At 38.0% G+C, this 72,089-nt stretch overlaps 1 protein-coding gene across 1 annotated transcript; it reads right to left on the reverse strand.

The window, feature by feature from the left end:
• Nucleotides 1–8,882: 8,882 nt before the first annotated feature.
• RAB11FIP2 (RAB11 family interacting protein 2) lies at nucleotides 8,883–43,018 on the reverse strand. The gene is made up of 5 exons (XM_030487361.1): nucleotides 41,921–43,018; nucleotides 30,319–30,761; nucleotides 29,265–29,727; nucleotides 17,207–17,252; nucleotides 8,883–13,582 (listed from the first exon to the last, which is right to left on the reverse strand). The coding sequence occupies exons 1-5, from the start codon at nucleotides 42,271–42,273 to the stop codon at nucleotides 13,355–13,357; spliced, it is 1,533 nt and encodes a 510-aa protein (XP_030343221.1). The 5' UTR covers nucleotides 42,274–43,018; the 3' UTR covers nucleotides 8,883–13,354.
• Nucleotides 43,019–72,089: the final 29,071 nt, after the last annotated feature.

Here is a 72,089-nt window from a genome sequence, read left to right on the forward strand (position 1 = left end):
CATCAAAGGATGAGAGCAAATCCCGGAGGGTGACAGAAGGAGTTAGGATTTAGAATTTATTTCCTTTGTCAGTGACTCAAGGGAATTTGAGTAATATTTACAAATACGGACACTTCCCTTGCATTGGAAAAGGCTGTTTGGCTCAGTAGAACTGTTAGAGTGGTGCCTCAGCCCTGCCTGAGAGGAAGCGTCACTGTCAAAAACATCTGAACAATCATTGTAGTAAATTTGTCAGTTTTGAAACTCAATTTCTAGGCTGTTTGAAAGAGAAATGGTTTGCAAAAGCAACACGTGGGGTTTTTTCCCCCTCACACTTAAAGAAGATATTTACAATAACTTAACATTTGTTCAAATGGTGAAAATCCCTTTTAATTATATATATATTCTGAAAAGCTTCATAGCTACAATAGTTTTATGAGTCATTTATTAGAAAAGATTGAGGTTTTTAAGAGGATCCAGCTGTAACTTGCCCTGAGCACTGTATGAATTCTTTAGTAAGTACTTTCTGTGTGTCTGTGTGATTGAAAAAAATACCCAGTAGTTTTGTTTATCAATGCAAAAACTTGTTTGAACATATTCAGAACGGTGTTTCTGGTTTTATTGAACATAATCTGTCTGTTTCTTTTATTAAGAATGCTTTCATAAAAATGATCAAAATTATGAAACCTTACACCTCAGATTCACACTGATGTTGAGAAAATGTAATGATGGTAAGTTTTGATGTTTTCTGAAGTAGGATGACTACAAAATAGCTCTGCAGTGTTTTGGCTTGGGGATAAGTACTTTAAAAGCACAGCACATGAGGTGGTTCTTTCACCCAAAAAAGAGAAGTAAAATAGATTTTCTTTGGCAAATTAATTATCGTAACTTCCACACTGAGTGCAAGTAAACTGAGCATGATCTCTCCCTTCTAGCCTTTCTGGGAGCCACCATTTGGCACCACTGTGTGCTTGTGCCTTCCAATTTTCTGAAGGAAAAGAAAAAATAAGGAAAAGTTAAGATCTTAAGGGAAAAAACCCACTTAGCTGTGTTTGGTTTGAATATTAAGAATATAATCAGTAAAATCTGATTAGTGGGTTACTTGCCTGATTTATTTCTATATTCAGAGGTGTTGCCTGAATGCTCTACCTGTGCAAACCAACAAAATGTGACAAGGTGCCAAATGACTCCAAAACCTCATGCGAGGTGTGCTGCCTTCACCAGAGTGATGTGCCTATTGCATATTGATGGAATAACAGTTTTGAGTTACTGACCTAAAAATGATGGGTACTGTCAGAATTGCATCATTCTCTGTCAAGTTTAAGGAAGAAACAAAAGAAAACTCCTCTTGAAATTCCTCTGATATTTTCACCTAGGCAACCTCCCCAATCCCAATGGAGGCTTGAGGCTGTAACTCAACACATGATTTTGCATAACAGGACGCATCTTAAATTGCAGTCTTCTAGTGTTGCTAACCCTGGAGTCTGACCTTGGCTTTAATTTTTAAAAGTTTACTTCGCTGAAGCTTCTCCTGCTCAACTTCAGTGATACTCAAAGCAATGACAGAGCAGCCAATAACTATGAAGTGGGCAAATAACGGAGCACTCATCAAACTTTTTTGTGCTCTGATACCATTTTAAACACAAGCGATATTAGGAACGGAGCATGATTTAAATGTGCTTTGACATGGGAGATGATACTGGGGAAGATAAATGTTTTAAATCAAATTCTATTTAAGATAAGCACGGCATACAAAGTAGCTACTTGACTCCTGAATTTAAAAGTGCAGTTATTCAGATACATACTTAAGTATACAGAACTGTATCTGGAAAATATGTTCAATGAGCAATTACATTAGCAAAGAAAACACAACATGTTGAGGCAGTATGCCACTTTATTGATTATTATTCTTTAACCAATTTTTACAACTTGGCAAAGTGCATGGTCTATACTGATTTGAAGCCAAATTGAAAGTACAGGTGCACCAACATGTAAGAAATTATTTCAATAGCTGAAGAAAAAGCTTATATTCAGAAGTGAAGCTGTGTAAATCAACATCTTCAAGTGCTCAGCGAGAAGAAAAAGCCTCAGAAAGAAATAGACTGATGCTACCACCATCTAACAACAGTCCTGGGCTACAAACACATTATTTTTTGTGTACCATCAAACAAGCCAAACTATTTCATTCCTAGGGACCAGGATTTATACTCAGCCCTAAATTTTCCTCTATGTCAGCAAAGCTAATTGCTGTTTTCAAAACAGGCATGGTAAGGGTCTGCTGCCCTGGATCTAAGATAGTTATTAAAACCAGTGCAAAGTGGGAATAACAGTTAATATTGGAATTCAGAAGCCTTTTAAGCCTGGTATTATGCCAAAATCTGGCATTAATGTCAAAGTTTGAAAATAAGTAATTACACTTATTGAGAATTTCTTTCTACTTGGTAAGGGTCTAAAGACAAAAAAAGGGAAACGCAGATTTAAACAGGAGTGAGCCTCCCGAGTTCAGCTGCTCATAAGTGCTCTGAGAACAAGAGACTCATGTTTTTTAGCAGATATGCAGCCAGCTTTTCTCACATGCAGCAACAGGCAGTGTAAAGTCCAGGGCCACATCTAAAATAAACACATTTTATACCTGTGGGAAGCAGGGAGGTTCGTTTTTCCAGTGGTCTAAATAATTAATATCCAGCAGTAGAGAGATAGAATATACGGTGGTGCTGCTGGGTACCATAGCAAAAGGATAACAATAATCCAAATGTCATGCTGAGATCTGCTACTGCGCAAACTGCAAGGGCTGCAACCAACTTGCTCAAAGGTTTTCAGATGCTGACTCGGTTGTCCAAGTGCCGGTCTGAGGTTAGTAATGAGAAAAGGATGAAATCCTGTAAATTTCAAAACGTGATGATCGTATCACTCAGTATCTCTTTAGGTGCTCTAATGAGGAAACATTGACTTCTAAAATACTTCAGAAAAAGCATCACTTTGTAGTTGGGGTTGCAGTGAGTGGTTATTTCAGCTGGCCAGTATCGTGCTAGTAGCTCTTCCCAAGCTAGAACAACAGCTAGTTTGTACAGGGATTTATGGAGGGAAGGATGTTTCCTAGGGCATCACAGACAGTGCTCCTGCCAGACAACCAGCATTTCATGGAAAGATCTGAACAGTAAAAAAAACTCTACTGGCCCCATATCTGCCCATTAGAACTGCATTACTCTTTGTTTATATGTCAGTCTTTGAACAAGGCATTGACTCCATTAGGCTTTAGTCAGACTAAACCCCACACATTTTCTTTCAAAGACAAGTCAAAGGAGGAATCAAATAAAGCAGTAAAAGATGTAATATCTTGTGTATCTCCTAATTGTCTTCTGGGTAAGAAATAAATAAAATCAGGAGCTTTTAATTCAAGCAATTTATTTTGGGGGGCAATTCATGCACTTTTTCCCAGGCAGTAGGAAAATCTGAGAAATCTGTTACTGTTTGTGTTCACAGCATCCAACACACTCCTGAAGTGTGATGCTAGTCAGTTATTGCCTCCTGTAAAGAAGCAGTTATTGCTTCTCAAGCCCACCCTAGGAAAACTGAACAAGCTTATTCTTCACCTTTTATAGTCTGAGAGAGATGCTGCTCCCTTCTACAGCTACCTTATATATTAGCATTTCATCAATCAATACAGCAGCTACCTAAAAACTGTCTTACTTCCTCTCCTTCTAAAATTAACATTTATCTTTTTCAACTAAACACACAACTCTGACTGCTGAAGACCATCATTACTGAATGGTTTTCATCTGCTATTTTTGAACACCTTAAAAACTTGGGACATTGAGAGATGCTGTGATTGAGAGAGAGGCGTAGGTTTTTCACAGAATAACTCTTTTTTCTCCAGTATCAGCTGTATTTTTAAGCACACACACTCAACCGCAAAGTACAGCTATTCCCTCAGGTACAGCAGTGGTCTTCTTCAAGTCTGCATGTTTCTTAAGGATACAGGGAAAAATGTGGTCTCCTCCTTATTCAAATGAACTGGCTGAATGTTCTCATATTTTTAAGTTAGATGAGGAAGACACTGTTAAATGAACAGAACACACCTCCAAGCCAGGCAACTTTTCAAACAAGTTAATGATGTCCCACATGACATTATCAATGAATGTTACCTTTTATTTTGAATGCTCTTTTGCTAACACACTTTCATGTATTTGTATTTGTATTGCAGTAAGCCCAAACAGGAACTACAAAGGTTTGCGGGCTTGCAGATGAAGAACACCCCAACCAACCCATCCTGATTGATATGTATTTGGGAATTCATCTGCTTATTTGCCTCCTTTCCCCTAAGACTAAAGTGACTGTCTGGTCTTAGGGGGATAACCCTCCTCCACCTGCCCCCCCATATTCAAGAAATCTGTTCTCACCTTGATGTTTATTTCACTGTGTTTTGCTCTATTTAGACTGTCGCTTTGAGTCATGCTTCCAAAGTTCAAGACAGTTTTCCAACGAGCCCTTCAGAAACTTGCTTTCATCCCAGTTTTGGCAGTCAGCTCTCATCACATGTTTCATTTGTTACTTTGGACGTAAGTCCCCATCCAAAACAGTCCAAGAGCAAAGAAGAGGAACAGCCTCCAAATATGGTGAGAGCTAAGCTGGTTTCTGGAGTAGTTTAGCACATCGACGTGCGTAAGAATGAAGAGAACTGGAACAAGTTTTAACTAATGCTCTAAATAGACTGCGGTTAATTGTTCAGAATGTAAAAACTACACAGAAAATCCTGAAACAGATAAAAGAATAGCTAAGAGCCCATTAGCAAATATAACCCTGTCATGATCAACTCCAGCAATAAAGTGCTGCTACAACTCTGAATTCGTGTCTGATGAAACAAAGGTTAAGCACAGCTTCTTAATTTAGTATTTGGTTTATAAAGAGCTAGCAAAGTTTATACTATCAAACACAAAGGAGGAGTTTTCCAAAGCAATTATACTGGACAGATATAATAAAAATACTGGCCAGAAAAAAATACTCTTCAGTATCTACCAACTGAATCTTCATTCAAATCACACAATTCTTTTGCTTTATTTAGGGTTATTCTATTTCTCCCCACTGCTACAGGATGTTTCTTTCACTTAGTTTTGTTAAGTTAAAATTCACACTCTTTCACAGTATTCTGTGTGTGGATTATGAAGAGGCCAATTAGAAGAACATCTCAAATGGCAGTTAATGTTAATCAAGTGAACTGTTACACCTATTATAACCAACAATAATCTGGCCCTTAACGATAAAGAGTTATTTATACAAGTTTTTAACTGTGAAAATATGAGAAAATAAGAAATATGCTGTATCTGATCCTGGAAACACGTAAGCCTGGTATTCACAGAATCATAGAATATACTCAATATACTTCACACACACCAAGAAGTCAAGATCACAGCTAACAAAGCATCATTTTTTTCCTTGTCTGACAGAGCAGTCCCTAGCACCTGTTGTAAACTGATTCCTATTCTCTTGTCCTCTGGTTTATAAAGAAAGCAAGCAAATTTGATGCTAGCCTGTTGGATAACGGGGTGCCTGAGGCTACATACTCACATCTAACTGCCCTGCAGTTCAACACAAAGGTTCGTATAGTTTTTTAGGAAAACCTTAATTCTCCCAGAGCTCATTTTTAACTACTATAACACACAAAAGAGTATGTCAGATACTTTGGCTCTGTATACTCTGGAAAAGAACAATTTGGAATCTCACAGTATTACCTTACAACTTACTTAAAATATGTAACTGTGGTAGCTTTTGAATCGTAACTATAAAATATTGCAGCACATATCTATAGAGGAATTAAAACTATAAATTGCATGAACACTTTCAATTGTTTCTTGTTATACATATTTAATGATTTAGATTAAAATAGCACGTAAGAATACCTTTAAAATAGTGTATTGAAAAATACTTATCCAAATGCAATTGCTATGCACAAGGCAAGACTTTCCTTTTAAAAAACCAAGACATTTTGTATTGTGCACTTCAGTGTTCCTTAAAAACACGCACTAAGTAATCTACAATTAGCAAAATATAAGCATGTTTAAGCTATGAATTGTAAGTTAATGAAATAAGCTGCTTTACTGGGGAAAACATTTTATTAGGAAATAGAAAATACTCATAGCTGGAGAGTCAGCAGCTGCTTTTAAAGGATGCCATTAAGCTGCCATTATTTTGACAAAGCCCTGGCCTCAAAGAGGCAGATTTTCTTAATGCATTCTAGAAGTCCTTGACAAATTACATAATATTCATTAAATTTAAATGGAGACCCTTGATGTCTCCTGTAAAGATGTCCCAGGGAGTCAATTTTCAAGGAATTCATAATGTAAGCAGCAAGTTATCGGAGAAGGAGACATTCATCACCTAAGAAGGCCCCGAATGAATCATTTAGAGAAGGTGATATGACACATTTTGGTAGTTTATTTGTTAGACTCCATGAGACCCTGAGCCAGACACCTTCTTCAAGTAACAACAGAGGCAGTCTGGCCAGCCACGTGTTGCACACACCGAATTTCCTCAGACTTTTCCTAACTTTCATAGGAAAGTTGTTTGTTTAATCCCTAAAGTTAATATTAGTGTCCAAGAGACTAAAAAAGCAGAGGTGACAGCTGGCCAAAGCACTGTTCTCCTGGCTTGTACCATATACCTCAGGAACTAATCCTTATGTTAAACTCCCACTTCTGGGGACGTTTTCACCGTGGCACTGATCTTGCTAGTGAAGGATGCTGTGTTAACTGGTCCCTGTTACAAAAAGAACCTGCTGGGCAAACAGATCCCTTAAAATCTGTTGGCGGTTGCCTTGGATCTCAACAGTGGAATCTCTCCAATGTTGCTTCTACTCATTCCCTCTATATCACTCACAGATACTGTTAAGGCTGAAACAAAAGACTACCCCATGAAATTTCGCACCTTTTTAATATTTGTCTTTATTTAAATGTTGCATGTCCCTAAAAACTTTTAAAGCTGCTTACTTTTAAAGTATAAACATGTCAGTATTTAGCCACAGAGGGCACTTTCCTATCCTAAATCATCATCCATTTATCAAAGACTGATCTACATTGCTAAATGCTGTAAAAATAATTATAAATAATAATTTTATAAATAGTTTGTATTAATCTCCATGTCATAGCCATTGGCTTCCAGCACTGAAGATACTGTTACTATATATAAACATTACACATACAATGCCACAAGGTTTTCAAATTCGGCTATACTTAGTGTGGTAGCCTTCTATCATTACTCAGGAAGTAGTACAGACAAGAGAAAACAGCTTTCTTTAACAGATAGTCTTATTCCTTTCTCTCATAATATAACATTATTACAAAATAATCCAACATTTAATTTATTAATGCAGAATAAAAGACAGGATTTCTTTTTCATCACCATTATTTATAACTTTGCTAATGTGCCCAGTATTACACAAAAGAGCAATGAATCCCAAGTGAGCTGCAGCCAGAGCTTGCACAACACTCCCATAAAAACAAATTAAGCAAAATATGGAAATGAAATCCTGATTTTTACTCTGTATGGTTCCATAAAGAATTAACTTTAATAAACGCAACTGGAGAGAGAATGGTCCTTAATGATCCATCTAGTTTACATCTAAACATTTCAATAGCTCTTTAACTGCTGAACTATATTCAAAATATCATTGGAAACTTTATTAGGGGGTTGAGATATTAAATATGAAAACTCAAAACCCCAGTCCACACAGGGGAAACTGGAATCTATTTAATCAAGCTGGTCTCTTACCCTGTTAATAGAATTAGGGTTGGTATCAACTAACAAACATTATGCCTCTGAGGTAGGGAAATTGCACTGGCTCCATTTTCAAATGGGCATAGGAACTGAGATTAGTTACCAGATGTGAATTACAGATGGAAACTGGTATTTAATATGCAGCACGGTACTTTCAGAAACCTGTTTCCTCCTCTGTCCTCATTCCTCATATACTCACCCATCGGAACAGTTGCAAAATCAGTGAGACATGGGTGAAACAGCTGATGGAGACCTGCATAACAAAGCATGTGTAAGTACATATACATCTCAAAAATTCCTTCCTATTTCCCGTAACCACTGCATTTCATGGATATCTCCAAGAGAAGAGCCCTTTCTAAACCTAGTCCAGAGTTGTACAAAGGACCTACTCATGGAGCAAGTTAACTGCAAGAAAAGGAATCTCATCCCAGTGAAATGTAAGCCTCCAAGTTACTGGGTGAACTACTCACAACGTTCTTCTGACTCAGGACCACTTTTAGTATCTCTGTAGCCTCCAGAAAACCTGCTATTGTCAGGGGACAGACTTTGCTGTCTTGATGCCTCAAGGAAGAGGAAAAGAAGATAGGCAAAAGCCTTTTTTTTTCCTGAGAAAAGGGAAAAAAATTGCAGGAGCATTGAAAAAATACCTATGGGACAGCAAGGTGTGAAAGAATGCTCCAGTTTTCTGTCATTCTAAGCTGGGTTTTATTCTGTCAGGCATGAAGAGAAATATGCATTATGTTTTCCCTATCCAAATTTGCACAGTGTTCATCCTTATGCTAAATGCAGGTCTAGTCTGCAGTGCCAAAGATCTCCTAGTATTATTTACACAACCACACAATCAGAGGAATGGTGAGTTTAAAGGGACTGCAGCTGTCATATAAAACCAAACACAAGAACATGCCTTTTTTTCCCATTAATTATAAGTTTTGACACTACTGAAGAGATTTCCCTTAACGGCTACCCTGCAAACAGCTGGAATATTCCTTTAGAGCTGTCCTTAAGGAAATACACCTCTCTCCGATCTGAGAGTCTTAACAGCACGGTTTCTACAAACACATACTTAAGCTGAGCTTCGGAGTTACATGCTATGCATTACACAGATTAACATCACAGTTCAAAAAATACGTCGGTAGTGCATTGTGGTGCTTTATTAGTGTTAGACATGCAATATTTATTTAATGGACAGAAAATAAAATATTAAGATAACATTTTAATCAAATTAGAAGAGTTGAAGTTGCAATAATGAAACAAAAAAAAAGTTTTTCATGCATTCTAAGTTTATACTTCTCACATGTGCATACAGTTGTGATTCTGTACCATTATTAAATGTAGACAAACTACCATTGATTGCACGAGACAAAATCAACCCTTAAGTTATAAGTAATGTTCATATCTTTTACAGGCTTCCTATATAACCTGGATCTTCAGCTTTTTATAGTACACTGTAATACAAGACATCTGGAAGCTTCTAAGATGAATAGGAAGGGCTCTATCATTTATAATATACAGTGGCTTCTTCAATGTACAAATTATGAAAGATAAAGCAAATGCCCACCATGCTGTAGGAGACTGTGACTTTTTCAACAGAAACAAATCTCAAAATCCTTCATAAACAGATTAAAGTGCTACCTATTGCATATTAAATACTTCCAGTGACTGTATCTCCATTTAGAAGTTATAAATCCCTGAAAATAGGGTTTCATACCGAAAGTGCTGACAGACCCTTAAATCTAGCATCATCAACACAGCAGCACTATAATCCTTCACCAGGTACTTCAAAGAGAGGAAGTTAGTCAACATGCTTTAAATATCAGAGTTTTAAAAGCCCACAGCTAACGCCTCTATCATATCTACAACAGTAATGGATACATAAAGAGCAAAAAAGCATGAGCTTACTTTACATACTCGACATAGGACAATAATTTTTCTTTAAAGCTGGAAGTGTAAATCAACATCCAGTGCAGCAGTAAACATATTAAGACAGCAGTTCTGCTTAAGACGCATCTAAGAAAGGGCATCCTGTACAGAAAGAAATGCAGCCTAGTACCTAATGAGCATGATTTTCATTAGGTCCCCGAATCATGAAACCTTTCCAAATGCAAGGCAACATTTTCACAGCTGGAAAATTACAAATAGATCTTGATACAGAGCCAACAGCAATAAATGTAGTTATGTATAACCTAGGGAGAATGCTACATTCATTAGTAGGTGGAAAACCAAGCTAAACATAATATACAGCAGCAAGAAGTAACATATGTAAATATCAAACATCCTTCTTGAATGGCAGAAAGTTTCAATTCGTTACTTACAACATTAGAGTATGGCCCTCATATTTGTTCTTTAAAGTAAGTAAAATACATGGCTATGAGCAAAGATGTTTAAAAAGATAATTTCAAATCTAGTGTGTGCATGGATGAAGTCTTATGCTAATTTTTGAGAGAAAAAATTCAAGTAATATGGAGACGTGCGAAATTTTCATCCCTACATCTTAAAGGGCAAGAAAGACTGACTGTAAGTGCCAAGTTACTATGGTTTTAAAATTATCTGCAAGGAAGTTTACAATTTTATCCTATGGGGGAAGTAGAACTTTCTTTATTTTCAACATATAAATTACTCTGTGTGAGATGTTTTCATTTGAAAGCTGCATGGTTCAAAAACTACCTGCGGGGGGGAGATACTTTTCAAAAATAATCTCAAAATGTAGAAAAATGATAACATTTTCTTTCTAAGCAGAAGATGACGTGTATATAATCTTTCCAAAATTGCTCCAAAAGCAGCCTATGTCTTTAGCTAGAACTCTGTAATCTTTTCACAGTTGTAAATGTCCCATTCTACCTCTTGTAGGAACTCTACCTTTGCCTAAATTGCATTTGTCATTCCCCCCTTTCTCGACAAACTGTTAGAAACAAAAGGTGCTTTTATTCACCTACAGATCAGATAAAGACTAGATAGCACATTCAAAGCTTCACTAAATTTCTTCACTAATGCACAAAAATTGATCTTTTCGCTACCTTTAATCTGCTTATCGTTGTTGGTATGCAAATATGTCAAATGATCTGCTTTTAGTCAATTATGCAGTTTAATATTCTACATTTACATTCTAAAAGGAGTCATTTCGGAGGTGCTAAATATAGTAGAGTTTCATTTTAATAATTACAAGTTGGCTTGCAAGTGAAAAAGTCATTGGAGCATATTCTCTGGTTAGTTTACTTGTTAAACCCCACTGGGGTGTGTGATTTAATCATTGTAGATACTACAGATGGTCTCATACCAGTGAGTTTGAAAATGACTGTGGAATTCAAAACAATTGCACAACACTTCCCCATTAACAATATGAGAAAACCACTTGCTTCGGCCAAACATTTGAAAATGTTTAAGAATTTTTATGGAAATACTGAGTAACTGAAATACATCTTGGTGTAATTAGGAAATTAAAATCTAATCGAGTGCAAAACCTAACTTCCAACTGTAAACGTACCATAACTTAGTACATAACCTTTGGCACTTCAAATATATTACAACAAATTTACAGTCATTTAGATCTTAAGTGGGTCAAAAGAACATTCAGGTGGTTTATGAGGTACCAAACTTGATAAATCCTTAGGCTGTCAAAAGAGAGACTACCTAATGAAGTGGGCCCATTTCTGTGCTACAAACATCTAAACACAGAGCACTACAATTAGGTAGGGCTTGAACAACTCAGGCTCTATCCAGGCACAATAATCTATGCTAAGGGATCCCAATGGTGAGTTGGGAACACTCAAACTGCATACATTTCAGGGACACAGCACTAGGGGGATGGGAGGTAGTTGCTAAAATAAAGAAGAAAATATAAAGAAGAAAGAAAGAAGAAAAGAAGGAAAAAGCTAAAAATAGGTAATTAAAATCTGGGAACAATTCTACAAAGGAGTCTTTCTTTTCTAAGAAGAATAATTCTGTACTGTCACATAATCCTACCATCATCAAAAGCATTCAGGTAGAACTTCTTTAACTTTTCCAGATCATATATTCAAGATATTACTAATTTGTGCAGTTTTAAAAATGAAAAAGTATTTAGGTCTTTTACAACAAAAAAATGGAATTTAATTTCAAGCTTTTTTTCCTTCTCAGCAACAGCCATTACATGGTGCCATAAGAAAAAACCCAAAACAAACAGATTGAGTGTAGAAAAAGAGAGGGGAGGAGGAGAAGACAGTCAGTTTTCTTAAATCTAAATCTAAAATATTCTCTGTACTTCTTTTTAATATCATCTTACTGTTTCACAGCAATAGACAATCCAACTGAGACTCTTATGAAGAAAAAATAAAATTAAAATCTATTTATCTTAATATTGTGAGGATTCTTCTCCTATGGTTTTTTCTTCCCATTATACATTCATTAATACATTTTGCCAATTTATTGAATAACAGATACCCTTTTCATGTCATTTTACAAACAATTATTAAATGATCAGGAAGACATTTACTACATTCTTCTTTCATTTGCCTCAATGAAAACTGACTTTTAGAAGTACTTACAAGGAATATAGGAGTGTTTTTAAATGAAAAGCCTTTTTAAGTACTCTATACATGTTTAAGCAACATAGCCTATTTCTAAAGGCATATACTTCATTGTCATAAGATTTAAAAAACCCAAGACAGACATATATCATGTAAAACTCAACCTTAAATTGAGTCAGTTCCATGTTTTTTGAATTATCATGTCTATTTAAGTTAGTCTGTTCATTTCTCCTACATTTTCACTGTAGTAGTCTTTAACTGAACAAAGTATTCATATCTTTATTCCACACTTTTCTCCAGTTCTCCCTCCAACTCTATTAACACTGTTCAAAGTACTTTACTTTAACATATAAAAAGGCATGCAATAACTTCATACAAAAAGATCCTCAAAACAACCTTATGTCATGAGCTCACTACCAAAGTTCAATCATTACACACAACATCCAGCATTTAAGTGTAAAATAACTGATTCCAGCATGTGCCATTACTGCAATGGCATCGTATTTTTCACATTGTTATACAAAAAGCACACTGTATAGAATACAGCATTTAATCTGCAAAGATTGTGCATCACTGTTTTCCTCTAATATGCGTAGAACAAACTACATTCCATTGCAACAAACTGCACTTAGGTTTAGTAAAGCGTACTACACTGGCTTGAAAACAGCAGTCTTGATGGCATGCTGTAATATCAGAGTTGATATATTTGCGTAATACCAAGAATCACTCAAGAAAACACTCGTAACAGACAGGCTTCCCAGCTGAAACTGCCACATGGTGAACACTAAGCTACTATACAAACTGCATGGACATACTTAATGTGCATTATTAACTCCACCGTAAGTATTCTGTACCTAAAGGTGTTTTCAAAAATAATAATAATAAAAAAAAGTTATTTAGGTAATGTAACAGAATATTACTTTTGGCAGGCCCTGCTAGTGTTTGGAGTAAAAAACGAACCAAAGAACCCCACGCAATAGTCCCGTCCTCCCCTGATTCCTGGAATTTCTTAGGAGAAAAGGAATGAAGAGAAGACAGAATGGTAAAGTGTGATTTTCTTCCACTAATGTATTCAGCAGAAAGTACCATCAAGTCTCACTATCTTAGCTTTTGGAAAACTTCCCAGCTTTTCGAGAAGGTTCATATGGCACTCTGAGAATACTAGGTGTTTCTTCCATTACTCGGACAAGAAGATTATCAATGTAGTCCTCAAGTTCACGAATATGGGTGTCCTTCTTCTTAAGTTGCTCTTTATGTTTCACCAGTTCCTGCAAAACCTCTTCATAAGTAAGATTACGGTATCCTGCAGTGGCGTCAAAAGGATTTCCATCCTACAGATAAGTGTGGAAAAACACCAGGTTTTATTAAATAGTTCATTGTTCTGAACAAATTCATGCTTTTCATGTTTCTCATGTGCACCTCTTGACAGAAGCGACTTCTTGGCAACATACCTCCATTTGCTGTAGAGCTTTCCCTTCAGTACCCCCACTGGAGCAGACAACTGGAGATAGGTTCCCAGTTTAAAGTAAGTTTTCCCACATTGTCATCTCAAAACCCCACTGTTTTATGAGGTGTGTACACAGTTAATGACCATACAAGCAGTAACCACATGAACAGTTAGCAGATCTATTTTGGGAAACCACTATGTAGTTAAGTATAGAAGGACCAGAGAAAGAGCCCTCAGAATTCACATCCTGCTGTAACTTCTCTGAGTTCTCGCCTTTTGAGCGTATCATAGCAAAACTTAGCTCTAAAGGACATCAGCCCTCATCTGTCCTTCATATTCTATTTTCTGTCATCAGTGGTTCTCCAGGACTTGGCCTCTGATTCATGTAATAAAACTTTCAATTTTAAACTTCAGGTGAAACTAAAAGGCTGCATTTTATTTGCACGTAAGACAGAAATGTGTACTACTAAAAGATCTTGCTTGCCTGCTCGCTTGCTTTAAATCAGGAGGGAACCAGAATTGAGCAATAGGGATAACAGAACTGTTTCTGTAATGAGTTCTAATGACTCCTAAGTGCAGGTGTTAGCAGAGATGGACAAATTTGTGCCCTTAACAAAGGGCTAGATAAACTTGAATGTCTTATTCTGTGTCAAGCGAATTAGCTGTGACCTGAAATAACCATATTACAAAAAATTTGGAAATGTGTAACTGGGAAAAAGGCTGTGAGAGTCCAAGTATTAGAACTGTTATACATGCTAAGCAGTAAGTTTTACCTGATTCAGAAATGGAGACATTTAAAAGATCTGGAACCTCTAATGAAGTAAAATAATCTCACCTCTGAAATCCTGCTCCTCTAACAGGGCAGAAGAAGAACACAAGATAGCTTTTGTTTACAGTAGAAACTTGTCATTAAAAATGATAAAGCTTGCACAGCTAGGAAGCATACCACATAATAAAGTCATATTCATTCCTTTTCCATGCTCCATTCCTTTTCTTTCCATACAGCTCCATATTTGCACATTGGCATATGTCGAATCATTAAAAAACGCAGGTGGCCAAAGTTTTCAAATAAACCTAATTAAAAGTGATGGTGAACTGCAAATAGCCTGAAGTACGACAGATTAATCAATCTCTCTCCATCACTCATATTCTAATAGTAGCTCTTGATTATATGTGCTTTTAAGGGTTTCTCACTACATTTGAGATATTCAATGTCACATTTATGTATGTGTATTCAGTATTGTAAACTTACCAAGTTACAAGATTGTGATTAATAGCTCCCACTTTATTAAAATGGCTAATAATGAAATTTATAAATTGACCAATAATTGATTTCCAACAAGTACAGAAGAGAAAATAACTTCACTTTGTGGTCATTATATTTTTAGTATATTTTCTTCTACAAGAAGGAAGTAGAATTCTCTCTTTATTAAATTTTTGTACACATTGGAAAAGACATTGTTAACACTTCCATGTCTAAAATATAGGGTTTGCCTCATTTTCTGATTTGGCAAAGGAACAGCAATTAAGATGCAATGATGACTTTAATTACTATATAAAGTTTACTGTAAAGTTGTGTTCAATACGTATGCTTTAAAGATGTTTTGTCATACCCATGCTCCAAATAGACCCTTGGGGGGAATAACCTATAACATTAATTGCACAAGAAAATTCTAGTTAAAGGATGCTAGTACCTAGAAATAAATACTGTTTAAATTAAGAATTTAAATGTTCAATTTAAGCAAATAAGTGATAGGTGAATGTATAAGGAACATCTTTACAAAACCAGATATTACAATTTTAATGCAAAACATTAATCTTACCATGAATTATTAAGGAAAAAAAAGATTTTAAATAACAATCTATGCAAAGAACGATTGTCTCAGCTGCAAAATACTACTGGGGTACACATTGACAGCCAGAGGAAATGAAGTTAGATAAAATGAAGGCCTGGCAATCTCCGATCATCTCTTTATTGTTCTAATGAGGAATTCTGCTCTGGGAATATCATCTAAGCTACTTTCACATCTTTTGTCCTACTTACTTCATCTTCCTTTCAGTTCTTAATTAGGCCTTAAAGAGCTCGCGCTGCCCTTTCAACTGGTTACTGCTCCCATTTAAATACTGCTTTCAGAGACAGGTGTTGGCACCAGAGTAGAAGACATACAAACATAATTACTAAATGTGATGCACGAGGAAGAAATATAACAACTTGGTGAGGGCTATTATTGCAGAACCTAATAATAAATGACTTCAAACACCTTAGAAAGCAATCTTGAATATTAAAAAAAAAAAAAAAATCAAATGGTTTCATTCAAAACTATGGTTGAGATATTGTTTCTTCTCCACCTCATTTGTATTTTGTATTAAATGAGCACCACCTCATAATCCTACAACTGACATATAGGATAGTTGGTATTCCAAAAGAAAAATCATCAAGGATTTCTTTTATCACCTTTAAATCCTTTAAATAAAACAATTCACATCTTATTTCTTAAAAGAATTAAACTGATGCTTTTACCAGCAATAAATCATATGATGTGCAGTAGTACATTTGCAAGCACATAGAAACTGTAATTACAGTTACTTTACAGACAATAGCTGCTAAGTTAAATCAATTTTTTGATGTCGCTTTTTGTCAGAGATTAACTAACTGCCTGGTAGAATTCAGTTTACTATCTGATCAAAGGCAGCCTTCATATACTCTGACATCTCCCACCAGTTACTTACTTACATTATAAAAACTCGGGCATTTACAATAACATCAAATGTTATTACAAATTATTCACATAAACCAGCAAAAGCAAACAGTACAAAGCCATATTTGCTTGTGAAACTTGTTTTCTATATATTTGAAAGATTGAAAACAAACCTAGTTTTAAAGATTTCATCTATTCACAGAAAAAATTCTAGTAAAGCCACATTTTCCTTCAAACAAAGGCACTGAACAGGAAATCTGTGGATATTTCTGGTCTTTTCTTAGTACACAATATATTCTAGGTACTTTTAAGAGTAAAAAAAGTATTTTGAATAATAACTTCTTGTATTGCTATTTTTAGTTTTTCTGAGAGGCCGTTAATTTATCATTTGTATTACTAATCCCATCATATATCAGTTCATTACTTCCATTTTGACTTGCCATCTAAAGACTGTCCTCAAGACTACAGTGATAGGAATCTCCTGTAACGACAATTAATACATCACTGTCAAATGTAGATTTCCTGACTATTATTTCTCCAGAGTCATCTGAAATACCCCAAAGCAACTGTTTTCTTCTTAGTTTAGATGCAAAGATCTAATTTTTGTCTTTTCTATACATCATCATACCAGAAATACAACACATATTGAGTGTAAAACTCTTCTTTATTTCCAAATTTGTATTAAGCTATTATTTTCTAATTAGATTTTCTGGATATGTCAAAAGAAAACCAAGAAAACCAAGAAAACTGTGTCATGCACTGATTAGTTGGCATTTACAGATGGCTTTCCATAACACTTCAGAACTCACCCCTGTTTTCCTGAGGTCCTCAATGCCAGAAGGATTCATATTAAAACTGTGGGAAAAAAACAAAACCCCAAATATTAGCAGCGCATACTTATCGGACCAAAGCATCTACTAGAAGACACTACTGAATTTAGCATATAGCTATACAATATCTAATATGATTTGCTTTCTTGATTTGTTGAACTTAGGAAAAATACAAAAATATTCAGAATTAATGGAAATTTTATATATATTTTTTGTTCACAATTTTTTGTATTTTTCATATTCTTTTTGTAATAAAATTTGAATAAGTAATTAAGAAACACAGGAAAGGATATTACAGATTGGGCTTCACTACCTTGTCTCTTACCTCTAGACTTACCTTGAGCATCTAAGCAAAAAGTGATACTGTAAATTAAATGTTCTGGAAACAGGTCCCTGGGATGAGATTGTTAAAAAACAACAAAACCCTGCACACAAACATGTATGCTCAGCTTTCATGGCAGCTGCTAGAGGAGAAAGGTCCTTTAGAAATTCCAATGAGATCACCAGCTTAAATCAGAGCTGAAAAGCCATCTTCTGTGAGCAGCATTTGTTTCATACTTAAAATCGAGTAAATAATGTATTATTTTATAAACATGGTGCTTTTCCCACATATCCAAAAAGCAAAGCTGCTTCATGATGTTGCTGTGTTGAGATTCTTTTCTTCCTCAACTACAAAAGTGCAGTCGATATTGATCAAGGCAGCACTGTCTCAGTGTCAGGCCTAAGAAACAGTCCACTTGTCTCTCAGGTTGGTATAATTATTGGCAAATACCTTCAAAAATCAGTGCCTCTATGTGCTCGATACAGCAAGTTTGGAGAGAAAATTAACCCTCTGAAAATGCGTTCAGAATTTGGGTATGGCTCACAAATACTGTTTACTTGGTAGCATCATTGCAGATGTCATTCTGTCACCTCAGAGAATCTACTATTTAATTTAGATTGCATGTACTGGCTGTCAAGGGTGATGTTTGTTGACTGAGAATAATGCAAAGAGCTACAAATACATGTTTATCCTCTTAAAATTTATTTTGAAGGTAGCTTCAAGTAACGAACATGTATTTTATGACTGCTCATCACTGTTATCTGAATTTATAAGCCATATATTTCATGGTGTAAAAGTGGAAGGGACATAATTTATAAATGTAAATTAAGTAAAATGTATAACCTGGTTTTTTTTTCTTTTAAAATAAAATGTTTACACATTATAATTTTTTTTTTACTTTAAATTTTTTTATCCCATACATAACTTTTCGTTTCCAAAGCAGGCAGTCTTTTGCTCACAGAGAAGTCGCATGAACCATCTGCCGGACTGAGGATATTAGATAAAGATTGGATTACACAAACAGTCACAACTAGAAATCAAGAGGTGTCTGACAAATCAAGTTCTGGCTAATTCCCATTATACCTGTTTGTAACAGTGATCCGCAGCAGTTTGCTGGAAACCAGTTTTGAATGAGGGGCCTCTTTCATCGGGTATTGTCTAAAAAGCTAAAGGCAGGAACCCTCCCTCCCAGCCCGCCTTTTAGTTTCACACTGATGTGTCAAACACATGATGAACTTGCTCCATTCATGGCTGCCTTTCGTGATCCGAGTACAAAAAAAATGGGTTAACTGAACTGGATCGAATTAGCTTGGTGAAAACCAAGAATGTCTCTATTTAATGAAGTGTGGCGTTAATTTGGGATATCTTTCTTTTGGGACTGTTTCCTCATGTTAGACAAGATATAGAATAATACAGCCTGACTGCTCAACTGAGTGACTTTCTGAAAGGTTAAAAAAGCAAGATCTTTCATTGCCTTGAATGACTTTATAGTTTCTGTGAAACAAGTTTGAGAACTCTTTTTCATAGCAGCAGCTTAAAAGAAAAGCAGAAGTTCTGACAACAAAAAGTTAAGTTTGAAAATTAGACATATAAATCACTGGCTATACGGACTAATTTTTATTTTTTTTTTTAGCTAAAAACCTGCAATCATTTCCGTAACACTGCAGACATTGTAAGTGCAATTACAATAGAGTACATCTGCTTATTTTACATGAAGCAATTTGAATATACTTACGAAAAATGAAAAACTATTAAACAAAATATTCCCCAATAAAACCCTAAACCCCATGAATAGTCTTACTCATATTTTAAAGTGATATATGGAAATATACTGCGTGTCAAGGAAGAAACAGGTGCTGAGATTGCATATAACATTTTTTACATCAGATTGTCTGCTAAGCAAGGTGGGAGCTCGGTGGCCTCACTGAGCCCCGGAGGGTTTCCTGCCAGCGCTTCCAGCCCAAGGTGAGCCTGAGCAGATGCAGGCTCTCACTGCCGTACCCGTAATTCACTGTTGAGAACCATGTAATAGCTCTAAAGAAAATACGGTAAAATTATCAATACATACAGTTGGGGGAGTTGCATGCTTAGTGTATTGAAATTCATGGCAGCATTTGTTCTTCGGTTTAAATTTCATCCCAATAACACATGCCTAAAGTTACCATCTTGTTTGATTACTGGTAATAGCTTACAGAAAACGCCTCTATGACTACAGCCCACACGCTGTACAACCATCATAAGCTTCCTTCAAGCAGCCATTTTCTTGACATGCTAAGAACATTCTGAAATCATTGATCTCAGCAATTATAAAAAATGTCATTTTTTACTGTGTTATAATCAAATCACAGTTCATACAGATAGTTACAGTCCCATCTCTATTTTTTCCCCAGGGTTTGATAACTCAGCAAGCAACTTTTGCTATGGAAGCATGAAATTCTATGCTCACAGCTTGGGAAAAAGCTTCTTTATGTTTGGGTTTTTTTGTTTTGAGTGCAGTTTACTGTGAACAGTGATTGTAAAAAACTGGCATTGTGGGATTCTGTAACTATTGGTTCTCAATTATGCCCAAACTAAATTTGCTCAGTTTACAAGTAAAAAGATGGTTTTTTTCTAACAAATGGACTTTCTGCCAACTCACTCTGAGAACTACAGTCAAACCGGGTTTCTCTGGCTCATTGTCATTAATACTGTGTGTAACTTCTAGGTATTGTTATATCCGAGTCTAACAGCTCTTTATTGCTCATACCTCCCAACCTACACAAACTGGCTCTTTCTGCTCACTGAAAAGAGCTCATCTACCTTCTTGCTCCTGTGTCCTTCATTGCCTCAAGGAATCAAGACATCTACCTCTTCCACTTTCCCAGACAGAGAAGGCCCCCTCTCCACCACTGTGGAGTTTCATGTGCCTCAAGGTGATGACCCAGGTCCTGTAATGATTTTTAACAGTTCGTCTTTTACAACTAATAAACTTTCATTCACTCCGATCACCTTCATGAAAGTTAGGAACTAGTAAAAGGGAGGTAAATCACATCAGCATAGATTCAAAATCAGTTACAGAGGCGACACAGAGGATCACAGAGATGACGCTAAGCAAGCCACCCAACTTCTACACTGCCTTACTATAGGTAGAACAGACAATCTTCAATCTAGCACAACAATTAGTCATGAACCCCATTTCACTTATCTGGGAATTCAATAAGTTTCCTCAACAATTACTTTATATCAGACACATATTACAAATCTGATTCTATAGAGTGTTTTGGATGTCCTTCATAATCATAGCAAGCGTATTATTTTATACTTGTTATTTTTCCTATTTAAATACATTAGAACTACTTATTTTACCTATTTAAATACATGAGAAGTACATGAAGCTTACATTTTTTCCCCCCAACACCTATTTTTTATGAGGTGATTAAATACATTGTGTGCTGATTATTTGCAGTTTGTACAGAAACTTCAACGCAGTGGAGTTGATGTATCACAAGCTCGAGTTTATGACTGGAGCTTGTAATTTTGTCTTTGAAGTTTAATAGTAGTTAAAAATTCAAACATTGGGTCTAGTGGCTGCTTAAATATTTAGCTTCTCAATGCCTAAAGATTAAAACAATCTTTAAAAAATCTTTCCTATAGCTGATTTAAACATTTTAGTGCCTGAACCATTTACTCTGACAACATAATGAATGGGAATCAGACTCCTAAATTATGCTGTATGGAAAGTGTATTTTCTTAATGGAACAAAAGCTTTTTACTTATCTTGTGCTATTCATATTAGTTATACGATCATTGTACTGTATACTATTAGAAATTAAAACTAGGATATTTACATTAATCATTACTGTTCCAAGTACTGAAACCTTCCCTCTTAACTTGCCATCATGTAAAATATCCATTATACCAATAAGCTCAGTCTGACCTTTCAGTTTCTTTAATATGGAATGTCTGCGTACAGGTAATTAGCAAATCTCTACTATGTTCATTTTCCATTAGAGTCAAAATATTCCTATTCCTACTTCTTGGTCTTTGGACTGACTCTTACTACAGTGCTTATGCATTTTTCTCTGGATTCTCACAACACATATCACAAATTTGAAATATTAGGATGCAATTTAAGTTATTACCAATGTACTAGAAAAACAAAAGAAACCAATAAAATCAGATACAGTTAATGAAATTCAGAAACTTAGCTTTCCATAGAATATTATTAGCCTGCTGTGCCTGGCAATGCAGACATCACTTTATACTCTGAGAAGGAATGACTATCATGTCTGGCAACTAAGCAAGTATGGAGTAAGCATATTACCATTTATTTCACAATCAGATTCTGGGGAACATCACTTAAGACACTTCACTATATAAATTGTCCTGCTGTCAAGCCATGTTCTGTTGCCTTTTGGAGTTTGTGTAACCTCAGGAGGACAGAAAAAGAGCATCAGGTTTTGTTGCTATCACTCCATTTTATTACTATAAAATCTCATGCCAAGAGCTAAGAAACTGGACCAAAACCCCTGAACACTGAGAGAGACTTTTCTTGCAAATAATTTGTTCTCAAGCTACATACTCTTTACATAGAGTCCTTTGGAAATAGTCTGCTCATGAGTATAGTGCTGCTCTCCATGGAGCCCTTTAAAGATGGCAGAAGGTTCCATGAGATAAAGAAGTTACAGACTCAGAATATAGTGCTCAATAATGGTCCTGAACAATATGTGCTTCAAGGAAGCTCATGTATATTTCAAATTTAGTGCAGTAGAAACATGACAATGCAACTATATGGAAGGACAGAAACTTTCAGTTTAAAAAACTCAAAAGAATTTAACAGAATTTTGGCTTTCTGTATAAACACCTTCATTTCAAAAATAGACACGAATTTGGATCCAAAATATACTGGTGACCAATTCTGAGGTGTCCGATGCTGCTGGAGACAGCTCAAGGGACGTAGAGGCATACAGGGCTGCATTCACGAGCTCTACCAGAATGCCAGCCTTCTCCTTCCAGAAATGTAAGTACCTTAAAACAACGGCACTTGTACTTGTACTTGCCCACCACTGGACATATTACTCATGCAAATATATTTATTACTCAGGACTTACAAAACATTCTAAAAATCAAGTGTTCTCACACAGTGTACTCAACTGAATTTTAATTAAAGTTTCTGGAAACAAACAACAACAGTTTTACCTAAAAAGTTAGTATTTAAAGCATACAAATATTCCCCCTTTTACTAGGCAGTTGTGCCTCAAGAGACCGTTAAAGAACTGTTATACTAAGAGTTGTGCCAGCACCTCCACTAGAACACCCTGCTATTAGAGATCCACAAGTCAACCAAAAAAACCCAAACAACCCTAAAGTAGAATTTTATATTGAAACTTCCAGAACCCTTTTTTGAACGCTTAAAAAATGGCTCTAATTCTTAGTTCTTCTAATGAAACAGAAAATAAAAAGGTTCATCAGTTTTACATAGCTTCTGCATTTATTAATGGAGAAACTGGATATAACTATTTAGTTTTTCCTTTTTTCTTTTCTCTTTTTTTTTTTTTTTTTTTTAAATGTAAGAAAAATAGAACAGGCAGTGCATTTCCCCTTGGGACAGATAATACGCCTCGTGTATCCACTTGAAAAAGATTTCACATGCCCTAATGTGCACCAACAGACAATAAAAGCTTGAAAAAATCTTGTCATGCAGCCAGCGGGATGAACTTTCAAAACAGTGTTGCTAAAACAGACAACTAATTAGGAGTAAGTGGTTGACGGTGAAGAGTCTGCAAAAGTCAAGATTAATATTAAGTAATGCTACAATATCTCTCTAAGAACTGATTGCTCCTACCCAGTCCAGTAATGTCGCAAATACTGTGACCACTGCTTTGTAGTAGCTTTGCCAAATATTATTTCATTACTCTCTCATCTCATATACTGATCTTTCTAAATCAGATGATAATAGTCCTGGCAGGACAGACTAAGAACGTTTGCATCACTTCTGCTTGTTTTGTAGTTTCCCTTTACATCTCATGTACTGATAATGTATTTGGTTTGCTGAAATAATGTTTTAGTGACAGCTTTACCACTCCGCATTAACAAATACGAACAGTCTACAGCATAATTCATGCATTACCATAGTCTACCAATATTCTACCTAGCATAGATAACCACAGCTGACTGAAGTCTAGTCAAATTTCAGTAGAGAACTGAAAAAAATCCTTTCATTTCAAGAAAAGCAATGCAGAAGTACTCTGTTCTTAAAATAAGACATGCTAACACTGACAGAGGAAACAAAACTCTGAAAATAGCTTAGTACACCTGATGTCATATTTTGACTAACAGAAATAAATACATTAAAATGTCAGAAAGGTCTTTATTACTCTAGCAAACACAACAATAAACTTGATGGAGATTAATGTTTCTGAACACGGCACATGAAAATTGAAAATAGGGACTTGGAAAAGTACATTAGAAAAGGATGACCTTTTTTGGAAAAGAAATATACAGCCATTATAACCCTTTGCTCTGATCTGGCAACTTTTGGGGCTCATTCCAATGGAGCTGGGGCCGGTAACTATGCCTCTGGCACATCACATGTAACAGGCGAGACTGAAAGCATTTAACAGTTATTTACCTTTGACGAAGTTGAAGTTATTGCACTAATAACTTATCTTCACTGTGATTTAAGCTATCAGGTTTTACTAACAGGTTTTACTTTACAACTGCAGTTGATTAGGGACAGGCACATGCTCTACTAACAGCTCAACTGACAACAGTAACCTAGAAAGTCACAGTAACACCATGATTTTGCAAGCGCTTCCCTAACTAGTTGACCATCACACATACAACATCTTAATATTTGCTGAAATGGAACAGATATTACCTGTTCTTTAGACTTAACAATTTAATATGATTTGAGCACATCGCAGTTATCAAGAGCCTCATGTTTTCATGGCACCTCACTTGATTTTTTTTCCAAATGAACATATCAAAACTGCTTATTTCAAACACTGCATCCATTGGGAAAAATGAAACTGCGGATACTGATTTGTTTGGGACAAGCATCTCTGGAGAAGCAGGCAGCTCTGACAGCTACCTGTGATGACAGTATGGGGGAGTGAGGCTCAAGAAAATAACTACATTCAGAAATGACACACAAAGCAGAAAGATGCAGAAGAGATGAGTTTAAGGGTTGGGTTGGGGGTGTTTTTGTGTGGTTTTGTTTTGGGGCTTTGGGGGGTTTTTTGAGTTGCAATTTTTCAAAAAGGCTGAAGCAGTAAATGAACACGGAAAAAAAAATATAAGATTTTTATATTTTGTTCTCCAATAGACAAAAAATGTTATAAAACCAAACATTATTAATAATTGCTACAGTGAATCCTAGTAGGATACATGTTTCTTCCTCCTCCACTATTCCATCTTCCACATTGCATAGAATGTAAAATACCTATTGCCAGAAATTGAGATAAAGTGTAACCAGTACATAGGCAAAAGCTTTGCCTTCTTTTCTCCAATACAATAATACCTAGGTCATGGAAGGTACTTTAGAAGGATTCTTTAATGTGTCTCTCTTTATGTATACATATATTTATATACAGACACACATTGTGTATATGTATTTTATATATAATGTGTGTGTGTGTGTGTGTATATGTGTGTGTATATATATATATATATATATAAAGAATGATTCTTAGAAAGCTCCTACCTCTCAATTCAGTTCTCCATATCTGGAATTTGATCAGACTAGTAACAACCTGTCAGCTTTAAATATTGGACTATTTGTTTCCCTGTGTCCAGTGCCTAAGATCTTGTTAATTACCTAAACTCTCTTTCTGTAGGTCTTGTTAATTACCCGTCTCCTGTCTCAGAGGACCTTGTTAATAACTTGTACAATCTCTCTAAAAAGGTCCTAATAACACATTAAAATTAAAGATGTTTTTCTTTTAGCACTTGTCAAGTGGTGTAAATTGAGAAATTTGCACATCACTTTATTAGCTGACTCTAGTGTATTTTCCTAAACACAAACAATTTCAGAGACATGATGCACAAGGTTTGGATGTGGCACAAAAACAATCTTTGTTTTCCAGGAGTAACCCTCCATTTCTTTAACTGTGTTCAATACAAAATCCACGTGGCTTCTGCCTGCAAATTAACCTCTTGAGAGCCATGACAATAGCAGTTATTGTAAGAATGAATGCAATTTAAAATAGTATTAGGCCAAGGTTTCAAAGCAGTGGATTAAGAACTATAAAGACAAAACTATTATTGGTAAATGCTGGCTTAAAATACTAGACATATTGTGTGCTTAAGAATTTTTCATTGGTTGTGTAATAAAAATCCTCTGGAATGAACAGATTTTGTAATATTTGCAAAAACAGCATTTCTTATTTCACTGTGAGTCTGCAGCATTTTTAAGTTGTCAAGAAATCAGCTCATAAATATCTATATTACACCTACACTAGACAATAAAAACCCCCAATCTTAACACTTATGTAATACTGTAATACTGTGTCTATAAAACCCTTAAAAAATACTCATTTATCCACTCAGCATTCGTAAGAGGTAACAAAATACCATCCCCATTTTACAGATCAGGAGCAGGGAAACGAAGTGATTTAGCCAAAGCCACAGAACAAGCCTTTGCCAGAACAGAGATTAATAGAAATTAGGGGTCCATATTTTGTGATTTCCTGACAACTAGTAGTATATACAAACCAGGCAGGTTTTGTTTTGCCTTCCCAAAATACTTAAACCTTTTTTAAATAACAATAATAAATAACAGCGATAAAAATAAAATATAATTCTCGAATAAGCCTGGCATACTTCTTACTTTTAGGAGAAAAAAAATCCTGCAACTGTTGCTGAACCACTTCTATATTTTCTGTGTTGGCAGCTGAGAAACATGTGGGAGATGTATTTATCTTCATTCTTTTAATTAGTAAGCAAGAGTAATTAGTGACAGAGCCTGCATACAGCTAGCTAGCCCTTAATGACTGGTTGGGTGAAGGGCTATTCTGCACCTCTGTTCTGTAACTCACCTACTGATGCTGTTGTGAGCTCCTGTCCTGCATGTCATTACTGCTTGGTCAACAACCACAATTTAGAATGGACTTTAGCCTAACCCAAAGCTCACCAAAGTCACTGAAAAGACTCCCATTAACTTTACAGACATAGGTTCATGGGTGCTAAGAACCTGACCTTCACACTGTGCACACGAAGGTCAATTTTTTGGCCAGTGGAGGAAGACGGTTGCTGTGGGGTTTCTTCCACTTTGCACTATCTCCAGCCTGGTCCCATGGACTGAATGTCCTTTGGTGGCTACAGGGTGCTCCTGGAATACATTTTCCATCTGAGTTTCATCAGACAGGAATCCAGTCCACATACCCCAGCAGGATGGTTCCATCACTGAAACCAAGGCTTAGCTAAGTGGAGTTAACTGGGAGGTCCACCTGCAAAGCAAAGTGGAACCCACCACAGTAGAACACTGATTTTGGATACACCTTAAGAAAAAGATACTGCCTGGTTTAGTTGCAGAAATGATATCCATTCGAAAGAGCTTAAATAGCATGTTGAGTAAATAGAAAACAACTCAAAAGTCTAAACTCCCTGCGTATGCTTCCTGCATACTGAATTTGTTACTGAACCTCATTTATTTTGTGCCCACAGATTTACACAACTCTTTTTTCACAGTACTACTAGTTTGAAAAATTAAAACTGGATTCTAGTCAACAAATCCTCCACAGATAAAAGGTAAACCTAAACTGTAAACTTATTAAATATGCACATTTTGTATTAGTTTCTACTTCAAAAGAAAATCATTGTACAAGATACATTTGAAAGAAAGTGAACTTGTTCTAAAAGTTTCTCAGAGAACATAATACTGGAGCACATTAAAACCAAGAGCTTCTAACTGAAATTATTACATGCTAGATATTATTCCATAATAGCTGTCTTATCGAAAAGGTCAAAATGTTTACTTTTTTTGCTTTTTGAAAACAACAGGATATCTATTTGTCTTATCAAAAGTTTATGCTTACATAAAAGTCAAGAACTAGTAAAAGAGACTCAGACAAAGAGGGAGAACAATTGACTAGAGTCCTTCTGAATGGGCACTGTGATGAGACTTTTTAATTACAAAATAAAGGAAAAAAAGCCTGTCGTGATTACCATTAAAAATTTATAAAGATCTGCTGCATTCAAGAACTTCAAAAGATTTCACTACTTATATCTAGCATCTGCCTGAATACATTTTTTTCATTAAAAAAAATTAAATACTATGTAATTTTAATTGTTATTTAAATGATTTCTCTGTAAAGGAGCTTATTCAAATGGAAGTTTAACTTCTGACAAACCAAGCTACATCCTAACCTTACTCTAACCTAGAGAAAACGTTTATTAAGTAAATAATATTCTCAGACTGTCTGTAAACATGCTATTTAAGACACTAGGAACTTACTTAGAAGATGCTAAGAAGATAATTCATTGAAGTCTGTATGAGCTTCTGGAAACTGAATCTTTTCTATAGTAGTTCCATTTCAGTTTATTTATCTAATTCATATCCATGATTAGTTTTGTTAAGAAAATAAATGATTATAAGTTTAAATCGATAGTGCATGCATTCTAACCTATGAATAAAACTGAGTTGGGATACAGTAAGATCTGTTCTAAAATCTTAGAGAACAAGATAACAAGAAACATTTGTTTTAAAGAAAATACTACTGTGTCATTAATTATGGAATTAATAAGACAGGGAAAAGGCAAATTTGTTAGAACTGTGTTTACCGTTTAAAGCAGTGATTTATTCTACAACCTTTAAATTCCAGTTTGGAGCATTTTAATTTGGAATTCAATTTCTACCAAATTTAAGTCATTAAATAGAAATGAATCATTACCTTAAAAAAAAATAAAGGACTGTTAATTTCTGGCGTTAATATACAGAAAAAAATGCAAATTAATAGATGTTACATAATTAACTTCAACATTCATCTCTTGGGAACGGTATATTTGGGGTGTGTTTGTGTGTATATATATACATATGTGCATATATATAAGGAGAGACAGAGACAATATATCTTCCCTGACTAGCAAACAAAAGGACAAAAGGAAACTAATTATAGGATACAATTTTTTTTTTCCCCCAAGGAAAACAAGTAAACTGTTGGTAGACAAACAAAGATTAAAATGGATTATTTAAATCAAAGTTTATTATCAGCCCAGGTAACTTAATTCACTCTGCTTAACACACAAACTGCTGCCCTGTGCAATGACTTGAACACACAGGAACTCAGCAAAGCTACAGTGAGCCAAATGAATTCAAGCATAATAAGCACCCATGGGTGCACCCATTTTGTTTTCATTACTCACATTTTCTTCACTCTTTTGTTTATTCTGTTTCATCTTTCCCTTAAAACCTTTCCCTCTTAAAACCTGACTTAGGGCACTCTTATAATTATGAATGAGTGTTCAGTGAAAACAGAAGACTTTCAGGAAGGGCAAACAAGGTCTTCCATAAACATAAGTATCCAAGAACATTCACAGTATATATTAGTAATGTAAATGTAACTTCAAAAAGAAGTAAGAAAAGATCAAACTATGTAAGTTCATAACTTTCACTTAGAAATAGATAAGCAATGATATAAATGTATATAAAGCACAAAGATAGTGTTCCTCGACTCTTCACATTTTCATTTATATAACATGTTCAAGATATCAGATCAAAATACAGCAAAAACCTACCTTGAAGATGGCAACATGCTTGTAGGCTTGAAGTTTGTCATAAACGGATTAGTCGAATCATAATCAAAACTCTCCTGATGAGTTTCACCGAACGCACTAGGTGATTTCAAGTCAGTAGAACTGTCTGATCCCCCATTGCTCAGTTTATCTGACTTCTTGCTATCTTTCTTTCCAGTCACTCTTTCAAACAGACTAACTTTCTCTTTTTTCTCTTTTTTAATTTCTTTTCTGATGTCGACAGGTTTGGAAAACAGGCTTATGTTTTGATCCCATGTTGCCGGGCTTTCTTCAAACGGGTTCTTCTGTCTTGGCAGTGTAGCAAATTTTTGGGGTAACGAAGCACTCACATTGGTAAATGGGTCATTTTGTGCTTCAAGAGCAGTTTCACCAGCTGTGCTGTCAAGCTGGTTCATTTTAGAAGTGTCAACACTTAATGTCCTTCTATGTGGAGATTTCAGACTCCCTGCAAACAGTTGGTCATTAGTATATTACCAATGAGACACTACAACGTAGCTTATGACATGCAGAGAACCCCTTTTAGCTTAGGTCTAGAAGCTTTGCAATTGATTATAGATAGACACTACAGCAATGTTTTGTTTCCTGTGTGAAAACTAAGCTCTAAAAGAAGACAGCTATGACTAGCATGGCATTCCAGAAAGTGACAGTAGTCTATCGGTGCACAGTAACTTTGAACTATGCAAAGTATTTTCAGTTCTTTGTACAAATCAGGTTTAAAACTTTGGTGATAGTTTTCAACTTTTTAAATAGATTTTTATTTTTCACAAGAAACTATTTTGCCTAGAGTTCCCTCTAGAATGCAATGCTTCACTACAATATACTCTTAAATGAGGACATAAGAAGAAAAATGCTAAATTACTATAATATTATGACCACTTTGTTATCTTTTATGTTCAGAAACAGCAATTATGAGTAACCACCAACTAACGGATAATACTTAACGTTTTGGCCTTGCAATTGCTTCATAAACTAAAGAAACAGACTTCTGAATGCTGTAATAGCAGTGGACTGTAATTATAAAGGTCATGATACTTACCACCTTCATCAACTGAACCAAAAGACTCTAGCTGACGCCTGAAAAGATGAGAGTAGCCAACTGTGCTGGATTTCATTTTTTCTGAGGAGACATGAGATCCTGTTAAATCTGACATTGAATGAGCTGAGGATAGCCGCTGAGGTCCCAACAGGAAAGGTTTTTTTGGTTTTGATTTCATTTGTACTTCACCAGTACATACTCCTACGTTTGCATCAGGTATGTGAGTACTTGGGATGATTGCAGAGGATGTGTCCGAGAACGTCCCATCGTTTTTTCGACCTTTCATTTTGTCTTTTAGTTTAGCAAAAGGGGATTTGGTTTTGTCCTTCATTGACAAATCAAACATACTTGCTGTCATGTTATTCCTTGTAAACTGAATATTGACTTTTATTTCTCCTCTGTCTTTAGTTCTCTTCCCTTGTCTGGACTCCAGATGAAACCACCTTAAAGGAGAAAAAGAGCAAGTTAAGTTCTATTTTCTGGTTAGTTCCTTAACATATCTGGTGAGTATCACTGAAATGATGAAAACCAAATTCCATAGAAAAATTAAAACATTCCTCTACCGGAAAACTTTTTTGTCTATATTTGTTTTTGAAGAAAAAACTTGAATAACTAAGCAAGCACGAAGCTCTTTGCAGAGTTCATCTGCTTTGAGAACCAAAACTAACTCTGATGAAGCTTACTAAATTTCATCAAAGCTAATGGGCTCGCATCTGCTTATGAAGGAGAATTTGCATCTAAAGTTAATTATAAATACAAATACATTTTATTTTGGTATTTAAAAGAACACTTGATATTTTTCAAGTGGCCTTTATTTAGCAGTGATGTATATTACCTACATGCATACTGCATGGCAAACATTTCATCTAGCAACCTTTTCTCCTTTGATTTTGCTTAGGTTTACATGCTAGGAAACATTTTTCCCCTCTGTCCCTTCCTTCTAAACACTGGTTAAGATTCATTTCAACTGTACCAACACTAGCAAAGAAATACCTGAGACCCCCGGACAGACAACTCCCATTTTGGTTCTGCACCTGCAACCCCTACTGATGTTGAGGCAACTCTAATAGCACTGGTGCCAGAACAGGGGGCACATAGGTGTATCTAACAGCCATCCCTTCTTTTGCAGGTCCCCAGTAGGATTAACTTCAGGCTTTGGAAGTATGACAAAACCCCTCACTTCTTGAAAAGAGATCAAAGGTGTGACCATCTGTCTCAAAAAGCCAAGTGTGCTTCTTTGCCAAGTCCAACAAAGGCTTCATGATTATCCCAGCATCTTATTCATTCCCTATTGTGCTCCACTGTCCCATGGAAGCAGAATTAAGGCTCAATCTTCGTTCCACAGCTTCACCTACATGAATGACCAACAATCCCTTCTCCACATCTATCATCAAAAGCCTTTTCCTATTTCAAAAAAGGCACAAGGGCATATTTCAGATCAGCCAGCTCCAAATAAGTGCTCTAAACCCAGTCAGGAGAAATTCATGAACACATACTAACACAGCAGTGCGCTATCATGATGAAGTAACTTTTGAACTGGAGACTAAGAAATGAAATTGCCTATCAGCACAGATGCAAAATTGATTGTGCAGTTACACATACATTATTCAATACTGCCAAATAAAGAAAACAAGGTCAAGAAAGGAGAAAAATAACCCTCAATTTCCTTTCAGATTTCATAAATATTTTTAAAGGTGACAGCTGAAATCGAATTTTCAGGCAGAGATACTATTTTTTGAACTGAGAAAATACTTCTCCAAGTGACCCACCAAAGAAATAACAAAACAATAAAGAGTATTATGACTTTTTTCGTTGCTTTGTGATGTCCAAAAGGTTTTTTATCCCATACTAAACCAGACCGCCTCTGTCCTGCCAGTGGACAACATGAATCCAGACCAGCAGATCCAGAAGTTCAAATTGGTAGGAGGACAATTAAACTTTTAGGAAGAAAGCTTTTCTTCTGCTGTGAGGTAACTTCATTTATGTATTTTAAATTAAATGCAAAACCTGAAATATGTTATGTGTCTGAAGAAGATGGATCGTTTTTCTTTTTAGTTAATAACATTTCACTTCTTTAACTGATTCCAGAAACACTTTAAGTCATCCATAGAGTCGTTACAGAAAATACACACAACAGAACCCAGAGTAAAACTTCTTTGTGATATATACAATACCATAAAAACTGGACGACAAGATAGCCTACTTTCTTTAACACTTTTCTTTGAAAGAAAACATGTTCATATATTCTCTATAAAAATAAAAACAATACACAGCCATAATGAGCAAGCCTGTGCTCAGACAGATCTTGCCTGTGCAGGAAAAAAACCCCAAACCAAAACCCACACTGAAAGTGAGAAAGTCCTCCCCATGATTCCTTAGACAGACATGAAACGTAAGCATAAACAAGGCTTATGAGTGTTTTAAGAGGCTTAATAGGCAGAGAGGAACTCACTGACATTGAAATTTAATGGCTCAGCCTACACTGTCAGAAAACATATTCCCTTTCTCTCTCTTTCTCTCCCCTCACAGGTCCCAAACATTAATACTGTATCTCTGGTAAGACTGATGCATTTTAATATATTTCTACTTAGGAATTACCAAAATTTTAAATTGAGGTATGACACTTACTAACTTGTTTTAGAACAATATAAAGACATAAATTCTTAAGCCTTTGCTGTGCAGAAGAAAGCCTTCTCTTTTAAAACTTAATTTAATTCAATGACTGACATCCTTACCATGAATCAACAACCACTTTGTGCCACTACCAGTACTCACCTGCTAATTTCATACCTCTGCATACTATTTTGACATTCACCAGGTCTGAAGGAGAGAATTCCAGGACACATCTAATACACTGCCTTTGCAGCTTGTACATTTGTTTTCAAAGCAGACTGTGAAGAACATGACACTAAAAGTAAGTTCAGCTGGGGAAACAAAGAAATTCTCCTTATCCTAGAAGATAATAGAATGGCATAAGGGACTGGACCTCTTACCTGCTGGGACCAGGTTCAATGCTACTACTGATTCCAATAGAATTTAATCATAAACTCTTTATTCCAGAAAAATTCCTCTAGACTTCAGTGGAATTTCTATTTGAATAATGAGCGCTGGATCAAATCTTTGTATAAAAGACAGATATTTAATTTTCTTAGGCATTTCAAGGAGGTTTCTTTGTTACCTTGGAGAGTTTATCTTGTTTTAGTTATAATGAAGGCTCCATATGCTTCAGCTCATAACAAGACAATATGAGAAGCAGACTCAAATCATGATTTTCTTCAAATCCAAAGGCAAATAATTACTTTTTTAAAACAGATGAGAGCAAATGCAGGCAATGTATTTGTGTGGAGCTGCACGTGAATGAGCAACCGAGTCTGTAAATGGTTCTTATTAGAATCTGTTTCTACAACACATGGGCGTGAGCAACAAATAAGAAAAACAGCACTGTATATAATAGAAAAAAGAATTGGAAAATGAAGTCCACTGTTTTCAGATAACAACGTTTGGGTCCTAAAATACTGAATTCCTGTCTACCACTGCCAATTTTAAAAAATTGTAATGTATTATAAAAGCCAATAAAACTTGCTATTTTGGTTTTGTTTACAGTACTTTTAGCCACAATAAATGCTCCATTTGTCAGCCTGCCATGAGCTTATTCTATAGAAAGCCTGTACAAAGTAGGAAAATAGCCAATAACATACACGAACAAAACAGGGTGGCTTTTATGAGAGCAGATGCCCTCTTATTTAATAACCAAGTATTACATCCAGTCTTGCAGGCAGTCTTTATTTAAACAGACCTTGTACAAAGTCTGGCAAATTTTCCCAACTTCAAAGGAAGCCCTATTGCCTCCTGAATCACATTCATACTTCTTGCTCTCACCTTCAAATGTTCTGTAGGACAACGTCCTCCATACACCCTCTAATTTCGACTTTTCCCCTATGGTTTCCATCAGAACAACCTTTGCTTCTTTTTCTCATCTGTTCTGAGTGCATTAATGGGCTTTGCCTGTCTTGCACAGGTTCCTGATAATTCTTATTTTGTAAGTAAGTATTACATAAATTGCCACTCTGTATGCTGACAAGTTTTCTGAACATGTGAAAAGAACATCAACATTCAAGGCTGAATAGGGAAAATCCTGCTGACCAGTCAGCCCTGAAAAACTAAACCTCTATCTTGAAGAAACATGGCTATTTTCTAACCAGGACCAAATTATTCCATTTTGGCCATACCTACAATTAGGGGTGGAAAAACCAAACTCCCTTATTTCTAAGAAAGAAAATAACCATCTTCTGAATATTAAAGTAAATTGTGTAGTATTAGCAGTTCTGAACCTTTTACCTTAGTAAAGATAGACAGGAAGAGTGAAGGAGGAAACTGAAAGAAGTTACTATAAATAAGCAAGTTACAAAATTCCGGCCTGCCTATTCCATTTAAATAGCTAGTGATCTACAAGCATATTTTCACCACAATTTCTTCAACTGTTCTTTTCCTCCCTTTTGATTTCATTTTTTTGCCATTAACTTGGTTTTCCAACTCACTTTTGCTTATCTGTACTATTCTCATTGCACTCTTCATCCTGCATTCAAGAAATATTTTGAAACCAGAATCTTGTTCCACTGGTAATAGCAGGAAACTGATGTTGATGTGTCTTATCCTCTGAATCTACCATGCAATTGACAGTTCCACGTCCTAGCCCTCTCTCTTCTTTGAAGAAGCATTACTCAACCCATTCTGCTCACCACATAACAGTGAGCAGGACAGGCTGACAGTATGGGTAAGAAAAATAGTAACAGTATGGGTAAGAAAAACCACTATGTGATTTTAATTATATTTTAATCACATACTTAAAACTTTAACAGCCTCCAAAACCACTGGGATACTTGTCTACCAATTTCAACAGGAATTAGAAGTCTTTTAGCCTGCACATTCCACCTGGGCATGACAAATGACCTTCTAACTCTGTCTTCTTGCCACTACTGAAGATGGAAAGTATTGAAGGAATTTTCCCCACTTATTTTGCTTGCTTCTCAAATATGCCACTCTGACTCTAACAGTAAATATCTATTGAGCTGATCTAACTTTACTTTGCTGAAATCATTAGATTGAACCCAAAAATATTTGTAAAATCCTGATTTTAATTCACATATTACTGAAGGAATTCTGCAAAAAAAGCCACATAATCATCACAGCATCCATAAGGCCTATAACCTCGATTTTACAGGTACAATCAGCATCCTAATATACTACATAGTGATGAGGAGAATTTTCTACACTAGCAGGTACTTCTAAAACCACCCCTATAAATGACCATCAAAATCCCAATGATAGAACATGTCTATCACCTGTCATAGGAAAGAATTACTTTGTCATTTTAGGTTACTACATTCAAGCTAGATACACTGAAGAAACTTGCTTCACAAAATCCCACTAACTTAAATGTCCACAGCTAATGGATAAAAAACAACATCCAAAGCCCAGAATTAACATTTTCATTAGCAGCAAATGAACTTTGAAAAATGCAGAAGTATGTTTTGTGATAAATCATTCAGATACGCCACCAAAAGACTGCCCCAACCAGTCAGTAAGAAGGAAAATTAAGCCAAGGGGCTGAGCACAGACTACATCGTGTACGAGGGGAAATGAAGAAGAAAACAGGTTCTTTACTAAAATAAATTATGACATTTAACAAGATTAATACTATTACTTTCTGGAAGCCAACTGAAATGAGAGGTACAAAGAAGAATTTAAAAATAAATACTACAGAGTGACATTGTAACACCAAAAAACATATGGGAACTGACACATATCACAACACTCTCACTAAGGGGTGAGCTAACATAAACTGGAATCAAAGTAATTAAAGTGATCTTAGTTTACTTATTATTTTGGCTAAAGACTACGTGTGAATACTTTTATTTTAGAAACAAAATAACTGAAAGTATGAGAATTAAGGCCCGTTATTTCAATTGAGTTTGTGTGCAAGCATGTGCGTGCACAGAGAAAATGGAGAAGTATCTCAATCCAGATGGCATTCAGATTCTGACTCAGAATTATGACTTATTCAGAGGATGTGCTTGCGTTTGTTGTCAAAATGTAAATGCTGGGAATATTACTAGATAATTTGGAAATACAGCTATAAACCCATAAGGCTACAACCGGGCGCAACTTTTTGTTCCCTGCCCCAACCATCTTTCTCTTCTATTCCTCACTACTAACTTACTTTCATTTGTTTTTTAAATTTACCAAGTGGTACCAAGAAAGCAACAGCAGAAATCCATATGGATCTTCCACACTGCTCATTATTTCTGTGCCTTTAGTAAACTTCTCAGTTACTACTCTTTCCACTTTTGACTAGAGCAGAATGAATTTTTCTTTTACTTTAACCCCAGCATTTTGATAATTTGTCACAGCCTTCCATTTCCGTTATCATTGAGTTTTATCATCTAAAATGCACTTTTCTGATTTAAAGACTCAAAATTCGTAAATAACATTTATAAAGTCTTACATTCTGTAGAATTATTTTTTAAAAGGCACTATTCATTAACAAGTACTGAGCCCATGACATACTGTTTACTAGTTGTTTGCTTGTTCATAATTGAAGTTGTATTTGAAGCCACTTGTTGCTTTATGGTGCTACAGATGAGAGACAGGACAGAGCAGAGGCAGTCGAAGGGGGGACCTGCCCATGTCTAAGAGGGAGGGTGCCAAGAAGGAATTCACATTAATTTGGAAGAAGTCACACAATTCTCCTATCTTCCAGGAAGCTCAACAGCACTAAAGAGTAAGTGCTTACAAGACAGAGGTATTGATCATGGTCAATGAGTAATTCTTTTTGTTTGTTTGCTTGCTCAGAAGCTGGTTTTGACTATTTATATGATCGATGTAAGCAGAGAAATATCTTAGATAAGGCCAAGATTCCTTCACTGTAATATGCTCGAATAAGTATTTTTTACAGCACTGCTGGGGAAGGGGAGTGTTGAGGGTTTATAGAAAACACGGAGAAGGGGAATTAAGCCACAAATAAAGGATGTCTCCCCCAACAAAGTTCCTGTAAGAAATAACTCTACCATCGCCTGCCCTCCTCACATTTATAACCTTTCATACAAGTGCTGCATCTTAAATCAGCTGAACGCACAATAAAAGTAGCTTTCCAGGAAAGCTAATAATGGAATGGGCAATAAATAGAGCAGAATTAGAAAACAACAAGGACGAAGCAAATGCTGGTGAAATAAGTAAGATCATAGTGAAAAGTTAATGGGCATCTGTTCTTCTATTGCTGTTTATTTAGAACACAAAGGAGCAAAAAAAACCCCAACCCTAAGCACATTCATTAAGAAAAAGTACTGAAAAACACTTGAGTAAATTAAGACAAGTTGGTAAATGAGCATTTTTTATTCCACGATAATTCAAAAATTTGTTTTGATGTTATGCATTGCCAATTCAGCAGCAGCATTAAGGCAACTATGAATAACTGAATTAAAATTATTACCAAAATGTATCTAAACAACACATTGATCATCATTTACATTGAAACTGCAAGAGCAAAAGAGTCATATTTATTCTGCAACAGCAGACAAAAAAAAGTGTTTGTGTATTTCTCAGGATGAATTAAAAACCCCCGCAAGATTTTCCTGTAAAATATTAAAACTATGGCAGAAATCTAAGATAATAAAGCAGTATCGGCCACGCTTTTTGAACTGTTAAAAAAACCAGTAAAATCTCTTAGCATCTGGAGCCTACTTTTCAACTTGAGAAAAGAGTAGAAGCAAAAAGAGCCCGTCCATTTCCAACTACAGCAGAGATGAAGAGACACAAATTTATAAAGCTAATACAGTGTGATGGGCATTTTTGCACCAAGATGGAAAGAAAATGAAATAGGATCCTGCAAATGTGTTGGCTGAAGTCTCTGGAAGAGACCTAGTAAGGGACCATCTGAGCCACATCTGGATCTAGCCGCTCCAGGAATTTTCACTTTTAAGAACTAAAAAAATCATCAGTTTGTAAAAAGAAAAAGGACATTGAGGGATGATAAGTACAAAAACTTCACTATCAAATTATAGTAAATATACTGCTTTGTTTCACTAAGTCTTGTGCCAGAACAAGTTTAACAGAACACAAGACATGCAAATCCTATCACGAGGCCTCTGCTTGAAAACTTTCCTGCAAAGTATTTTCTTTAAGATGTGAGGAGTAACTAAATAAGCTGTACAGAAAAAAAGGATTACTTTTCCCTAACATAATATTTCTGAAGCTTCAGAGAATTTTTAAATTTCTTCCAAATTAGAAAATATTAAATAATATATATATATACACAAAAAGCTGAATGTCTCACACCCCACGGTCTTCCTAGGAATTCAAAATCAGCTGGTAGCCTTCACTTCTCATACCTCCTTACTAAAAAAGCACTAGGGAATTGCTGACAGGGTTCAGCATTGTGCAGAATATTAAATATCTTTTTTGCAATACCCTGGTGACTCTTGAGCCTGTCTCTTACAGCACCATATGTACAGCTGTGTTGGAAAGAGGAAGCTATTAAATATATTAAAAAGTAGAAATATTACCAATAGACACTTCATCAAATAACTGGATCTCATTCATCCCCAAACAAAGCAAGAAATGTTAAGGTTACATCAACATAAGAAAATAACTCTGGATTTAATAACACCACAAGCCTGTTGAACATATTTGAAAGTAAAAACATTGCTTAATAAAACAGATTAGTGTTTCTGAAACAATGAATATAGATTTCAACCATCAGAATGCTTTGGTAACAAAGACATTGGACTTGGGCTTGAAAGGCACTGCGTGTCTCAGTTCCCACACCACAGTCACAGCTAGAAGGTCTTCGGGTCCAAATACATTACCCTGATTTTACTGGCAACACAGGACTAGGAATATTTTGTATCAAAAAGGATTTAATAAAAGGTACAAAAGAAAGAGTGTTTTGTTTGAGACTGCATTTGCAAATCTATTCTTGAAAGTTTGCCCTCCTCCCACATGCACGGACAAATATCACATCCACATCTCCAACTAACGCCTAAAGGAGACAGCAACAGCACACCCGCATTGCACGAAGACAAACACACAGACAAGCAGGAGACCTTTTCCAAAACATCTGAACAGGTAAGGACTGTGAATTATTTTTTCAAAAGAGAGTTTCTAAAAGGAAATTTTCTAAGTTTCTAAGCACCGAAAGCCACCGAAGGAAAAGTGGACTTTCAGAGGCTCCCATCTCATAAGAATCTGAGTGGGCATTAAGTGAGTACGTGCTGCCAAAAATCCCACTAACCGCCCAGCTGCACTTTTACACTTAGAAGACTTTTACAAGTACGGCTGTTCGGCTCTAGAAGCCTAACACCCATCCACTTTTAAGAAGATTTGCAATCTTAAATGCTCAAGTAACTTCTGAAAACAGGACTTAGGCTGTTTGTAAGGATTTCCCCGTAGGCTCCATCTTCCGCAGTGCAGTTCACAGGCAAAGAGCAGCGCACGTTCACATAGTGTGAGCTCCTCTCGCACTTCAGAGAAAGAAATGAGAAAATAAAGAACCCCTACATAGCTTTTATATGAAGAGCCACTTCATACAAAAATGCTGAAGAGATCTGACTGTTTATTTAACTATCACCATGACTGTTAATTACCCCACTCACAATTTTTTGCAGTAATTTTGTAAGACTCCAATACTACTTTTGCTAACATTTGTGCAGATGGTTCCTCAAAGAGAGAAGAGATTTTGTTACTCACAGTAATACATGAATAATTTACATATTTTCCTCCAGCTTCATTCATTCACCTTTTTTTCTGTAGGTGTTTAAACTAAGGCAGTTGCCTACTGACTGGCAAGATAATTACAACTGATGATTAAGGAATATTTAAGATGCATGTCTGAAGAGCACTGAAACTTCTTGAATCAAGTGTAAGTAGAAATTCAGACCCTAAGGCTACAGGCATTCACCATGTATTGCATCAACATAACTGGTTTGTCCTTAAAAAAGATAAGCAATTAAAAAGTATAATACTTCAGCTCATGAACCCGCAAGAGATTCTGCACGGACACGTTCTTTCCTATTATAGGGTTAGCGAACATACTGCTTTGCTAAAAATTTAGTCAATAAAATAAAACCCAACACCAGGGCAAAGACGACCTAACATCAGGGCAAAGACGACCTAACGCCAGGACAAAGACAGCTTTGACTTGTCTTTATTGCTCCTTCAACCTCAGCCACTGCACATAAGGAGGACCAGGTTTTGAGATGTTTTCTGCAGGAACAGCTGCCTGACCAACAAGACCTGGCTGGTGTTGCTGTTCCGTCCACCTCCAACTGCTCAAGACTCTGCTGGAGGTTCAGGCCTCCCCACCACAGTCAGTGACAATGAGTCAGTTTAGTCAAAGTCCAGCATCTCACCATAGGCCCACCATCACTAACAAAAGAAATAGCAGACTTTAACTTAACAGCTGGGATTTGGGCCTTTCTACTCTACTGAAGAGACACTCAAGGAGGAAAGGCACCCGGGGCAGGTACTTTTAACCACTATAAAAAAATGCATCCATGCTCATACGTCATTGCCTACACACTGCTGGCCTGGAGGTCTCCATGGTGCTCTTGGACTACTTCTGTGGGATAAGCATAGCTAAAACAAACACAGATCACACAGCCACAGGCATGCCTGCAGTACCTTTACACCCACAGTTTATTCCCATATATGTTGAAGGATAAATTACATTTGTACCAGCCATCTTCATGCAACCATGTCTTAACTAGAAATTACAGCAATTTTACTCATTTTGTTGAAAAACCCAGAGACTTAGTTATGTTTTAGACATGTTTACAGTTCAGCCTAATAAACTGCTGTGATGCTTAGTATTAAAATGCTGTGATGCTTGTATTTTTTTCTTTTTTGTGTCTTTTTTTTTTTTTTTTGCATTCCAGCGCCAGAATTTGCTGCAAACAGCAGTTTTATTTGACAAAGGCTTACTTAGGTAATGATGGAAGCGACTGCAGCAACAGAAATTTCTCTTCAGCCTTCTCTGTTGAGGCCTGCAGTACAAAACAGCCTGCAGGATTGTGGCCTAGGTCTAATCAGGATCAAGCACCGTGCTGCTGGGGTAAACCATCATTAAGTTACAGTTCATTGACCACTAAAACATAAATATAGAATATTTAAAGACGTTTGGTAGCAGCAAGTGAAGGAAAATATTTTTAAAGAGAACGACACTAGGCTTCGAGGGAGTCCCAAGTCTCATACATGGTTCAAACTGAGGTAGCAGTTGATTGGGGATATGGCCCTGAGCAAAACGAAGAAAAACCTTTAGAAAAACAGACTGTAATGAGTTCATGTCGCACACAGAACTGTCAAAAAACGTTAATGTTATTGACAGTTCTTCCCTGTGCAGGGCAACCACTGTGATTACAGTAAACTCTCTAGAAGAGGTCAGGCCACAATGACATAACTGTATACGTTTGGGGCTCGGAACACCCCATAGAAGAGAGAAACATCACAATTTCATTTCAAAGTATGCTGACATGTATGGCTACTATTTCCCACCCTCCCCAAGTGTAAAAGAATACAAATTATAATGAAAAAACCAACCATCACTTACTCTGTTTTCCGTCTTTGCTTGTCTTCAAATATATCATTCAGACTTATGGACACCTGTCCCAAAAACTTGTCCAGCCCCACAAGCGACCTGTGCATGACAATCAGGTACAGGATGTATTTTTCTGGATTCTCCTGCATGAGTAATCCAGGGAGCTCGAAGGAGGCCTCTTCCTTCCAGACAGGATCCAGGGTCTTCTCAGCCACCGAGGTGGAGTACTTCTCCTTGCCCAGCTGTATGATGGTGTAGGCATCGTTGCTGCCATTTTTACCTTTTGGCTTCAGACCTTTGGCTTGAAGGACCGTAACTTGCACGTGAGTTGGGAACCACTTCTGGGCTTGCTCTGCCAACATCATCTTTGAAGATCGCAGCAGCAATAACAAGCACAAAGTCTCCAAGTCTTCAAGTTGCTGCGTTAAGGGCACTTACGTGTGGCGAGACACCTGTCAGGGGCTCAGCGTGGTCCTTCCTCCAGCGCTCCCGGCCGAGGTTGGCACTCACCGGTCCTCACGTCCCCCCCTCCCCACGCAGCCCTACCTGCGACTCCATGTCCCCCGCGGCACCGACACTACTGCTCTCCTGCCCCCCGCTCCCCTCCCGCTGCCGCCGGCCCGGCTCCCCGCCGCTCCCAGCGCATCCCCCGGGCAGGGCCCTTCCTCCGCCCGGCCCGGCTCGGCCCGTTGCGCCGCGGTCCCCTCAGCGCGGCCCGGCCCGTTGCGGCCTCCGGCGGCCGCTCCCGGCTCGGTGCCTGCGGGCGGCGGGCAGCGCGGGGCTGGGGCTCGCCGCCGCGCTCCCCGCGGGGGTGTCGGGCCGGGCTGCCGCGGCCGTCACGGCGCTGCCCTCCCTCCCGGCCGCCTCAGCCTCTCGCCGCGCTCCCCCCCCGCCGCCGCCGCCCGGCCTGACGGGCCGGCTCCGCCGCTTCCGCCTTCCCCATGCTGCCAGCGGCGGCGGCGGCGGCCTCCGCGGCGGTCAGAGGGCAGAGGGCAGGGTTCGCCCCCTCCCCGCCGCCGCATCCCCTCCCCTTCCCCGCCGTGCGGCGCCCGGTCACCCGGGACAGGCGCTGCCGAGGGCACCGGGCAGCGCGGCGGGCGGGGAGAGGCCGGGGTGCCCCGAGATAACGGGGAGCTGGGCTCTCGGGGCCCTCCCGCCTGAGATCCCCGTCTTGTTAATTAATTCATCGCTATTTTTATTTGTAGAGGGGAGGGAGATCTCTACTGGAGCTGTGGGAAGAAGGGAACTTCCATAAACAGCCATTGTTGTTATTATTAATAATTATATTATCTATTAGGGGCTCAGGGGCAGCTATGGAGCCAGCCACAGGCCTGTACAGCCCCAGAGCAAGCTGTCATTTCATCCCGCTGCCAGGCACATCAGGAGCTTCTTTCTTTTCCACCCCATCACCCGCCACGACAATGCTGTTGGCTTTAAATCGGTGAAAATAACCGTCAGATGTTTTGAGGACACATAATTTTGTTGATGGAGGCTATGTGTGTCTGTGTTCGCGTGCACGCGCACCTGTAAGCAGAGGCTCAGGTATTAACTTTGCTTCTACAATAAGAGAAGCCCACATAAATGGGGGTCACAAGGCTCTGTATCCCACCCCCTGTCACAAGCAGGGAAATCAGCAGCCAAGTCAGATAATACTTCATCCACCACCCCTCACTCATGAGTCCCCATTCTCCAGCTCACGGGTTAGTGAGCAACAAAAAGCTTGGGAGACCTTCTCGTACTGCTGAGACCTCCAGGAAATTAAAAAGTTGAAGCTGAAGGCCATTAGGGAGGGTAAAGTATGATGCTGCCCACAGCGCTTAATGCGCCTTAATTATTGTCCAGGGTCAAAACAGGTTGGGGATCACCAGTCTACACACAGTCATTAGTCTGAGTCCCTGCTCACATTATCTCTCTACACAATTTAAATAACTACTTAAATGACATTTAAGTTTTGACTGGGAATGATATTTTTCTGCTTGCTGTGGTAATTGACACAGTGCTGGCTCTTCTTTCCTCTTTCACATCGTATCTGGTTTTTGTTGATGCTGGAAAATAGATGGTCCAGTTGGAAATAATAACTTCAGAACGTGTCTTGGGATCATTTTTAGACAAAAGCATGTAAATGGATTATCCAGGGTAATAATTTCTTAGAGAGTTATAAATGCTGCAGTTAACTGCCTTGGTTTGTATTGGTGAGATACTAACGATCAAGTTAAGGCTGCATGTTAACTCTTTGGGATAAATTGCCACCCCACTTGGGTTTCTTTCCCAAACGTTTTTCAGTGAGCTGTCAGTGGAGCTCCCAGGGTGAGCTGCTGCACTTGGGGGAAGAGTAGCAATATTTCAGGGTGGAAGAGCCAGGAAGGATTATAGTGACAGTGTTCTGCAGGAGACTCAGGCCATGGGGGAAAGCCGCGGGGTTCTTGTTGGAAACCAGGGAGACATATGTACACCACAGTATTCCTTAAATGAATTTTACCACATACAAATTCTGTTTTAATAGAATCTTTTTCATTGCACTAAATAGAAACCAAGCATGATGCACTCGTCAAATCAAAACAAGAGATGAATTTTAGGTAGGCAGAATGTATTTATTTAATCAGAAATTTAAGTCAAACATCATGTCTTGCGTGCTGCGTCTTAGGAAAAGCTTTATGAGTTCTTATAACAGGCAGGATTGTGCTCTTTCCTAGTCTTTTATTGGTATTCTATAATTTCTTGTTACTGTGCCTTTCTAAACAGGGGCTGACTAGAGTACATATGCACACATGAGGGGATGTGGAAGAACTTCTGTACCTCTGCATACAATTTATCAATACAATACCAAATCTGCCTTCCCTGCTTTAAAAAATAAGCAGATTATGAGTCCTGTATTCCTTTTGCACAATCTGGCACGTGAGGAAAGTAGAGCCTTCCTCATGTCTCTCTGCTCAGCTAATGGAGTGGGCACCGGGGAGATGCCCTCTCAATTCCCCCTGCCCTGTGCTTGAAGGGAATTGTGCTCAAAGATGCACCAGATATATTTTATTCCCTCTCATACCCCTCTAGGGTCAAGTTGCCATCCCGCCTTTTGATTTTGTCCTCTTTGGAATAGGCACGTTGTCATCTTCTTGAATGTGATGTGCGATATAGATGACAAAACGTCTCAGAGAAATAATGATATCTCCAGCAACACTATGTCCCCTGGCACTGGGTTAGAGCATTAATCCAGAAATGACTCTGATTCCCGTTTACTAAACCACCACCACCATTCAGTGGCTTTATGCGCTGTAGGCTTTACTCATCACTGCCCATGATTTAGTGAATATTACATTAGAAAATCCATTTTGTTTTCTATGCACCCTTTTGGTTACAAGACCATACCATTCCTTTGCTTTTGCTTTTCCTCCCCACCTTGAGATCAAGCATTGTGGGTGCAGGACAAACTCTTTAAAAAACAATGCAGATCTGAAGCAGAAATGGCTGGAAGAACTTGTGGTAGAAATAGATGGCACACATGAGGATGAAGGTTCTGTATTAAATACACCACAGATATCCACTGTTGTTCTGTGATGAACAATCACTTTTTAAACTTGCTGTCATCACTACATCACGGTTTCTGTCGAAGTCTACTCATGCTGAGGGTGTTTTATCATGAATTTTCTAGTCCTTGGTTTCGTTTCCTATAGAGGATTTTGAGCTCAAAACATTACATTTAGAGCTTGAACCCAGAAGTAGCTCCCTTGAGCACTATATTGTGGTTAAAAGGATTTCTCTCTGAGGATGGTTGATAGCTCTTGTATCATTCTCTGCCTTGTCACTTCTTCCTGTCCTCCCACCACATGTGTAGGGTTGGAGAAAGGCAGCTGAGAAAAGCAAACCCAGAATTCTTGCTGCTGAAGAAAAAGCCATCAAAGCTGGAGTCTCTGGCCTCAGAAAGCTGTTTCTACATTTCTAATTTGTGGTATCTGTCCTGTGCTCCTGGTGGCTACTCCAATCCCCCTTCTCCTCATAGATAGTGATGAGAGCGAGTTTAAAAAATGATTGTTTATCACAGAACAACAGTGGATATCTGTGGTGTTTTTAATACAGAACCTTAATCCTCATGTGTACCATCTATCTCTATTACACATTCTTCAAGGCATTTCTGGCCCAGATGTAGATTTTTTTTTATAAACAGGGAATTCCAAGAATTATAGTGGATTTTTTTCAATGTCAGTAATTTGAAATACCCTCTCAATTCTCCGTCCTGAGCCAACAGTACATCTGATTAAACATCAGGCTTGATATTCCAGCTGCCCTTGCAAAAGAAAATGCAAGAAAATCTTCTTGCCTGTGCTGCTGAGACAGTTCCATCTTCTGCTTCTCATTTCCAGTTGCTTACTTGCTGAAGAGGATCAGAGCAGTTGCGTGTGCCTGCAGTGGTAAACTGTAGCAGATAATTTGGAAATTTAATTTCCCCCTGATTTCTGTTTATGAAGTAAGAAGCATTTTGTTATTTTTTAATGAAAATGCTGTCTCTTCTTTGAAATTATTTGCTGAATAATTCTTTGTTGGCAGATCTCGGGCGATGTGTTTGCTTTGAACGTTGTGTAGTTGTAAGGCACAGGCTCGTTTTGTCTAGACATGTACCAAGCTTCTGCTTTCTGCCTAGCTGACTCTAACTTTCAGTAGCTGTTGCAACTGTCCAGATTGCACATTTTCTGGAGAGACTATGCAAATTTTGAGACTGAATATTGTTGTCTGTTAACTTTATCTTAGCTGTGGTTGTTTTTTCAATTAGTGACTTCTTCAGGAATTCACTGGAATTAATTGACTGCAGAAATCAAATAGCTGGGCTCAAACTCACCCCTGTGAATTGGAAGGTTTTTCTCAAGCTACTGTCTTTGCTCTCTTGGTTTGAGAAGAATTCATTAAGCTGGAAGTATTTCTGTGTGAATATTAAAGGCTGGATGAATATTCATCACGTTTCTGTCCTGAACCCAAATTTTGCATCTCAAAATGTTCAAGGTTTTTGGAGGCTGAGTGAGTTAGGCACTGTCCAACTCTGTGTGTTCCCTTTTACCTTTCACATTTACTCTTTTGGAATGTCGTCTCAGAAGGAGGAGATGCTTGGCCTCAGTAGTATGGGTTTAGCCTATACTTTGCTTAGGGTGCAATTTGTGTCTCCCCTGCCTCATTATTTACTGCCTTGCTTGTGTTACTGCACTAAACAGGATCATACAAAAAACAGCAGAGAAAATGTGTCTCTGAAAAGTGGAGCAGGAACTTGAAATCAGGCAAATACCCATACAAATGCCCATTGTTCTGGTAGAAAAATGGTACTTCTCAGCCAGAAACTTGTCAGTCACAGAGGCAGTCGAACTGTATGCAATATCAGACTTCAAATAGATGCCAGGTACCTCTAAGAGTGTTGGTAGCATCATTTTTTTGTTGTTCATTTTTGGTTGGACTTGCTTCACAGCCTTTCAACACTGTCATCCATTGTGAAGTTCAAAGAGGCTTAAATGCTGTAAAACAATCATCAAATGCTATAATTGAACTTGCCAGTCATCCAGATTTGACCCAAACTGTCTGTGTCTCAAGATGTTAGTCAGCTGCCTGGGCTAGATTTCACTTCAGCCTTAAAAACATGAAAACACCTATCTCTCAGCAGCTTTTGCACAAATTATAAGCAGGCAAATCATTTCACTCTTCTGTCAAAGCATCCCCATCATGCAAACTCCTTGAGCACTTCTAACCTGGGATACCTCAGGCACACTGAAAGGCCATCGTCCTGCCATACACCTGGTCAGATTCTGACTGTCTTCAGCAATGCCTCCAGGTCCAGTCACATGCAGCTCTTCTAACTGCTAAGGGCTAGATTCAGATTTGCCATTGGCTCTCCTAAAACTTCATGGAAACCTCCAAGCTGACCCCTAGAGAAGTTCAAAAATCATAGCAATGCAACCTAGGGCTCAAGGTAAAGAGTTATAATTAGAAATTGGCTATATAACATCTATTTTCAGACTTAAATGTGTACATGCTTTTCTTGTTTTCAGTACATGTCCAATGCTTGAAGGTCACAAACAACTTTTATGCATTGGAAATGAACATAAATAATATAGGGAGGGTTAAGGATAATTTTGCCATCTCTGCAGAGAATAATCTTTTTCGTGCTTGAAAGAACCTAAGAAACATTAGCAATAGAGACAGCTTCAAAATGATGACCTTCTTTCTGGTTTCCTAACAAACTAGGAGTTTAAAAAAGAGACTTTTATCATTGTCAGAGTCTGAGACATTGTCAAAGGTATTTTTCCTGGATTTAAAGAACTCATGCATTCATTCTATCTTTATAGGCCTCCTGGGATCTCAGAGACGATTATCTCAGAAATTATCCAAAGTTACCAACTCTCTAAGGGAGAATCTCAGCAAATACAAGAAAATTACGTCATAAAAAAAATTCTTAGTCATGGAAGTTCTGAACTTCTCTACTTCTTTTCCCTCTCTAGGGCCTCAAAATGCTTTACAGAACCTACGCATTCACCATCAGTAACTGCCATGTGAGAGCAGACAAAAGGGAATTATTAGCAATAAGATTAAATGGTTATACTTACATCATGCCTTTGTATACTTAGGTAGCAGTTGCACAAGCAGGTAAAATACCTACCAACCTTAAAGCAGAGTGTGCTCCTTGGAAAGAGTGGAAAGTCCTCCTCCAAGTTTTGTCTCCTTAACTCAAACAACACATTTAAAATTCCTGCTCATTCCCAAGACTTTTTCCCAGGCTTAACTGCCGTCAAAATTTCTTCCCAGGGTTTTTCTTCTACCAGAGGACTACCCCATGTCTCTTCTGTTGTTGAAGGGTCTAATGGAATCCACCTGCAGCACTGAGTCAGCCGTGATTAATCTGCAGTTAACTGCAGGGTCTCAACACCTCCTGTGTGTTGGTAACAGGAGAAGCCTTCTTCCCTGATGATACAAAAAGTAAAATGAAATAACATAACATAACATAAAATATTTTATAAGGAAGGAAGGAGGTTTGATGTATTTGTTATATTTAGACTTAACGTGCTTTCTTTCAAGCCTGGTAAACCAGGATGTAGATTTTCTAACTCTTCACCCACATTGCAGAACTGATAGAAAGCCCAAAACAATATTTGGTATTTTGGGAGAATTTTTTTTCTCTTGCTGAGTTGATGAATAATTCAGATTTTATATCATCTTTGCCTCCTAGCAATATAAATTTCAATTTGGCTTCAGCGAGGTCTCAATATAAATATGTGATTAGAGAAGGAATCTAAATGAAATTGCTGTAGTTAAGTTTTATGAGCATTAAATGTACGTACTCCAAGGACTCTTCTCTAATGTTACTTAAAACCCTCCTTTCTTTGAAGCATGGTTTATTCTTAGAAGATTCAAGCTGCTCCTAAAATTCTGCTCCCAGTAAGAGACAAATTAGATAAAAACAACTTAGTGAGAGGAGGGAGCTTGCAGAGCTCATGCAAGTAGACATGCAGTGCTGCTTGACAGCCTTCTATGCCTTTTCTGTAAGAATTATCCAATACCTAGTCATATAACAGATAAAATGTCACTTTTCCAAAATATCTGTAGTGCATCTTCTCCTCAGCACCAAAAGTTGGAAGGATCATGAAGGCTATGGGAATACTGCACATTTATTTTGGCACTGCCTAGTGCTTCAAGCATTGTGGAAATCAGCACTGGATATGTTCTCATAGTCTGCATGTAAATTAGCCATATGTGCATTAGTGGCATTATTTACAGATTGAATTGTGCAACTATACTTAGGACTTTTGGTAGATTATTTCTATATTGGGTCCAATTTTTGCTGTCATTTACAGTAATATAAATCTAGGATCGCTCCACTGAAGGCAGCGGGGTAATTACTTAGAATTTTCTCCCGTGTGACAGCAGAATTTAGCCTCTGGTTATTATTTCCATAATCTACCAAAGCTCTTCTGTCACTTTGTCCACCATCGCATTAGAATTGTGCTCAGAAAATGTACCTGCACGTGAAAGCAAAGCGATGCAGTCAGGTTTAGTTGGTTTTGGAGTAAATAAAAATGAAAGCAGTTACCTGGTGTTGCAATCTCTTGTTGGATGTATAGCTTTGCTTTTCATGTTCCTTTGTCTTTGCTTCTAAAAGAGGAATTGTAGTGGAAGTTTGCCACCATCTCTGGTTGAGCCTGACTAAAAAAGTCAGTGCTAACAGTATTAGGATATAGATGTCACCCTCTGAACTCCTTTGAATGGACCTTGCATTAGCACAAGTGATTTGTTTTCTTCCTCTGGTCATTACCTTACACTGTATCTGCATGGCTTAAACCAGCGCTGCTCCCCCTTTTTCCAGTGCTGCTCCCCCTTTTTCCATTGATGTTTGACACCATTGTCTAGCTAACTGTGAAAAAGCAGTGAACAGCAGTAAAAGCTCTCTATAGAAGCTCTTTTGAAAATCCCATCTGCTAGAAAAATATGAAATCAAAGATGGAGCATACCAGTCTCAATAGCAAAATAGAAACCATGCTAAGACATCAGCAATTGTTCTCTAGAAACACTCTCACTGATGTTGAAGTAAATATGATTGTCCATGTAAGAACACAGATGTCTCATCATCCAGCAACATATGATGTGAAGTCATACTAATGCTGGATGCAACTTCGTAGCTATGGTTCAAAAGCTCATGTAAGAGGAACACACTGGGATACTGGTTATATCTTTTTCAACTCAGTATTTCTAATGAGAAGAAGATGTCTGAATGTATTTTATGTAAGTCATAATCATTTGAAAAAATGCATTAGCAGGCACAGGTCTCATAAGTGATTTTAAATCATCTCCATATTTTGTTTTCCTTCAGCTTCTTGTTTCTTTGCTGCTGCTCAATCTCATTTTTAGTCTCACCCATACTACTGCAACAGCATGTCCACCTTCATTTACAGTGATGGAAAAGGCCATATAATGAAATGCTCTACTTGGGCAATAGAATCACAGAATCATAGAATGGTTTGGGTTGGAAAAGACCTTAAGATCATCCAGTTCCAACCCCACTGCCATGGGCAGGGACGCCTCACACTAGACCATGTCGCCCAAGGCTCTGACCAGCCTGGCCTTGAACACTGCCAGGGATGGAGCATTTACCACTTTTTTGGGCAACCTGTTCCAGTGCCTCACCACCCTCACAGTAAAGAACTTCTTCCTCACATCTAACCTGACCTTTCCCTGTTTAAGCTTAAACCCATCACCCCTTGTCCTGTGGCTGCAGCCCCTGATGAAGAGTCCCTCCCCAGCATCCTTGTAGCCCCCTTCAGACACTGGAAGCTGCTCTGAGGTCTCCACACAGCTTCTCTTCTCCAGGCTGAACAACCCAAATTTTCTCAGCCTGTCTTCATACGGGAGGTGCTCCAGCCCTCTTATCATCCTCGTGGTCTCCTCTGGACTTGCTGTAACAGCTCCATGTCCTTCTTATGTTGAGGACACCAGTACTGCATGGGGTCTTGCTGATTAATTTGTCTCAGGATCTTTTGTACAGCGTCCTGCCACTGCCTGGGCCTTTCCATCCCTAGTGATAATATCATGGACATTTTTAGGTAAGGCATTAATTGCACCATTGCTGGGTTTGAGCAGAATGATAATGCCTAGAGAGTGCTGACTAAAGAGGCACAAGACTAACATTACTGTGCAAATAACCTTTACTCAACAAAACTCACAGGTAGTTGAAAGTATATGTTAGTACTTACAACTTAAATATAATCCCAGCCAAGGTACCATTTTTCAGGCTCATTGCTGAAATTACTTATACCACAGAAACAGAGACTCACTTCAACATTGAAATATCCAGTATATGTTCCCAAAGTAGACATTTTCCCCTGACTTTTCTATCCAATGGCAAGCCTGAAGTTAGGGGTCTGTGCCAGAAAAGAGGTAGAAGAAAGATTAGAGCAGTTGGGTTGTGCATGGCACCAGTGGGATTGGACAAAGCAGATTAGCTGGCTCCATTTTTATATTTTCTACAGAAGAGTCTGGGCATGGAGAGTATTGTGAAGGAAAGAGGAGGCTGTGCCCCAAGCCAAGCACAGGTGACAGGGCTTCCAGAGCATCAGTGTGGCTGTGAAGAGGGGACTGTTTGGAATGTAGGTTTTACCATGGTTCATAAACCAATGCTGATTTTACCAACTAGTTCAACTAAGTAAGATTGGCCTGCCCCAGCACATCCTTGGTCATAGAGAACTCCATGATTAACAAATTTGCCTTGGCCAGAATGCCTCACCTGGGAATCCAGCACTCAGCCTAATTCAAAGGTCTCCTTATGTCAAAGAGCCATCCAGTCTTGTCTGGAAAGGTTCTGGGGTGAAGAACACACGATCCTTTTGTAGACATTTTCCTGATGACTAATTAACCCCACTGTAAATCCTGTCTGCTTTATCTGTAATCAGAATTCGACCATTTTCAGCTTCTAGCTCTTGATTCATTTTTATATGCTAAATTACAGAGCCATTACAAATCTTCTCCACGTGTAGGTATTAATATATCATGATCAAGTCTCTTAACCTTTCTTTTGATAAAGTAAACAGATTAGGCTGCATACATCTATCCCTACAAGGCAGATATCCCAGATCTTGAAATCATTCTTTTCTGATCTATTTTCAATTTTCCATGGCTGCTTTGAAGCATGAACACCAAGACTAGTCATGATATTCCAGTAGTTTTCCCACCAGCTCACACACAGCTGTACTTCTTGTGCCAGAAACCCTGGCCCAGTAATTCTGCTGCCAGCTTAGGGTTAGGAAATTCAATCTAGGGTATTAAAACACTTGCTATATATTTTCCCTGCATAATTGGAAAGCAGTGAGAGATCAAGCAAAGGATCAAATCTGGGGGGAAGAAAAGTTTCCAATTCTCAAGTTAATTGTCCTGAAAACTCTGGAGAAATTTACTACAGAGATACTCTCCCATAGAGCAACCGAGTGCTGACTGTAAGTCTGTTTATGCTTTGGACACATCTGTATGGCAGCAGCATAAAGAGTGTGGCATGCTGTTTAATATCTGTCAGGCTTCTTTTTTAAACCACTTAATAAGCATGTATGTAAATTCTACGCAATAAAAAAGTTCTAACAACTAGAACAAGAATAATCTTTTATGTGGTGGCTCCCACCCTTAATCCCAGCTTCTACATGCCAGTTCCTCCCCCCACTTTCACATCCCCATTTCTTGACAGGTGCCAGAAGGTTTCAGAGTTTTCTTGCGGCTTCACCATGGGAACTGCCATTTCACCAGGAATGAATTTGACCCGCTGAGCAATAAAGCTGAGGCAAAACACTTACTCTCTATCCAGAATGGGGGAATTGCTTGTCTTTCTGTTGGCATGTTCTCCTCTGGCAATTTGTTTTTAGCCAAGGATTGCTCCATGTTCATTCAACCTCCCTCTAACTTCACCTGGAGAAAGAAACAGGGCTTTCAAAGTGTCGTTTTCCCAGCCACAGCTGCTGCTTTTAGCATCCAACAGTCTTTAAATCCATAGAAGGCTAGTTTATATGGACAGGGAAGCATTAAATGCTAGGAAATGAGGGTCTTTAGGTAACTATTCCAGATCTGCTATATCTGCAGTTACAGCAATCGGTGGTGTAGGTGGTGTTCTTTTACTGGCTTTTAATGAGACACATTTATTACTGCCTTGCGATAAACCAAAGTAAAGCCATAAAAGTGACTTTCATTGAACATTTGTTTGAGTCCTGCCTGGGTCTTATAAAGCTTCATTTGTTCAAGACTTTAGTTTTTGTTTCACATGCCTGCCACCTTTTTGGTAACAGCTGTTATCTCCTTCCATACTTACATAAAATAGGCTTACCTTCCACATACAACAGAAACTTGTTTCATGACTCCATCGAGTTGGGAGTTGATCCTCCGTAATCTGCTAAATCAGTTGAGTAACCCAACTACTCCGTATGACCGGGCAGAACATGGGTTTGAAACTGCTTATGTCTATTTGTTTTAATTTCACAATAGCTGAAAGCTGTAACTGCAGGTTGGTACAGAACTGAAATTTTCAGAACAGCAGCATCTAATCCGGCAGTCTTTGTTCAGAAGAGTTAAGTCCCAATGGCTTAAAAGAGAGACTCTTGCTGGACCCAAACCTTTAACCATAGCATGGTGTTAAATACGTAAAAAGAAATATGCTTTTTTAGGCCCAGCAGTGAATCCACTATTTAAGACTTATGCATTTTCTTCATCTGCTGGACTAGTTTGCATTTCACTAAATACAAGTTCCAATATTGCAGCTAAACTCTCTGGAAATATTCTTCAAGAATTGTTCTTCACAATTCACCTCCATAAGTTAATACCTATTAAAACCTAAAAATGAATTAGATTTGGAATTTCCTGGATTCTTGTGTTTGTCATGCAAATTTTCAGTGCTGTTCTTTTTATGATAATGTGAAATAAAGTAGTTTCTTATAGTAACATTGTAAATCATTTGCTTTCTATTACACGCAGCTGGTTTTGTTACAGTAATGATTTTGTATGGGTGCATACTGCAGTGCATATTAAAGGCAATGAGACATTCTTTTTCAGGCCTCACATGCAATTGATGTTTGTGCAAATACAACCAGATAATGACAAAACAGTAATTTATTATAATATATTAGGGAGGTTGGTTTTTCTCTCATCTCCCAAAATGCACCTTCTCATAAGCTGCAAAATCCTTATTTTTCCTGTTTACAGGAATGACTCCTTACCCTTGCAGATGCAGATTACAGTTTTTCGGCTCACTAGAGATCCAGAGTCAAAATCTAAACCAGCTGGTGTTTTTAGGCGGGTGTCTTACTTTAGCTTACTCAAAAGAACACAAGATGAACGGTAAGAATTAAATAAACCACAAATTATTTTGGGGACTGTCTGGTTTATATTAGAAGTAAACTTTTCACTGCTGGCTGTTGTTTCAAAACTATTGCCTCTATTTTTGATATTCATCCTTGGGATCTAACACAAACTATGTCTTACTAGTTTAATCCATTGTTAGGCCGTGTTTAAATATCTTTTATTACAGTCATGTGCTATAAAATAGTTCTCACTGGAGTTTGGTGGCTCAAAGCCAAAGGGTAATACTGCTTCAAGTGGCACAGCGCAGTATTAAAAGATTTCTTCTCCTTTGGTGTTGGTGCTTACCAATTTCACACCTTGAAAAGAGCCTAACTACATCAAAATGTGATGTATCTACTTGGAGTGCAGGCACTAGAAAAATGTTATAGCACAAAATGAGAGCAAAGAAAACATTTCAACTGTATCAACAGTTTATTCATTTTTCGTGCGTGTATAATTCTCGGCTTGTATAATTCTTTGCTATAGAGCCTAGGAATTATGTACAATATTTTTTAAGCTTCTGTTTTCAAAAGTGATTTTCAACTTGCTGAAGCAGGACCACTTACAGGACTACATGATTTAGCTCATAGTTAACATTAAATTAGGTCATTTGTATTTAGAAAGATATTTTTCCTCCTCTAAAATAGTAGCTGAATGTAGGTTGTAACATCTCCAGTTTGGCTTATGACAGCATTTTTCTTCCTTATGTGTAGCCACAATCACTCAAACTCTACCAGTAAAGTGAATAAAAAATGATAATAATGCTTAATAATATAGACCTTTAATTCTGCAAGCATTTTGGCAGAAGCAGATTCCTTCCCTGATGCATTTAAAAACATTTCCAGGTACGGACTAGGTTCCATTGGGATGATCAGGGATTAGGACAAAAAAATTGCTACCATTACTTCATCGCTATGGTTTGCACCAGCACCTCCATTCTAGGGTATTATGACATTCAGTTCTGTTGTTTCTATTATTCATGGTGAAAACATGCCCAGAGAGGAAGGAAAGAGACTGTTAGGAGCAGTTAACCTCTGCAACTTCCAAGGAGAGCGCTAACATTCAATATATGCCAAATACAGGCCCATTAGTTTGAATAATGAGTAAGTATATCTGAGACTTTGTACAAGACAAGATGAAAACAGATTGGGCAGGCTGTTGTACCACACTTTATTACCTAGTGAAATGTAATCTGATCCATTTGCAGGAGGAAGAACCAGAGATGCTTGTTTCAAAATTCAATTGTTCCAGAAAGATGTGAGTACCCCGGTGTTGTTATTTTTATATCAATTTTTATGAAACACGTGTAGTTGCATTTTTACAAGGGAGTAGATTCTCTTAACGATGGCAGCAAGACAGGCAGTGCAAATGTTAGGGGGCTGAGTACATTCTTCTGTCAAATGGCAGAGAGCAAGAATATATAGTTTTAAGTTCAGCCTTGTAGAAGTAAAACCAGAACCAGACATCCAACACCAGACAAGTTGCAGTCGGTTTGGTTCCTGGAGAGGTGACTCTCTGCTATCGCTTCATTCTCCCATTCCCCGTGTGGGGACGTTTGATAAACTGCATCACCAGACAAAAGCTTGGGCTAGATTCACCACACAGCATCTTTAGTGGTGGAATTTCAGTTTTATATTTGAACATGACTATTGATTTCAAGGTGTAGTGTTCTCTGCTCTGATTTGAATTTGTGCTTTAGAGATTTTTACATATTTGTTTTATTTTTGAGAGTGAGAATACTTCTGAATTTTGATCCTGCATGCTTGAATTTGCAAGAAGCATGTCAGTAAAAGATTATGCTTGTATCTTTAAAAGGGAAATGCAGAATTTCATTAGCATAACTTCCACATTTTTCCCCTCCACCCTGAGTCCCTCTTGAGTTGAAATAAACAAGGAAAAAAAAAAAGACAAGGAGATACTGTCAGAGAAAGCTGAAAATGAGAATTGGCCCTGAACTTGGCTTTTGTATAAATCACAGCAGGGTTAGGCATTGTTGTATTTTGGAAAGTAGCCATTAACTCAATATCAAATGAGATTCATATATTTGGATATAAAGCCCAGTTTGCTGTATACCTTCAGGAGAGGAGAAGAAAAAAAGCATTGTACTCCATTATCACCAACGCGGAAATATTTAACAGGAAACAATAGACTATAAAAAAATGAATGCAGGAAGTCAGACAGTAACCCAGGCAGTTTAGACTGTTGCTTTATATTGAAGCTGTATGCGCAATTGTACCTTTAAATTTCAAGAAGATGCAGTCCTAGCTACTGACGCTTTTCTTAGGTGTTTCTCTTTTAGCATTAGAAGACACTCTAGGAAGCTCCTGCTGAGCGTGTGGAAAGTTTCACCAACATCACAGATCTTGAGGCTCATTCATTCACTTTTCTGTCTTGTTTTATTTTTCTTTTTTTCAACATTGTTGGCCTGTTATTTTTTTTCTGTGCAGACTCTACAGTAACTCCTGAAATGTCTAAAATCATATGAACTGACACCCTCCTTTTTTGTCTTTCATTCCCTTTTCAGCAGTATGGTACATGTACCATCTCTTACAGCAACTCTTTCAAACACTGATCTCACCATCTTTATCCTCATCTTGCAAACATCAACCCTGTCCTTCTAGTAGGCTTAACCTCTTCTCGCTATTTCTGATTTTGTGTAGTCCTGTCTTGTTCCTAGAAGAAAAATCCCCATCTTAAATTCTTCATCTTAATTTGGACATGGCTTTGTCTTGTGCTCCTTCAATCATCTTCTCGATTCCTCCTGACAGACCTCTTGCTTGCATCCAGCTCACCTTACCTTTGTGTCTAGCAGAAAACTTTGCTCCCCTTTCCCTCTTACTCTGTTCCCAGTTACTCTGACAGTGGCTGCAGCAACCTGGGCATGAAAGCCACACACCACTTCATCACTGTGTAGTGGCTTTTAGCTCAGTACACCCTGCTCAGGTGGGAAAGCAATCACATTTCACAGGACATGACATGCAATACTGCAGCTTCCACTGGTAGTCACTGGAAACCTCATCTGTCCCTGCAGTCCATTCTCCAGGCAGCAGTCCTGCGGCTGAAGATTAGCATCCCTTCCTTCCAAGCTGTAGCCCTCAGAGCTCACTGATAGAATTTTAGTACTCAAATGGTACCTTACACAAAGTGTTATAAAAATTGGCAATCCTGGAAATACCAGGGAGGGACCTCAGCTGCAAAATTCAGGTAGCGATGCAGGAACATCCAGCCATCCTGGAACAGGAATGTCCAGAGTTGGGCTTTGATTCACACCCATTCCCAATGCACAGCATCTATATGAAGAAAGAATCTTTAAAGCTCTTTGAAATATGTCTGAATGCAAGAAAAGATTCCAATGGTTTAAACATGTTTGAAAATCCCAAATGCAAAGCAATTGTGGTTCATTATACCTCATCACTTCCTCACTTCCATATTTTTTCAGTCTGCTTTTAAACTCAGAAGCATCTGAAATCCATACATTTTATTTCTTTATACTCATTTAAACACTACTGTAGATGCCATTAAAATATATATACATTGGAAAACTCAAGAAACATAGCTATATAATATGTCTAAACATTTATCATGGTGGAAGAGTAGATAGAGGTAGAAAAGCCTGAAAATGATTTTTTAGAAGCCTGTAGTTATAATGAAGAGCCTTCCCTGCAGTAGAGTTGTAGTGCAGTTTTCTATCTCAGTTGCACAAGATACAAATATAGTTAAATATGTAAATTAAATAGATGTTGCCTTGACCCAGCAAATCTGTCCTATTTTATTTGTAACTTTTTACTTATAAGAAGATATCGACTGTCTTTACACAAGATTTGTTTCACTTGCCCTGTCCCCAGAAGCTGAGTATTCTTGTGAACTGACCTGTTCTATATGTGGATTCTTCATCACAGCTACTGGAGTCAGTCATAATCCCACTATTAACCTAAGAGTAATCACAATTAGATCTAAGTCTGCTAACTTCTGTTGTCTAAGGAGAATGTATCTGTGTCTTTTTCCCCATACTTCCTGAGTGGAAGTACTTTAGAGACAACAGAAAGGTGATATTACACTCTAGAGCCACATCTGGGGGCACTTGCTCAAGCTAAACTAATCCATTGCTCACACAATCACCTCAGTTTCTTCTGTCCTGAGAGAGAAAGAATTCAAAGAAATAATCATGGGGTTTTTATTTGATAATCTGTCTTTTACAGTGATACAGAATTTGTATGGCAAGGGATGAATAACAAATAAAACCACAAGGAAACATGGCAATTATTTAGAGTTTCCATAATATTTGACTCTGCTGTAGCTGGTAAGGCTCCCTGGTGGCAAAGGAGCCTTCCCTGGGGAGCAATAACTCGTGGTCCCCTGGACAGAGCACAGCAGAAGGTCATACCTGTAGCATAGCATCTGAGTTTTATCTGAATAGATAAAAAAGATAGCTTTAGAACTCACCTGCAGCAGTCATTGCTAAGGGTCAGATACAGTCATAGTTCATAGTGAAAAAACCCCCCACCCTGCCCAGCCCAGCACAACATGAACACATCTGATAGACATGTGGACCAGAGGGTGATCTGGAAGTTAGCTCTTCACAGCATGAGGATAAAAACAGCTTCCAGATGAAATCACAGGTGCTCATCAAATTCTTTTAAAAGCACTCCAAAATCTGGGGGGAAAAAAAATCAAAACTAAAAAGCACACACAACACCCTCCCCACCCCTCAACCCAAAGAGAAATTCTTAGCCCTGTCAAAATAAGGGAAAACATCTAGTGGTGTCATGACAGTAGAGCACAGAAAGGAAAGGAAATGTGAAGTGAGCAAGACTAATGAGTTAATTAATGATTATCCAGGCTATCTGGAGTGGAGAGCTTCTCTCTTCACTGTGGCCATGCTGGAGATTAATTGAATGACAACAGGGCTTAAACTGACACGTCTTTCAAGATAGGCTGGCTAAAACACTGCCCTCCAGGCTCTGCTGCGAAACTGTGATTTGGGACTCTTCTGCTTATGGATGAATTTTCTCCTGACCACAAACTCTGCATGGTTATACTGGTAGCAGCCTCTATGCGGATTTAGTTTTACTAGTAGAGGATGTCAAGGTGCTTCAGACCGGAAAGGTTCCTCAGCTTGGGGCAAATTGGAATGACATAACCATTTGGTGAAGCAGACCTATGTTAATGCTGGGACGAAAGTATGCAGCATGGGACAAATGACTTGGGTTTGCTGCTTTAGCTGTTATGGCACAGTTAGCATGGTATAGCATGAAGTTTAGACAACCCATTTTACACATTCATATGTGGGAGCATAAATGTCTTGAGCAAATCTCAACATTTCCAGCCTAGCAGTAGGTTTTGCTCGGCCATTTCTGACAAGCAAAACAAGGCAGCCTGAAGGCAATGATACCTTTTCCTGAGCCCTCTTCCTGCTTCCCATTCCATTCAAATAGTTTCCCCATGCAATTGCCTCACCTAAATTTCATTTCTGAGCAGCTGCTGGTAGTTTTCAAGGTGACTTACCAATGGCAGCCCAATGAGATGAGAGCTGGTGATATGACCAGGTAATGGTTCCGGTACGACCCCTTTCCCAACCACTCTTCATCGATAACTCTATGTAACTACTATATCTGTTTTACAGTTCACTGTCCTGTCAGTGTGCTTGTCCCTCTACAAATGGCAGAGATCCTGCACGCTGACCCTTGCTGCAGATCTTTGCAGTAGATCAAAAAGATTGATGGTGCGAGTTGGTAGTTTCAAGACCCAGCTCTCCAAATAAAAGATATTTTTTAATTACTGTCCAACCCTATTAGGCATAGGCTTGGATAACATGTGTTTCCTGTTAGAGATGTCTGCCCCAATGGCAGTTGCAAAGTACTTTTGCATAACTCTTTCCCCCTCCCTCTTGCCTATCTTTGTGCTGATGTGTTAACGTGCAGACATCATACTAATGGCCTGGATATGCCTACTCTGAAAAAGTAATTTTGACCCAGTCTTTTCTGGAGTGCTGGGTTGGGTCTGTGTTACATCCCAGGGGAAAAACTGTTTCCCATGAGTGAGCAGGCACTGCCAAGTGGCTTTGGGATCTTAACTCCTTACTGCCAGATCTGATTTACCTTCAAAGGTAAATCTCTGCCCCTTTACCCCACCAAATACCTTCCCTGCTTTGACCCAAAGGTTTGGTTTATCTTCTGATCAGATTCTCGTCAGCATTATCCATATTTTTATCTTTTGGTGGAGTTTAATCACTCAAGAGGTGTTAGCAGAAAGGGTTCACAGACATCTGTGGTGGTTTTGGCGTTTGCCCTATGTGTTTTAGGGCAATTTTCAGTGTTACCTGAGGTCGCAGTGTTAGGACAGTGAAATCCGTTTCTCTCCCACAGCATTACTTCTTGACTTCAAACAATAATTTTCACATGGATAGAAACATTTGAAAAGGTATCCAAGCAAAGCAGGTATGATGCTTCACTCTCCAGCTTCTAGCCATCAATTAAACTGGGATGAATCCTGCAGCCTTTACCTATATGGGTAATTTGGAGCCCTACAGGTAGGCTTGGATTACCTGGATAATTACAAATGCAACATGTTTAAGGACCAGGACCATCATTTTCAGTACGACTGGAGCAAAGGTGACACACTTGAGTAGGGTTTGCAGGGTGAAATCTTCATTTGTACTTCTGAAATGATCTGGTTTTCTGTTACTTTCTTTGCTGTCTACCCCTACTGCTGGTCAAGCCAAAATGTTACACTGTTCAAATACCTGGCAACAACTATTTAATTTGACAATTTGTAGATGGTATTCCTGTATTACCCTTTAAGACCTTAATAATAGGTTTTTCTTTAGTGAAGCATTAAAACATTAAAGGCCATAAATTCCACAGTCACCTGTATCCATTTATTGCTAATTTATTATGGAACATATCATAAAACTTTGCTTGACATATAGGCCTCTTCATAACTATAAATCTTTTTTCAACTGTTTAGATAACTTATGCTTAAGTTCAAGGAAAGACCTCTTCGAACAAATATTTAAAACATCTATTTATTATGCAATACTAATACATACAAACTGTATGGCAAATACTGAGAAACATTAACTCTGTATTCAGATTTATCACTTCAAGCTTTTGGGGGATACATCTATTACAAAAATAAAATAAGAACTATGTGTCAAGTATCTGCTTTCTTAAAAGGTTTAAGAGGTCTAACTGAATATAGCTGTTATTACAGTTAACATCAAACATATAAATGTTTCTCTTCAGATTAGGTTTGTCATCTGTAACCTGGAACCACTGAAAGAATTGTAAGTGTGCTTCATACAGGAGAGCTCACCAGAGCAAAACCAAAAGTTTTCAGACTTTGTAATTCCAGACCAAAACAGTCTATAATATTGTTGCTACAGGGCTTGATCTTGCTCTTGTAAAGTTGGTTTTAAAGTCCCAGTGATGCTGGATCAGATATATGTTTATATCTAATCATATATATGTTTATATATAACAGAAATAGTCTGGGAATTTCATTTACTGTATTTCAAAAGAATTGTTTGAGGTTTGCTACTGTTTATATTTGTTGCTTTTAAATTACCTGCTGTTGTCCCATATGAGAAAAAGCGTTCTTGCAGCGTATAAATTCAAAAGTTCCTTGGATATATCAAACCAGCCTTCTAAAGAATACTCCTTTTATTTTCTTTCATATTTTTGCCCTGGCTGAATTATTAGCACATGTATTTGCTAACAATAAATATGTATTATTAGCATATGTAGTAAACCAATTGGTTTTAGGAGCAATGCATGTGCATACACCCAGCCAGCTTCTTTAGCAAGAAGTTGGTTTGTAAAAAGAAAATGTAAATGTTTGGGTGTCTCATTAAAAGACTCTATTTTATTAATCCTTTTCCTACAAATCAGGTTGCTTACACATAGAAGGTAATTTTCATTTCTGAAACAGATTTCCTTCTTAGTGCTGTCTCCATCAGTTCAGCTTGATACGTGTTTGCATATGCTCTGTGGCCTCAGGATTTTCTTATAAATAGTTCCACTCTGTGACCAAAGTCATGGTGAAAGGTCAGAATAGTACAGAGAGCACAACTGTCACGTTGGTATATTAAAGTCTGAAAAAGGGGATGGAAATCTACAAACTTACACAAAATGTTACTCTTTAAAGTGAGCTCATTCATAGTAATTAATTAAGATTGTAAAGATTTTTTTGTACTTGAGAAAACCAAACCCCGGCTTACTCTAACGCAATCACAACACCGTTAGCATCCAAATGAAAGCAAACCAATGAATTCTTGCAAAACATACACAAGTTATTCACAGTTTTCTATTGACTTCATCACTGGTTTGTTAATAAGGCTCATTCTGGGGAGGATTCATACTATAAACTGTTATATCCACTCAACAGCCATGCAGAGACAAGGGTTGGTTGTCTATTGATGCTTTGGCCCTGTCTCTACCTCCCAGTTTCACTTGCTGATTTCTGCTTTTCATAATACCTCTGTATTTCTCCCTTCCTAATTTTCTCCCTGCTTTCTGCTTTGTCTCTTTTTCTTATCCTTTTTGCCAGTCCTTTCACCCAACATCCTGTGCCCCTGCTCCATATACACCATACAGAGAGAGCTCTGACAGCCAGATTCATGCTTTATATTTAGTATATATCACACGAGAAGCAGCAGCTACCATTTTTGATGGGACTCTTTGTGCCTCAGGCTCTTTTTTGTGTTCATAAAAGTATTCATGGTTTGGGACTCTCTGAGAAAATTAATGAATCGATATATAAACCTGGTCAAGAGAAGAATGCCAGCAATTTGTAAGCTTAAACAAACCAATTATTTGTTGATGAAATCATCTATAGCAGACATCGTTTTACGATTACTTATGGACTCTGTGTATCTTTGCAGCAGGCGCTAAATTCTGCAGTAAATAGCTTTTCACATTCCCCAAAGTTGACCCTGATGGATTGTTTAATTAATTACATTGCTGATATCTGACAAAATAAGCAACTTTCCCAGTTATTTATGGTCTTAGATTTCACCAAACTACATAATACAATGTCTCTTTAAATGTTGTCAGGTGCTGTGAAAATTATCAGCCTCAAGCAGCGAAGCCTGGGGAACGAGGCAAGGTTTAAAGCTAATACTGTTGAGTTTCAGTTACTGATACAATCTCACCAAAATAAAAAATTACCTTTAATAAATATATTCCAGGACAGTCTGTGATGGGACTCAACAAGCAAATTAAGTGTTGCGTTAAAATGCTTTGTTTTTCTCTGCAGAGAAACTACTGGGCCAGGCTCCCTTCTGGCACAAGTCTGCTTAAGTCAACAAATGGAGTTACACCCGAGATGAATTTGCCATGCTATGTTTTTCTAAATAGATTAGGGGTCATTTGAAAAGCTGTAAATAAACCTTTCAAATTCTTTAAGGCAAAAAGAAACAAATCTCCAAGAGGAAGAGAAAGGGGGAGAAAAAAAAAGAGATTTATTCTGCTTTCCCAGAATTGCAAGTTTCCAGGTGTTCACCTTTTGATCTGGCTACAGGCAATGATTTTCTGAAGTGGTTTCTGATGGTGCCTGACATCATTTATGGCACTCTTGAACAATCTTGTAATGTGCTAAACTACACAAAATTAAGTGAGTTAGTGGCTAGCTAAGAGCAGCAAAAGGGCCATGGGTATCACAAGCGCTTTGCTACTTGCAGCAGCATGTGCAGCCTCGAAGCAGTGTTATTTCTTTGATTTGATAATGAGAATGAAATAATGACTGTTCTTAATTATTGATGGTACAGTAGGGTGAGAAGCCCTTGGAGCCTCACTGTGCTCAATGCTGTACAAACACAGAGGGAAAATAAAAGTCTTTCCTAATACCTTATAACCCAGCTGAGGGCAAAACCAGCACTGGAGGCAGAAAACCATAGGAAGGAAGAGGACAAGCAGTGTGAACCTACATGAAACCAGCACAGCTGTGTGCGTGGTTGGACAGCCCATGTTACTTGTGTTTGATTAAATTTTTTTATATATCTTAATCCTATCTTGTAATTAAAAGCTATAAGAATCCTTACCATGAGCTAAAGGCATGGAAGAATTGGACTTCACTGGTAGATGCTGCACCACTGAGCCAGGGGGAACTTTGCTGTTTATTTGCACGGGTGAAAGCACAAATGATGTTGTTGACTTTCAGGCAAGCAGAACAGAAGTTATCTCTGAATACTTATGAACGGGATCAAACTCAAACTGGCTCTAGAGTCAAAGTTGGTGCCGTCAGTCACCTACGGCATTCACTCAGCTTCACTTCTTTCCATGCGAGCTGCAGTTCATCTGCTTTTTCTCCAACAAATGGGTGTCAAAGAAATCTTCCGTTGTGCCCAAGGAAGGAAACTGCTGGCTGTAGTCTGCCTCTCTACATTCCATTAATTGTTTTAGTTCTGCTGGGCTCAGCTTAGTGAGCTCTTTAGAAAAAAGAAGTAAACACCTGAGTGGTGGTGTGCGGTGCAAGCAGAGGGCAGATCTGATATGGAAAACCTGAGGATATGAGCTATAACTTCTCTTAGCTGGAATTTCCTCACAGCTAAAGGCTTCTTGTGCAGATTTGTTGTTGTCCAGGCAAAGGGTGATAAAGAAATGTGATTATCTCATTGTCTCCCAGTGTGGTTGCCAACATGTGGGAGGTGTTTCTTGTGAATGCTTCTGTGAGACACAGAAATCTGTGCAGTACTCCAGTACCAAGCTCAGAAATGAGAGTGAAATGCTGCAGTTCTGTCTTCCGCAAAATATTTAATCTATAAATAACTAATTAGGAGCCTTGCAGAATTTGTCATTACCAACGTTGATTCTAAAGGTTGAATGTGTTAATGACATTTTAAATTCTCATTTCATATCAACAAAGACTGTGAGTGCTCAGCCAAATTAATGGAATTTGCATTGTCAATGAACTCTCTTCTCCCACTGAAAAAAATAATCTAAGAAGAGAAATGTATCTTTGAGATCCTACCATGATTTTGGTAAATCTTTTCCAAGTGCTTATTCTGCAAATCACTAGATTAATACCATTTAGAAAGATCAGGCAAATGAAGCTGCAATTAAGAGAATTAGTTAAATCCATTATAGGCTGCTGGCCTTACTCCCCAACTCAGGAAGGATTAAGCACCACACCCAAAGTCTGTTTGATCTTATCTTCAGGGCACTATTTATTAATTACACTTAGTTATTCATGGCAAACCCCAAAATGAAGCAGTTGAACATTAATCCGGCCGTTACCTTTCCCTCAATTCAGGGGCTTCTTTGGGATGTTTTTCTTCTTGTCTTTTCCAGCCTTAGTTTCACAGAGCATTTGCCCAAGAGTCCCCTGCTGCAGGAACAGGCTCTTTTCTGTAAGATCACAGGTCACTCATCAGTGCTAAATCGAGAAGCACCCTACAGCCAATGTCAAGCATTATAGAAACAGAACATTTATGCTGGCTAATGGGCTCTGTGACCTGGGCTACTCCTGGTATTTGTGGAGAGGTAGCATCTTAATAGGAGGATTCACAGCAGCCAAGCTGGCTAAAGTAGCTGTTCAGAAATGCAACCTATAAGAAAGTCAACCCTGTAGGATTAATTTGTACCTAAAATTTGTATTTCAGAGAGTAAGTCTTTCACTAGTCTCTCCCTTGTAGTCCAATAACTAACATATATAGCTGGAACATGGGCAGCCCGTGATTGAACTTTTCTATCTTATTTGGAGCAGGACTATGAAACCACTGACACTTCCAAGAAGTAAATCCAGAGTGCCCCAAAGGTGATTTCTCTTCTCCTTTTCCTCCACAAGACTTGCATTACTCAGTGTTGAAGCAAAGCATAGCGTAGGTGACTGAAGGCAGCCTGGCCCTTCAGGAGACAAAACACCCTATTGCAACCCTTAATTAATTACCCATAATATATTTACTAGAGTTATAAAGTAACTATAGTTAAGGTCTATAACTAGAGTTATATAATATAGATTATCTGTTATTATGGATGTAGAGTTATGGATCAGATGCTATTCAGTGCTTTAAGGATAAGTTGGTCGTGTAATAACTTTACTCACCCAGGTTTTGTAGTCCTTGTCAAAAATAAGGGCAGTTTTGTGGTTGCTTTTTTTGCTGTGAGGGTTCTTCTGTGTGAAGAACTGAACCGAAATGATCAAAACATTATATGTATAAAGTGTAAACAAAAAAAGAGCAAACAATGACTGTGTATTTTTGTCATCCTGGTCTAAGGGCAAAACAATAAAGGAAAGCACTACACACTTATCTGCTTCCTATTTATTTCCACTACATGATCAAAGCATTTAACTTCAGTTTGTTTGATTCTTGGTGACTTTCAGGCTCTTTTTTTACTGTGGAATATCAACAGACAAGCGATAGAAAGTGTCTGAAGTGCGTGTCCTTTCCATGTTGTTGAACACCAAATCCTTTTGAAATCAAGCTCTTCTTCAATTAGATTTAAAGTTGGTTTAAAACAAGAATTATAATGTTCCCCCACCTAAAACCATAATAATCTCTATTCCTGTCTCTGGATTTGCTGATGTACCATGGCTTTTAAGTATTTACCTTCTAGATATGAAGCTCCTTAGGACTGCGTAATGCCCTATTATTATTACCAGTCCCTCAAGCCATAATGAACTCTGGATTATAGCATATTCCATATTTAAGTTTTCAGGACCAATAATTATTATATGTTCTTTGTTCTGAAATTAAACAAGTCACATAAGTAGTTCTTGTCTGCTCACTACACAAGAAGAACTGATTGGCAAGCTCCACGCTGCAAATGCTTGGGAAAGCCCTAAAACTTTTTCTTTTTTCATTTTCTTGATGGTGGGAAGATATTTCACAATTTCATTGTTTTGATTTCCTAATCCAGAGAGCTGGCACAGCCTACAACCGTTAAATGATGCGATCCTGAATCTTAGAATGAGGATGTGTTCATACTTTAAAAAACCCCAAACAAAAACCAACCACAGAAAAGAACTAATACCCACCAAGGTTTGCTACCACATAAACTATTTTGTCCTGCTTGGAAATGTTACCTGAATAGAAAGATTTTGGTCATTTGTCTGGGATTCTGGGTCAGTGGTGTGTGGTTGGACAAAATATTCCAGCCTGATTTAGAACTACCTAAACAGGAGCTTGACTGCTTTGGTTTTACCTCCAGAACTCACAAAGGAACCTCTGAGGTTGGCTCCTGTAAGAAAATAGCTGATTTATGACACAGGTTGGTTTGTTCTTTCCTTAGTGCACAGGCTCCTGCTCTAAGTCCCTCTGTATTGCCTAAGAAGTCATGCTAACTCAGCGAGGCCAAGACTGGAAAGAGGCCTATCTTAAATTCTTAAATTGGCATTACTTTGCCAGGCCAGAGATGCTGAAATTACTTTTTCACACAAAGTTTTGATTCATTCTTGATAGGGCTTTGCTCACAGACATTTTCTTTATGGCCTTATAAAGCACGTGTATCAAACCTGGTCAGCTACCAAAGCTTTAATGATGTGAATGGCTTACGCTAGTTTTGCCATTATGGGCACCTAGAAAAATACATCTGATAATAGCTAAAACGGGGTATTTTTTACTTATGAGCTGTTTCATAAGAAACGAATTTAAATTATACCTTTGTATGCACCTGTGCAGTCCCAGTGATAGGAAAAAGGTTTGATAATGATGAAACAGATTTTGGAATCAGCAAACGTGATGCTTGGTAAAAAAATTTAATCAGATATTAAAATTAGAAGGGTTTCCTTTAGACAAATAGCATTTATGGGATGTATTGCCATTGTCCTATGTCTCGCTGACATGGTTTTTTTTACAAGCTCCCTTTTGGTACTTCCCCATTTTGTTAAGCTGCATCTTGCCAGGGACTCAATCTTCCTTAGTACATCTTTCCTTAATAATAAAGTAGGTTTATGTAAGAATACAAAGCTTTTGGCCAATTTGTTCAATTAATATTTGGTTGGGTGGAAGTTGTTGTTTTGTTGGGTTTTTCTAACATTCAACAAGCTTCCTAGTAAGTTTCTGTAGCAGAACTTATTGTATTGGCAGGCAGTAGCACTTGTTCACCTTTGTTTTTCAGGAACTCAGCATTCAGCACATATTGTGAAAGCTGACAAATAAAAGTAGGTAGAAGAAGTGATTTGGTTTCAAAGTTGCATTTGTAAAGTATGGAGGGAGGAAGGAACTAAGAATGTGTGCTGGATGCAAGTAAAAGCCATGTTTTACTCTTGAAAACAAGAAATGGTATATGTAATTGTGTATATACATTGTAAGAGCAGCTATTTCATCAACTTAGCTTCTAGTAGGGTTTCAATCTCCCCAGCAGGAGGTGAACTAAATGAAGACCTTGTTTGTCGAATATGGTGGAATATCTGGGTAACATGCAATTGAAATCCTTATCCTCACCATCTTCTCTTACTCAGCATCACAAAAACTAACCGTCAGCTCATGGGTTTGCACAATACGAAGCATAGTACATCATATTTTCCACTCTCACCTGCAGAGCTGGGATCCTGCTGCTCTGGTGATGTCAAATGCAAGTGAATACCTTTTTCCATCTTGCTGAAGCAGACTCAGGGCAGGGAGTGGAGCACAGGCACCAGGCACCAGTCTGGTCTGTAGAAACTGATTCCCTGGCACTGGAAGTGTGCTAAAGAAGAGAGCACAAAGAGTGTGAAAGGGTATGGGGGGGGGGGGGTGAGGATGCTTGAGCTAGACTGCTGTGCAAAGGAAGAACTGCAGCATCGCTCTGTCTGCTCTAGTGCTGTGTGGGTGTTCACATAATAGCGTTCAGTCATCAGCTCTGAGCTACACACCTACACCAAGGGCTGTATGATAGAACAGATTATGTGCGGGTGGATTAGAGGATTGAGTATATAGGGAATTCAGAGCCAGAATTTTTTTAGATTTGCTTTATGTTGCAGCTAATCATTGTCCAAAAAACCATAATGGAACCACAAAGAAACTCAGTCTGAAATCACTTCATCAAGGTTTGCTGGATTTTAGATGTTGAAAGCCAGGATCTGGGATGTAATTGTGTAACATTACATGACACGTCAGGTGTCCTAAATCCCCCTGAATTATAGGCATATAATTCAGGAGGTGCCTGAGGTGCGCTGGGAAAAAGGAGATAGGAATGTCTAGAGAGCAGTTCAGATCCCATTGGTGAAGCTGTGGGAAAGGCTCGGCAGCCAAGTGCCTCAAAATGGGAGGAAACTGGCCCTGAGGTGTTTTGAGGCAACTGAAGGTGTGAACCAAGTAATTCAGAAATGAAAGCCTTTGACAGGGCTCGTGCTTAGAGCTTGTCTCCATGAGAGCTTGTCCATTTTTTCCAGTGATATCAGTTTTCCTCATAAAAAAACTTTACCTCTCCCTACAAACCTTGCCTCCCTTGCTCCTTCAAGCTCTCAAATAGGTGAGTAATCCTCTTGACTTCCAAGCTCTTGACTTGGAAATACTCACGAGCTTTGCCTGGTGAGGGTCCAAATGTCCTTCTAACCTGCAAGCAATTATGGAAAAAAGTCCTGGCTGAATGGGAAAAATTGTGGTGCTAAAATACTTTTAAAACCTCCCCTCTCCAAACCTCAACTGGCAAACACAGCAGGGCAAATGGTCTATCTGAACCCCAACTGTTTAGTCTCCCCAGTTTATAGCCCCCATTATATGCCAGCTATGAAGAAGGTAGGCATTCACTTATTTGCCACAGAGCAAAGCTATACACCAGCACTAACAGTGCTCTGAAAATCAGGTGTCTCCGCAGAATAAAATAGTGCATTTTTATATGCAGCTGTGGTTTAGCTGGATTATGGCAGGTCATACTTGTTATATCTGTCTGAATTGTCTTCTTCTAATAAGCCCTATCTGCAAAGCGATGGATTCTGTGACCCTTATTCAAGTAATTACTTTTTAATTTTAGTTTTCAAGGATTTGTATTCAGACTTGTTGGGCAGATGCAGAGTCTGGCATGTGTATCCCTTGGAGGACACGTGCTTTGTCCCAGGCAGGTATATTCAGGGCTACTATCTTTTTCCTCTGGGACTCCTTCATGGAAATCTTATTTTCACTGTGACAGGTTAAATCACTGTAGATGCTTCTCAACAGACAAGTACATACACTATTTCATAGACAGCAAAGCACTTTTGCTAGCCAAGGAATAGCCTTTGGGAGTCTGGAGACCTTGACCTGTATAGTACAAGCTCATTTCTTTTTCCTTTCCTGCTTTCATTGTATGTTCCAGACCCTGCCTAAGTAACCTTCCCTATCTAAAAGTTGCTCTTCATAAAGGTAGGAGAGGTATTGCTTTATTTTTCAGTTACGGTACTTTGCACCTCCATCAGAAGAAAGGTTCTTGTTTTCACGTAGTCCCCTAGAGTTACCACTTAGCGTTATTATGGTCTTTGCTCAGGGTAACACTGGTTTGACAGCTTCCCGTTTATTAATGTTGTTAAATATGTTAATAAACATGACATTTATTATTAACATAACATTCTTCAATTACATTGGTACAGCCTTATCCAGTAAAAACAAACCTGGGCCAAATATATCTTTAAAACGTCTGCACACATGCCAATGCCAGCCAAGGGTGTGACATTTTGGGGTTTTTATTTTTACAGTTTTTAAGAACACTTCACACTGGCAAAAGCTTGCAGGGAAACAGAGCTTATACTGGCACCATGTGAGTTTTGCTCATACAGCTTGCCTTGTTTGCAGAACTGTTTCAGGCTACACCAGAAAAGCATTCTTTGGCCAGCACAGGCTGAATATGTGCCAGGGTGTAGGCAGTCCAGCCTTGCTGGGCAGCTGCAGCTGTGTCATTTCAGCCCATAAACAAGGACTTTGTTAGGCAGTGCTAATGGGGAGGTATAGCCCCTTCAGCTGACCCTTATTTACCCTCATTAAGCCCCCTCTTGGTTCTCATTAGGAAGGTTCACCATCATAGCTGGGTATTGGCACACCTTTCCTGCTTTTGGTTTTTAAAACTTTTCTTGAAGTTCAGGTTCTCAGCACTCAGATCCCCAGAATATGAGGCCAGTGTATGTTCTTTTTCCATGGAGGGAATGGCACATTAAACTACACAATTGTTTGTATGCCTGTTTGGCCTGCGTGATCTGATTCTAGCTTCATAAATAAGAAAATTCCTTGCTGTTTTTTCTTTGTATCCCCTTGTTGCCATCATCGCAGAACGGTTTGGGTTGGAAGGGACCTTAAAGCTCATGCAGTTCCAACGCCCTGCCACAGGCAGGGATACCCTAGACCAGGTTGCTCAAAGCCCCGTCCAACCTGGCCTTGAAGCACAAAGGAAACAGAGAGGACCAAAAAGGTTTTAGATCAAGAAAAAGTGTCTGGTCAGGGAGGAAAGCAGAAATTCATGAA

This window comes from Strigops habroptila, chromosome 5 (assembly GCF_004027225.2).
Source record: "Strigops habroptila isolate Jane chromosome 5, bStrHab1.2.pri, whole genome shotgun sequence".
NCBI lineage: Eukaryota > Metazoa > Chordata > Aves > Psittaciformes > Psittacidae > Strigops > Strigops habroptila.

Excerpts from the sequence above, each read along its gene's own strand:
- RAB11FIP2 (XM_030487361.1), bottom strand. The coding sequence starts at position 42,273 with ATGATGTTGGCAGAGCAAGCCCAGAAGTGGTTCCCAACTCACGTGCAA. Across the intron at positions 30,762-41,920 it reads AAGCAAAGACGGAAAACAGA|GTGGTTTCATCTGGAGTCCA; the intron begins GTAAGTGATGGT and ends TTCTCCTTTAAG. Across the intron at positions 17,253-29,264 it reads AGCATGTTGCCATCTTCAAG|TTTTAATATGAATCCTTCTG; the intron begins GTAGGTTTTTGC and ends TTTTTCCCACAG.